The sequence below is a fragment of the Sorex araneus genome, chromosome 9 (genome assembly GCF_027595985.1).
Source record: "Sorex araneus isolate mSorAra2 chromosome 9, mSorAra2.pri, whole genome shotgun sequence".
Lineage (NCBI taxonomy): Eukaryota > Metazoa > Chordata > Mammalia > Eulipotyphla > Soricidae > Sorex > Sorex araneus.
This window is the reverse complement of record NC_073310.1, coordinates 34,499,812-34,571,900: the sequence shown is the minus strand read 5'-3', so window position 1 is coordinate 34,571,900 and position 72,089 is coordinate 34,499,812. Positions and strand designations below refer to the sequence as shown.

The 72,089-nt window shown below is 41.2% G+C and overlaps 1 protein-coding gene across 1 annotated transcript; it reads left to right on the top strand.

Annotated features, from left to right (window-relative positions):
• Nucleotides 1-26,752: 26,752 nt before the first annotated feature.
• Nucleotides 26,753-67,108, top strand: RAB4A (RAB4A, member RAS oncogene family). The gene is made up of 8 exons (XM_004619009.2): nucleotides 26,753-26,963; nucleotides 44,045-44,125; nucleotides 48,690-48,804; nucleotides 55,266-55,328; nucleotides 55,607-55,761; nucleotides 57,055-57,150; nucleotides 59,928-60,068; nucleotides 65,580-67,108. The coding sequence occupies exons 1-7, from the start codon at nucleotides 26,933-26,935 to the stop codon at nucleotides 60,041-60,043; spliced, it is 657 nt and encodes a 218-aa protein (XP_004619066.1). The 5' UTR covers nucleotides 26,753-26,932; the 3' UTR covers nucleotides 60,044-60,068; nucleotides 65,580-67,108.
• Nucleotides 67,109-72,089: the final 4,981 nt, after the last annotated feature.

The following is a 72,089-nucleotide window of genomic DNA, read 5'->3' as shown; positions in this document are numbered from 1 at the left end:
TCTATAAGAAATAATGAAAGGACGGGGCTGGAGTGATAGCACAGCGGGTAGGGCGTTTGCCTTACACGCGGCCGACCCGGGTTCGATTCCCAGCATCCCATATGGTCCCCTGAGCATCGCCAGGAGTGATTTCTGAGTGCAGAGCCAGGAGTAGCCCCTGAGCATCTCCAGGTGTGACCCAAAAAGCAAAAAAAAAAAGAAATAATGAAAGGAGACTCACAAGTAAATCTCAGAAGAGAGCCACAAGCTGTAGAGATATCTCCAGATGCTGCTGCAGGCTAAACCTAATTTTCAGGGCTCCCAGAGGGAGGAGGGGGAATGCTGGTGAGTCCAGAGTCAGCCCCTTGCAGCCAAAAACCTCCAGAACCCAATCATTACCATGCTCATGGCCAATGTCCACAGGCTCAGGACAAGCACCTCACACATGAGAATGAATCTGCTGAAAAACTCAGGTGTGCAGTTTTTGTGATCCAAATCTCCAGGCTCTTGAGGGGTTGGGAATGGGCGACCTCCCCTCATTTCTCTGTCTTTCCTGGAGCATGGCAGTCATGCCCACGAACTGCCTTATAACCTCATATAACCTCATTAACGGCCATGATCCAGATATTCACAAATAAATCTCAGAAGAGAGCCACAGTTTGCAGAGATGCTTCTGGATCCCAAAGTCATTTCCAGTTGTATCAGCCTATTTAAAATTTTAGAATCCCTGAAGTATGAGATTTCATACTCTACTGCACTGACATACCAAGAGTAGCACATCATATTTAACAGGGTATAAGGTAGAAGACAATCAATCTTAATCCAAAAATAAATTAATAAATATTAGCACACAAGGCTCGATATGTAACAGCATGTTAGTAATGTCTTATACAAGACTTTAATAGCTTTAGGGTGCAATACAACAATCTTCACACACTTTCCTCTAAGAAAAATTTTTGGATCATTTTAAATGCATTTTTCATGACAAGCCATAGAAAACAAATTATTCAGCACCTGCTTTGGGGGCAAGCTTGGGTGGAAGTGGGAAAATTCAAAATGACGATGGTGGGAAGGTGTTAATGGTGGTGGGATTGATGTTGGAATATTGAATGTAGTAAATTATTATGAACAACTTTATAAAAATAAAATAAAATCGGGGAGAAAAAAAAGAATGAAAAGAGTTCTTTCTATTTGTTTCATGAAAAGAACAAATAATGTATCACAAACCTAATCACAGTGATAAATAGTAATACAGTAATAGAAACCAAAACAACAGTTAGATGAGACCCAAAGATTACAAAGAAAGATAAAAGGGGAGAAAGTGAACATCTAGTTTGTCAATTGATGATGTTCCAATACTAGCACATAGGAAAAACATAGATATAAGAAGTATGATACAACACCCATAATAGCTAAAATTTGGAGTATAAACATTTAAAAGAAAAAAATTTAAATGGAAAGAATCGCCAGGAAAAACTGTCCACTTGAAAACAGATAAAAACAAACAGAAACAAATGAGAGGAAAATAAAAGAAATATAAAACACCACCAATAAGGTTGACTGGACTGAACTGACCATTCAAGTGACAAGAGTATTTAAAAAACAGGTTTAAAAACCAGGATACATAGGAGTGTGGTGCCGTACCTGTGGAATGAGTGCATCAGCAGACTCATGATGCCTTCGGGTTTCCTATACCCAAAACTACTGCTGTGCCTCTGCCAGACCCCAACAACTCAGGATCAAGTTTCCCAAGGAATTAAATGGCCAAAAGTTAGGGAAGAGGGAGCCATACCCGCAAACCACCTCTGGCTCAGCCATACAAGTTCATTTATCGGCCTTCCTCCAGAGATCCATAAATAAATCTCCAAACCACAGCTAATCTTGGGCCCACACAAGGCTGAACAGACAAGAGTCAAACACTAGACCAGTATTCTAAGCCAGAGAAAATGGAAGGAGTCACTATTTATATCTAATAAAAATAGACATTAACTAAAAGAGGTAATAAGAACTAGACATAGATAGTTGATATTGATTAAAAGGTCAATCTTATAAGATTATATAACAGTTATTAATATGTATACACCAAATATGGGATAGCTTTAAATATTTTTTAAAGCTACTAAGAAACATCACAGAACACATTGATTATAACACAATAATGCTAGGGGGATCTTAATATGCCACTTACAATAAAGATCATTCAGTTAAAATAAAAAAGGAAAGAAATAATAGCATTAAATGAAGTTATTTAAAAAATGGACTGAATACATGCAGAAATTTTTATCCCCACAGGATGCACATTTTTCTTAAACACATAAGGAACATTCTCAAGGATAGTACTGTTGGGATGTAAAAAAGGCTGAATACATACGTAAGAACAGAAATAATATCAAGAATATATTCATAAAATTATTAGAAAGTTGAAATCAACAAGAATAAAGAAAAATCTCAAATATGTGGCTAATAAATAAAATAAGTTGGAATAATTAGGGCTAGTGAAGAAATCAAAGGAAAGTTAAAAATTGCCAAGAGAATAATGAGAATAAAGAGAGAGAAAATGGGTTGTAGAAAAAGCAGTACTAAGATGAAGCTCACCAATATATAAGCCCACATCAATAAACAAAGAGAGTGTCCTGAAGGAACTAGAAGAGGAGAAATAAATAAAACTCAAATCAGTAATTAAAAATACAGTGAAAGCTCAGGTATGTGACTCAGCAGTATGAGTCACTCATTAACTTTGCACGTGCAAAGCTCTAGGTATGGTTCCTGGCACTGCCAAGAAACAAAAAATAGCAGAAATACATACAGTAGAAAATAATATAGGAAAGATAAACTAAATAAAGTCTCTTTGAAAGGATCAATAAAATTGATAAATCCATTGGTAGGTTCACCAAAATAAAGAAAGAAAAGCTTAATCTAAAAAATTAAAAATGAGGGCAAGAGTGATAATAGAGCAGGTAGGGCATTTGCCTTGCATGCAGCCAATCCAGGCATCCCATATAATTTCTCAAGCACCACCAGCAGTAGTTCCTGAGTGCAGAGCCAGGGGTAACCCCTGAGCATCACAAGGAGTGACCAAAAAGCTAAATAAATCAATAAATAAAATTTTTTAAATATAAAATGAAAGATTCAACTGGGAACAGAAATATAAAGGATTATGCAACTACTTTGAATTTCTATATGCAAAAATTTGGATAATTAATTAAAGACAAGGAATAAAGAGGAGGAGGAAGAAGAGGGGAAGTGGGAGAAGGAGAGGGAAAGAGATAAGGAGAAGGAAGAGGAGGAGGAGAGGGAAGGGGGAAGGAGAAAGAAGAAGAAGGAGAAGGAGGAGGAGGAGGAAAAGAAGAAGAAGAAGAAGAAGAAGAAGAAGAAGAAGAAGAAGAAGAAGAAGAAGAAGAAGAAGAAGAAGAAGAAGAAGAAGAAGAAGAAGAAGGAGGAGGAGGAGGAGGAGGAGGAGGAGGAGGAGGAGGAGGAGGAGGAGGAGGAGGAGGAGAAGGAGAAGGAGAAGGAGAAGGAGAAGGAGAAGGAGAAGAAGAAGGAGAAGGAGAAGAAGAAGGAGAAGAAGAAGAAGAAGAAGAAGAAGAAGAAGAAGAAGAAGAAGAAGAAGAAGAAGAAGAAGAAGAAGAAGAAGAAGAAGAAGAAGAAGAAGAAGAAGAAGAAGAAGAAGAAGAAGAAGAAGAAGAAGAAGAAGAAGAAGAAGAAGAAGAAGAAGAAGAAGAAGAAGAAGAAGAAGAAGAAGAAGAAGAAGAAGAAGAAGAAGAAGAAGAAGAAGAAGAAGAAGAAGAAGAAGATGATGATGATTGTCTTAAAAGATCTCTGTGTCTATTATGTGGGTATGTGGGAGTAGACTAGAAAGAGCAAGAATGAAGTAGGAATATCACTTAGGAATTTTTTTTTTTTTGCTTCACACCTGGCGATGCACAGGGATTACTCCTGGCTCACACACTCAGGAATTACTCCTGGCGATGCTCGGGAGACCATACAGGATGCTGGGAATTGAACCCAGTTTGGCTGCGTGCAAGGCAGCCTACCTGCTGTACTATTGCCCCAGCCCCTGGTGTGCAATCTTTACATTTTTCTATGTATATTATGTCATTTGTAAAAAGTCGTATATTTTTTCTAATTTATATTCCATTTTATATCTTTTTCTTACTGAATGATTCTGCCTAGCACTTCCAAAACTAGAGAGTGAAAGAGTAGTAGTGAAAATGGATACTTACCTAGATTCAGATCTTATGAGGAAATTTTTCAGATTTATTTCCAGTCAGTATGTTGTTAGGTATGGTTTTGTCATATGTATCTTTCTTATTTGAAGTATGTTGTTCCTAGTCTCAATTTATTGAGTATTTTCATTGTAAATGTATTTTGAGTCATGTCAAGGGTTATTTTAGGATCTATTCAGTGGCCATGTGATTTTTAATCTTTTGTTGTGTGGTTGAGATGATGTATTGCATTGATATGTGTTCATTAAACCATCCTTGTGCTCTGCAACGAATCCCACTTGATCATGATGGATCATTCTCTCAATATATTGTTGAATTGAATTTGCCAAATTTTGTCTTCTCCTCCTCCTCCTCCTCCCTCCTCCGCCTCTTCCTCTTTCTCCTCCTCCTTCCTCCTCCTCCCTCCTCCTCTCCCTTTTCCTTTTGTTCTCACTCTTTCTCCTTCCTCCTCCTTCTCCTTCCTCTTTCCTCTTCCTCCCTCCTCCTCCTCCCCCACCTCTTCCCTTCATCCTCCTCCCTCTTCCTCCACTTCCTTTCTCCTCCTCCTTTCTCTCCCTCCCTCTCCTCTTCCCCATCCTCTCCCCTCTTTCTCCACTTCCTTCCTCTTCCTTCTTCCCTCTCTTCCCCCTCCCTCCCTCCTCCTCCACCTCCTCTCTCCTCCTCCTTTCTTCTCCTCCGCTCTCTTTCCTCCTCTTCTTCTTCTTCCTCCTCTTCCTCCCCCTCTTCCTTCCCTTCCTCCTCCTTTTCCTCCCCCTTCTCCTCCCCCTTTCTCCTCTCCCTCTTCCTACTCCAACTCTTTACTGATCACATCTTCTCTCATGCTCCTTTATTCACCTCACTATAACCACAATGACCTCCTCCTTACTTTTTTCTGAACACACCAACAACATTCCATGTAATGGCTGCTGTATTTTTTTAACTTAATACTTCTACTGACACACTTCTTCCAAATATCCACATAATCCAGCCCCTTATCATTCAAATCTCTATCTTAAAACTATATACTTTGGGGCCAGAGAGATAGTACAGCAGGTAGGGTGTTTGTCTTGCACACAGCCAACCCGTGTTCGATTCCCAGTTTCCCATATGGTCCCCCGAGCACCGCCAGGAGTAATTCCTGAGTGCATGAGCCAGGAGTAACCCCTGAGCATCGCCGGGTGTGACCCAAAAAGAAAAAAAAAGATTGCACACCAAAAACTACACTTGAATTAGTAAGTTTAGAAAAGTTGCAGGATAGAAAAATCAATAAACAAATCTGCTGCATTTCTATATGAAGACAACTTATTGAAGGAAATGGAAATGAAAAAAACCAATCCAGGGTTGAGCAATATTACAGTGAGGAAGGCATTTGCCTTCATGCAGCCAACTCGTGTTCGATTCCCAGTTTCCCATACGGTCCCCCAAGCACCACAAGGAGTAATTCCTGAGTGCAGAGCCAAAGGTAACTCCTGAGCATCACTGGATGTGTCCTAAAATGAAAACAAACAAACCAATGCAGCAGACCTCACGCCGCTCAAAACCCTTTTGCATAAAAACAGTTCAGCTTCACAACTAATCTTGAAAAGAGCACCACGCTGCTTTATCATTGTGAGATATAACAATTATCACAAATTCACTTTTATTGTTCTATTTTCTAATAATTTCATTTGCCATTTTTTGTAGCAAGCAATATAAAATAAATTTGTTTGTGCCTGTTAAGGGACAGTCTTTGAGGTGGGAAACTGGAGGTATTGATGGAGGGAAGGTCACAATGGTGGTAGAATTGGTGTTGGAGCTGAATATCTAAAACCACTCTACTATAAACAACTTTGTAAATCACAGTGTTATAAAAAAATTTTAAAGAAAAAAATCCATTTAAAAATACATCAAAAAAAAACCCACAAATTTTCTAAGAGTCAACCTAACAATTTAAGGCTTATACATTTAAAACTATAAGACATTACTAAAAGAAAAGAAGAAGACACAAAAAAATGAAAAGATATACAATTATCATGCATTGGATAATTAAAATGATTTAAAATACCTAAACTAATCTACAAGTTCAACACAATGCCTATTAAAATGCCAGTGGCATCTTTAGAATTGCAAATTCCTAAAATTCTAAACAATTCTAATATATATATTTTTTTGCTTTTTGGGTCACACCCGGCGATGCACAGGGGTTACTCCTGACTCTGCACTCAGGAATCACCCCTGGCAGTGCTCAGGGGACCATATGGGATGCTGGGAATCAAACCCGGGTTGGCCGTGTGCAAGGCAAACACTCTACCCGCTGTGCTATTGCTCCAACCCCAACAATTCTAAAATTTTTATGGAACCAAAAAAGACCCCAAGTAGTCAAAGTAATTCCAAGATAAAAGAACAAAAATGGAGACATCACATTTTCTGTAATTTAAACTATATTTCAAAACAATACTAATTAAAACACTGTAGTATTTTTTTAAATATAGAACAAAAACTAGCCACACAGACCAATGGGATCTAATAGAAAGCCCAAAAGTAGGTCAACATATGCTGAATAACATTAGTCAGTCCTTTCTCCTCCTAGGCGAAAGGAGTTTAGGTTTATTGATTAACACCCATTCAAAAGCACTCCTGTTTCCTCAATATCCATCTTAACTTCTCATTTGTGCTCTACTTCCCTATCTGTTAATCAATAATTTCCCCTAATCAGATCCTTTGGCTCTTAAAATCAGATTCTTTAGAGGATTCTGGATTTTGTATTTATAAGAGAAATATTGCTTTTCTCTTTCCTTTATGTCCTTTGCAGTTTACTTTAAAGCAAAGTCCTTTAAAAAAATTATTTTATTGAATCACCATGTGGAAAGTTACAAAGTTCTCAGGCTTATATCTCAGTTATACAATGATCAAACACCCGTCCCTTCACCAGTGCCCATATTCCACCACCAAAAACCCCAGTATACCTCTCACCCCCCAACCCCCCACCCCCGCCTGCATAACTGATAAATTTCACTTCATTTTCTCTTTACCTTGATTACATTCCATATTACAACACAAAACTCACCATTATTGTTGGAGATTCCCCCCCCCAAAAAAAACAGCCCTACTAACAATGAAGCATTTGATAATCAGTTTTCCATTGCTGAAAATGAAGAGATATGAAGTCTTTTAGGATTTCAGTATTTTAGTAATTAAGTCCAGAGAGATTTATGTTAGAAATTGCATAATTTCCCTTCCTGGGCAGTATGGGGCAATGGCTTAGTTCACAGTCTAGAGACATGGCTGCAAGCAGTTTCTGGGACCAAAAGTAGTCTAGCTGGCCTCCGGATCGTGATCAATCAGCAGCAAAGAGGCTGCACTAAAGTGTGGCCACCCGGGTCGAGTCTCGGTGGAGCGCGAGCTGGTATTGGCCCCAGCCCGAGACTGCCCAAGCATTCCGTAAAGTAAAGTCCTTTTTATATTGACACAGGAAGACAGTTCATGCTATGCTTTTGTTACTTGAGAGTTATTTGACTCTGAATAATATTTACTCCTGGGCATCTGTCACACTTACTCGACTTAAGCCTTAGTTGCCCTTAATTTCTATGCGAACTGGAAAACATTTGCTTGCGAAAACACTTCCTAAATTCAGTGCAAACTGTGTGAAATTACCAGTACATAATGCTATAGCAAGACCTTAACTTACTGCCTGCTAGAATTATTATTTTAGCAATCAGAACTTTTAAGATCAAATAAGTACTCCATACACTTCATTAAAAATGAGAAAACAAAAATAGCTCAAAATACTACCACCAGAGGTAATAATTATCACCATCTTTATGCATGTCATTTATTCTTTTCCCAGGAATGTATTCATACACAGACTTTTTTCTTATTAAAATAGAACCAAACCAAAAAAATGTAAATTTTCTTGAAAAAATTTCCCTTGACACACAGGAAGATTTCAAAGACGGGTAGAATCTTCCCAAGCCTTCAAGAGAGTTCTCACTTTTCCCCATATGGAACATGTTTTGGGGAAATACCATAAGCCAAGGGCTCTGGGTTTCTGGTTTGTGGTCCCCAATGAGCATACATCATAACAGATACACTTTGGGTACCTTGGTTAGATACACTTTTATTTTCAGAGCTTCCCTTTCTGTTACAACAGGAAAAACATTACATTAAAGTTAAGCACTTATAATCTCTGGCTTCTTTTGGGTGCTCCTCTAATTGGGCATTCCCATAGAAAACATCATTTGTTCACTCACTCACTCAAAAAATGTACAATGAATGCCTATCCTATACCAAGTGCTAGGGAGAAAGATGAGGCTAAATAGTATCTGCCTGATAAATACTTTCAAATAATTCAGTCTAATGGTAGGAAATAATCAAGAATAAGAAATATCTGGGATGGGAGGGGGTTTTGAGAAACATGTATAGGTCATTGGAAAGTCACAGCAAGGCTAAGGGCACAACCAGGCAGTCACAGGAAGCTGTGGAAGAACTAGAGAGGTACCTCAGTTGATAAACAGATGATTGTCTTGTATGTGACTGACCTGGGTTCAATCCCTGCCACCACAGGAGTTCCAGATTTCTAACTACAGAGTCAGAAGCAAGCCCTGCTATAGCTGGGTGTGGCCCCAAACCCTCCCCCCAAATGTGGCACCCTAGGTGTTATTGAAAAACAGGATACCAAGCCCCTCTTTGGAAAAGTTTGGAGAAGGGAGAAGGGAAGAGCGAAGAAAAGGACTTTGAGGAAAACTACCTGGACACAACCTAACTACATGTCTAAAATCCCGAGCCTTCTGAAGCAAGGAGGTGGGGCCTGACTGGCAGCGGGAGGAACAGGGCATAGAAGGGGCAACGAGACTGACAGAGGAGCAGCTTTACAGTCAGAAAAATAACAAATTCCTCCCAAACTCAATCATTCCTTCACCATAGGGCTAGTCATTTCATCTATAAACATAATAATAACTCTCCTTTTGCAAGTTTCTTCTAAGGATTAGACAGTATATTAAAAGTGCCTACCACCCAGAAGATGTTATATGTCAGTGTTTCTCAAGTTCAAGCCACATTGACCCCTGTGGGCTGCCAGGAGGCTCTAGGGGGTGTGGGGCCACAAGTGAAAAGTCATAGAGAATAAGGTGGGTGGGGCTTTATATAATGCTGTTGTTGTTTAAAAGTAAGTTGTGTCAAGAACAGTCTTTATTACAAAGTCGCTTTAATACCTAACATGTTGTGGTGGAAGTGGAAGGGTGGGGCATCAGGTAAAATCAGTCAGACACTTTCAATCTCACCCACCAAACACATAGCAAATCAAAATAGATAAAGAGGGGGGTATGGAGCCGCCAGCAGGTCAACCTGTACCTGCAGGGTGGGTGCATCAGCAGCCTGATGGTGCCTTCAGGCTTCCAGATACCTCAAAATTGCCGCTGTGCCTTTGTCCAGACCCCAACAACTTGGGGCCAAGTTTACCAAAAAATTAAACAGCCAAAAGAATGTATTTACACTCATGATCACATTGAAAGATAGAGAATGAGGCAGTGCCATGGCAGGCTCAGTGAAGAACATGACCTGACTAGGCCTAAGGTTTGATTCCCTAAATTTGATTTACAGTTTCCCTGAAATACAGTGGTAAGGTCAACAAAACAACTAATCAGACATGACTCCAGCCAGAGCATCTAATCTAATCAGACCAGGAAAGACCCCACCATACCAGCCATATAACCTCACATCCACCCAATCAGAAATTACCAAATAATGGAAAGTCCCCTAGACCATCGCCAACAGAAAGTCCCTTCTATGTAACTGCTATGTATAAAATCCCTGAGCTTTTGTGGCTCACAGCCACTCACTCCGAGTAAGTGTCGGTGAATAAGTGTCGGTGAGCCTGACGGAGGCCCTAGCTTGGGCTAGTCCTAGTTTGAGCTAGTCAATAAAGATGCTCTTGCACTTGCATCAAAGTCATTCCTTGGCAGTCTTTCGGGAAACTGAGTCACAGGCTAACATCTCCCTCACAGAAACCTAAGAGTAGTGGAACACGTTAGCATAATAAAATCTAGCCTCAGAGAAGTTGGAGTATTTTATGTAAAATTAGTAGTAGCTAGGACTCAAGCCAAATCTTTCGACTCAGAACGCTAGATTCCTCCTACATTAGTTTGCTCGGATTTTCCTAACAAAGAAGCATAAATTTGCTATAGCACCAATCCTGAGCATCCACTGCCTGTGGTTCATTTGAAAATCTGGTATTCATGATATTCTCTTTTATGATGTTTCCACATTTGAATTCAGGCAAACTGAGAAGAAATTTGTCTTTTCGCTGGTCTGGAGGCTGGGAGTACAAATTTCCAGATGTCAGCAGAGTTGACTCCACCTAGAAGTGATGAGGGAGAATCTATTGCGCCCGCCCTCTTACTACTGGTGTAGTAAGTGATCTTGCACTTTTCCTTAGACTTTGGTTTCACCAGTCCTGTCTCTGCCTCCATCCTCACAGGCTGTACTCACCAATCAGTCTTTCTCCCCTGATTTTATGGACAGCAGGCCTTATAAAGATTCAGGACCTTATGTTAGTTAATTTTTAAATGTTAAGATCATTGAATTTTATTAGTATAGAATCATGGTTAATTACACTGAAGCTCTTGACCTAAGCCTAACTTCATAGGGTTCATGTGAGCTTAAGAAACAAATGACATATTCAAAACACTAAGGATATATCTAGGTGCCCAGTTATGGTGGCTGCAGTGAATGAGCCTGCATGTTTATTTCAAATTGTTGACTAGGTTATGAGTCAGGCAGTTGTGCCTTGGATTACCAGAATTCAAAGGGCTCCATCCTGATCCTGTGCATATTTCTTTAACTGTTCATGCCGCCTCCCTGTTGTGAGGGATCCACTAATGGCTCTCTTCCTCCCTTGGGATCTCTGGACCCAATCAGCATCTTTCGCCTATTTTCCAGTTTGGCTACAGCTCTGGATTTAATATAAGGAACCTCATTCACTTCAAAAAACTTAATTTATTCCTGCGGTACAGAGGAATAAATTACATGGCTATAGTACAGAGGGTGGGTGTTTGCCTTGCACATGACAGACCTGGGTTAGATCCCTGGTGCCCCATCTGGTCCCCCAAGCCTCCTGGGAGTAATCCCTGAGCACAGAAATAGGATTAAACTCTAAACACTACCAGGTATGGCCCCCAAACCAAACAACCAAAAGGAAACTGAATGTATTCCCCCCTTTCCTGTCTATTTCCCTTCTTTGTTGTTCTTGTTGTTGCTGTCATGATTAAAGGCCACCCTACTCTTGGTTGTGGTGCTAACTGGGACCTTGCCTCTGGTTGCAGTGATGACACATTCAACCACTGCACTTGTCAAGAATCAAGTTCATTTATTTGTGATGCTTGTGCACATTCTAGTCGTAGTGTTTACCAGAAACCCCACACCTTCAGTTATGGTTCTTAAACACACCTGCCTGTGCACTGGAAACTATACACACCCTGTTGCAGCACCAGGAGTCCCAGGCTGCAGAGCTGCTATAAACTGCATTTTGTACATGAGGATAGCACTGGGGCTCAAATTAATTGCATCACACTTGCAAGGCAGGTGCTTTTAGTCACTTGACTATTCTCAGACCTTTAATTGACTATACCAAATAACCTATTTTTATTTTTATTCTTTTTTTAAAAATTTATTAAAGAGCCACGATTTACAATGTTACTGATAGTTGTATATTAGGCATACAATAATTCAACACCAACTCCTCCACCAATGTTAACTTCCTTTCACAAGTGTACTCAGATTCTCTCCCCACCCCTTATCCCCCACTCCACCCCTGCCTGTCAACTTGACAGGCACATTATGAAGTTTCAGTTGTTTCCTCTTAGGTCTCATGGTTTCAGTTCTATTAAATCTGCATTTAGGCATTTGGCTGTACCCCTCACTCATACCACTGGTATAACTGAAATATGAATGCCCTTTAACACGATACTTCTTGTTCTCTTCCTCTTTAATTTTTTTTCTCTATCTGTCTCCTCTCTAAACACTGGGGTCGAGGATGACCTAATCAGCCCCCTTTTTCTGCAATACATTTCCTCATTCAGTATTCTATATTCTACAGATAAGTGAGATCATCCTGTGTTTGTCTTACTTCTTCTGGCTTACTTCACTCAACCTATTTTCCAGTTCCAAACAGGTTGTAGCAAGTTGCATGATTTCATCATTACTTGCAGCTGCATAGTATTCCATTGTTTGCGTAGTATTCCATACCACAGCTTCATCATCCATTCAAACTACGTTGCTGGACACCTAGGTTGATCCATATCTTAGCTGCTGTACTGAGTGCAGCAATGAATTATGATGTGCATATGTTCTTTAAAGAGTGTTTTTATGTCCTGGGGATAGATGCCCAAAAGTGGAATTGCTGGGTCATAAAGCAGTTCAATTCTAAGTATTTTACTGAGAACTTCCCATACCGTTTTTCACAGGGCTTGTACCAGACAACATTCCCACGAGCAGAGGATGAGAATTCCTTTTCATAAAATACCCATCAACAATAGCAGATTGTTCCTATTATTTTTGATATGTGCCATTCTTACTGGTGTGAGGTGGTATCTTATTGCCTTGACTTGGATTTCCCTGATAAGTGGTACTGAGCAGTTTTTCATGTGCCTTCAGGCCATCTGCCCGTCTTCCTCTGAGAAGTGTCTATTCATTTCCTCTCCCCATTTATTGATAGGGATTTTGAATTTCTTTTTTTTAATAATGTAGGAGTACTACTATTTATTCAGCCATTGATTAAGCTGATTGAATTGGGCATGAACTCCACTTGAAGTTCTTTTTGTTGATATTTGTAAGCATTTTATATATCCTTGATATCAAACCTTTATCTGATGTGTTGACAGGAAATATTTTTTTATCAGTTATCTATCTTAGTTTTATCCCATGGATTTTTGTTTTGTTTTTCCTGCAGAAGCACTTTAACTTTATGTAGTCCTATTTATCTTTTATTTTGTTGCCTTTGCTACTGGTATAGTATCAGATCATTGAAGACAGCTTTGAGGTCTAAATCTTGAAGTATTCTGCCTATATTTTCCTCAGTGTATTTTATACTTTCTGGTCAGATCTCAAGATCCACCTTGAATTGATTTTTGTGTAAGATATGGATTTGGCTTTAAAATTATTTATTTATTTATTTTTTATTTTACAGACTCACAACTTTTCGTGCTTGCATTTCCGTCATACAATGCTCAAGTACCCATCCCTCCACCAGTGCTCATTTGGAGGATGACATTACTTTGCCCTTTCCCTCCTTGCCACAAGTAGCTTGTCCCAGTTTTACCCAGAGTTTAGGCTTACCCCAGTCTCACCCATCAAGGTGTTCCCGAATCTCTCCCATCCCTTTGTTTAGCTATAATCACTTCTCCATGCTCTCTTCCCCAAAAGAGTTAATCCTCGGCTTTCCCTTAATCTGACTCTGCTAATTTGCAAGGTCAGGCCTTCCTAGGATACTGAATTTATATTATATAAGTTAATATTGCCTTTCTCTTCTTCTTGTGCCTTTTGAATAATTTACTTTAAAGCTATGACTGTTTTGTATAGACACAAGAAGACAATATTATGTTTTTATAACTTGGGAATTAATTGGCCTCGAATATTCCCTCCCAGGCCTCTGCTTTCTCCACTTAAGCCTCAGTTGCCCTCAGTTCCTAGCACCCCAAAGTAGGGTCCCCGACGTGGGACAGGAAGGATCCAGGGCAAGTGGTGAGTTATATGCTACCCTGGCATCGAGATGGGCCTGGCCAAAGTGCCTAATTCTTAACTATAAGTTAAGAGCTTGATCATAGGCAAATGCTGTCATGATCCAATAGTAATTATGAGACTGGGACCCTGCCAGGGATAGGAAAGACTGATCTGGCCTGAGCACTGTAGTCTGAGATTGAGATGGCTCCAGGAGAGCAATTCTATAAGCTTTAATGCATCTCTTATTGTGTCCATACAAAATAATTAATATTGTGAATTCTTATATGTTTGCTGGCTGAGGAGAAGAGAAACACATTCATGGGACTCCGCCCTTGGGTGGATCCTCCTGCTGAAAGAGAATTAAGTCCTAGGAGAAGCATCCCCTAGGGGAAAGGAACCTTACCCTATTGATGGTGACCACACCTACGTGTAGGCCCCAACCCCCTGATGCTGTAGAGATTTAACTAGGCTGTGAGAGTGGGTTGGGGGGCCAGATCCACGAGCCAGATCCACGAGCCAGATCCACGGGGCAGATCCACGGGGAGAGACCCAGGAGAGCGGGAGAGAAGCGGAGGGAGAGAATGAAATAAACGGATCGAGCAACCAGTTTGGCCTTCTTCCTTCTTCCTTCCGTCGCCTGCCCTCGACCGACGGCACACACAATGGTTCTGGGGCACCGGACGCGGGCGGTGAGACAGAGCCGCCTAGAGAGCCCGCGAGTGCACGCGCCCCTCGGCGTTCTTTAGTTTTTTACACTCATTCTTCACCACTGATGATTCCAGTATCCCTCCCACCCCCGCCACCCCATCCCCCGCACCTCACCCCACCTCTGTGGCAGGGCATTCCCTTTTGTTCTCTCTCTCCTTTTGGGTGTTGTGGTTTGCAATAGAGGTATTGAGTGGCCATCGTGTTTGATCTATAGTTTATCTACTTTCAGCGTGCATCTCCCATCCCCAGTGGGTCCTCGAACCACACTTTACCTAGTGTTCCCTTCTCTATCTGAGCTGCCTTTTCCTCCAGAGTGTGAGGCCAGCTTCCAACTTGTGGAGCCAACCTCCTGGTACTTCTCTCTACTATTCTTGGGTGCTAGTCTCCCATCCTGTTACTTTATATTCCACAGATGAGTGCAATCTTTCTATGTCTGTCTCTCTCTTTTTGACTCATTTCACTTAGCATTATACTTTTCATGTTGATCCACCTATATGCAAGACTTCTGACTACAGTTTCAATTTCCTTGATATTAATGGGCCTATTCAGGTATTCCAAGTCTTCTTGGTTCAGTCTTGGGAGATTGTAGGAATCAAGGAATTATCCATTTCTTTTAGGTTCTCTTGTTTCGTGGCATACAGGCTTTCAAAGTAGTCTCTGATGATCTTTTGAATTTCATTGGTTTCTGTTTTGATGTCCCCCTTTTCATTTCTGATTTGGTTTATTAGGGTTCTCTCTCTTTCTTTGTGAGTTTTGCTAGTGGTTTATCAATCTAGTTTATTTTCTCAAAGAACCAGCTCTTGCTTTCATTGACCTTTCGGGTTGTTTTTTGGGTTCCATGTTGTAATTTCTGCTCTAAGTTTTATTATTTCTTTCCTTTGGCGGGTTTGGGTTCCTTTTGTTGATCTTTTTCTAAGGTCTTGAGCTGTGAAATTAAGTTATCTATGTAGGCCCTTTCTTCCTTCCTGAGGAATGCTTGCAAAGCCATAAATTTTCCTTTTAACACAGCTTTAGCTGCGTCCCATAGGTTTTGGTAACTTGTGTCTTCATTCTCATTCGTTTACAGGTATCTTTTGATTTCATCCTTGACTTCCTTCCTGACCTACTCATTGTTCAACGTTGAGTTGCTTAATTTCCAGGTGTTTGATTTGGTTCTCTGCATCTGTGTGTGATTAGCTTCTATCTCAATGCATCGTGGTCTGAAAAAAATAGTTGATACAATTTCTATCTTCTTGATTCTATTGAGGGATGTTTTGTGACCCAGCACATGGCCTATTTTAGAAAATGTTCCGTGTGCACTGGAAAAGAATGTGTATTCTTTCTTTTGGGAGGTTTAAGGACCTGTATAGGTCTGTTAGCCCTCTCTCTTCTATTTCTTCCTTCAGAGCCAGTGTTTTCTTGCTGAGTTTTGTTCTTGTTGATCTATCCAGAGATGACAAGGTGGTGTTGAAGTCTCCAACTACTATTGTATTGCTATTGATATCCTCTTTAAAATCTGTTAGCAGTTGTTTTAAGTATTTAGCTGGACCCTCATTAGGTGCATATGCATTTAAGAGTGTGATTTCTTCCTGTTGTACATAACCCTTGATAAATAGAAAATAGCCTTCACTGTCCTTTCTGATCTTTTTCAACCTGAAATCTATGTTGTTGGTTACTAATATGGCCATCCCAGCTCTTTTGAGGGAGTTGTTTGCTTCCAAGATTGTTTTCCATCCTTTAACTTGGAGTCTGCGTTTGTTCTGATTGTTCATCTGTGTTTCTTATAGGCAGCAGAATGTTGGTTTCAGTTTCTGGATCCATTTTGCCACTCTATGTCTCTTGATAGGTGCATTTAGACCATTGACATTGAGAGAGATTATTGTCATGGGGTTTTGTGCCATCTTTCTATAAGGGTCTGTTGTGTTTATTGGTGTTTTCCTTCTTGTCTTATAGGAGCCCTTTTAGTCCTTCTTTTAAGTTTGGTTTTGAATCTATGAAGTTCCTGAACTGTTGTTTATCTATAAAGTGGTGTATCGTTCCATCGAGTTTGAGTGAGAGTTTAGCTGGATAAAGTATTCTTGGTGAGCTGTTCATTTTATTCAGTTTTTTCCACTATATCCTACTTTGGGCTTGGAGGGTTTCCTCTGATATGTCTTCTGTAAATCTAAGGGGTGCTCCTTTGTATGTGATTTCTTTCTTTGACCTTGCTACTTGCAGTATTGTGTCCCTATCCACGGCATCCATCATTCTGACTATGATATGCCTTGGAGTGTTTTTATTAGGGTTTCTTTTAGCTGGCACCCTTCTGGCTCTTTGGATCTGGATGTTTGCATTCTCTAACTCTGGGAACTTTTCAGCAATGATTTCTTTAACTGTGGCTTTTTCACTCGGGTTGCCTCCCTGTCCTTCCGGTACTCCAGTGATTCTAATGTTGTTCCTCTTGGAGTCGTCTCCTATGTCTCTGATTTACTTTAGAGCTATCTTGAAGTCTTTTCCCATTGTTTGTTGTTGCCTATATGATTTCTGCTGCTCATCTTCAAGTTTGCTGATTCTGTCTTCAGCTATCGACATTCTATTGTTGAGGGCACCTACTGAATTTTTCATTTCATCTATCAAATCCTACATTTGTGACATTTCTTTTTGTAGCTTTCTTATTTCTGCACTCATTTCTTCCTGTATTTTCTCAGCTATCCGTTCCCCCATTTCTTTCATTTTTTCCTTTAATTTTCTGTATGTCTGTTCCATTGATTCTTTGAGTTCCTTGAACATCCTCAGCATTTCATCTTGGAATTCTTTGTCAGAGAGATCATATTTGTGGGGACCCCCTGTTGAGGAGTCGGGACTCTTTTCTTTGTCCTCTATTTGTAGTGGAGATTTGTGCTGTTTCTTCATGTTATTGTGGATATATAGAGGTAAAACCTTCAAGTTCACTGGCACTGTTCCCTCTTATTGCAGGAAAGAATTCTGAATAAGCTCAGTCGACGGTGGTCAACCTTTTCATCTAGAATACATCTTTCCTCTTGGACATTATTCTGTGACTTATGTTCTTTTATATTGGGCTTTGTACAACTTCTTGTATACACTGATCTTTTGGTGGAATTGGAGTAGGCCAATGGATTATTGTCGTATTGTGTCTGAGTTGGCCAGGAAGCTTTCCACAGAATTAGATAATAAAGGCTGGGATGTGAGTCAAGAGTTCTGGGAATGGGAAATATAACTGCAGCCGCCTGAGCGACTGCCGGCCCTAAAGAAGGCCATGCCCACTTTTGATGCAGACATGCCCCCTCCGATGGAGGCCACACCCCCAGCCGGTCCAGGTGTTCATGTCCAGGTCCACAGGCCTATTGAGAAGATCGACCGCAGTTTCGATGGAGCTGCGGGCAAAGGTAAAGGGATATGCCCCTGGGGCTGGTCCTGGTGGCAGTCTTTGGTAAGCACAGGGTTGGGCGGGAAGGGGGTGCAAGGGGATTCTGCTTTAGTTTGTTTTTAAAGAGACTATTATATAACTCCATTCATGTTCTCCGCTCCTTTATCAAAAATTAACTGGGGTTTGTCATAGGGTATTCAGTTCTGAGCCATTGATTGGAGGATCTATTTTCATTCCCAGTACCATGGCAGTTTTGATCACTATTGCTTTATAATACAGTTCCAAATTAGGTAATAAAATGTTTCCCCTATTTCTTATTTTTCAGTGTGCAAAGAACCTATTTTTTTTTAATTTTAAAATTTTATTGAATCACCGTGAGATAGTTACAAGCTTTCATGTTTGGGTTACAATCTCACAATGATCAAACACCCATCCCTCCACCAGTGCACATTCCCCACCACCAATATCCCCAGTATACCCCCCTTCCCGCCCTCCCCCTGCCTCTAAGGCAGACAATATTCCCCATACTCTCTCTCTACTTTTGGAAATTATATCTTGCAACACAGACACTGAGAGGTCATCATGTTTGGTCCATTATCTACTTTCGGCATGCATTTCCCATCCCAACTGGTTCCTCCAGCCATTATTTTCTTAGTGATCCCTTCTCTATTCCCTCTGCCTTCTCCCCTACATTCATGAAGCAGTCTTCCAGCTATGGGGCAATCCCCCTGGCCCTTGTATCTTCTGTCCTTGGGTGTCAGCCTCATGTGATGCTACCCTACACTCCACAAATGAGTGTAGTCCCTCTGTCTGTCCCTCTCTTTCTGACTCATTTCACTTAGCATGATACTCTCCAAGTTTATCCATTTATAAGCAAATTTCATGACTTCATCTCTCCTAGCAGCTGCATAGTATTCCATTGTGTAGATATACCAAAGGTTCTTTAACCAGTCATCTGTTTTAGGGCACTCGGGTTGTTTCCAGATTTGGGCTATTGTGAACAGTGCTACAATGAATATATAGGTACAGATGTCATTTTTACTGTGCTCTTTTGCATCCTCAGGATATATTCCCAGAAGTGGTATTGCGGGGTCATATGGAAGCTCAATTACTAGGGATATTTTTTGTCTTTTTGGGTCACACCCGGCAATGCTCAGGGGTTACTCCTGGCTTTGCACTCAGGAATTACTCCTGGTGGTGCTCGGGGAACCATATAGGATGCTGGGAATCAAACCCGGGTTGGCCGCGTGCAAGGCAAACGCCCTACCGCTGTGCTATCTCCCCAACCCCTCAATTTCTAATTTTTGAAGGACCGTCCATATTGTTTTCCAGAAAGACTGGACCAGTGGACATTCCCACCAACAGTGAAGGGGCATCCCATTTTCCCCACATCCAGGCCAGCACTGGTTGCTTTTGTTCTTTTGAATGTGTGCCAGTCTGTGTGGTGTGAGATGATATCTCGTTGTTGTTTTGATTCGCATCTCTCTGATGACTAGTGATGTGGAGCATTTTTTCACATGCCTTTTGGCCATTTGTATTTCTTTTTTGAGGAAACTTCTGTTCATTTCTTCTCCCCATTTTTTGGTGAGGTTGGAGGTTTTTTCCTTATACAATTCTTCTAGTGTCTTGTATATCCTGGATATTAATCCCTTATCAAATGGGTATTGGGTAAATATTCTTTCCCATTCTGTGGGCTCTTTCTGTATTTTGGTCGCTGTTTCTTTGGAAGTGCAGAAGCTTCTTAGTTTGATGTAGTCCCATTTGTTTATGTTTGCTTCCACTTGCATGGTCAGTGCTGTTTCGTCCTTAAAGATGCTTTTAGCTTCAATGTCACAGAGAGAAAGAACCTATTTTTCAAGAGGTCATATTCACAGCTAAGACTCCCAAATAAATCTTAAGGGGGATTTAAACAAGATTAATTCAAGAACTATGATTTACAAAGCTATTTATAGTTGAGGTTTAGGTGTCCAATCCCACCACCAGTGTCAACTTCCTTCCACCAGTATTCCCATACTCTTTCCCCATATCAACCCACACCCAAACCTGCCTGTAACTGGACAGGTACATTACAAAACGTCCATGGTTGCAGCTTAGATCTCATGTTTTCAATTTTGTTTAATCTGACTTGGATATATGGCTATACCATATAACTGAAGCCCTTATACCCATTCATCTTTTTTGTTTTTTGTTTTCTTTTTGTTTTTGTTTTGTTTTGTTTTGTTTTTGTTTTTGTTTTTTTTCTTTTTGTTTTTTGAAAACTTTTTGTTTTCTTCTTTCCCTGAGGGAGAAATTTTAATGAATTATTGTCTTCTCTAATAGAGGTCCCATCAGACTGGGCCTAAACAGAATTCTTGGAATTGTCATTACTGGTGGCATGTCAAAGGCAGCTCTGAAAAACTAGCACCTGGTACATCAATATGCCCACAAGGGAGCGCCAATAGACCAGAACGTAAGCTCCCAAACACCTCAAAGGGCTAAGGGGCAGAGGGGTAAAGGATGCAAGAAACAATCAGTGTAGGCCTGATGATTGGGTAATGTCCTCTATCAGTTGAGCTATCTCTCCAGCTTATATCTGTAGTTTTATTAAGCTTCTTAATAAGTTTCTCAGCATTCTTGTTTCAAAGTTTTTAAAAATCATTTTTATTAATAGGAGAAACTTCCCACCATGTGGTACTGAGGATGGGACTCACTAATGATGCATATGGTTGTCCTCTACTAGATTAAGGAAGGTTAAAAACCTTTTTAAATTCTATTTGCCACTTGTCTAAGTTTTATTGGATCAAATCATATAAATAAATTTGTTATATTCCTGCCAAGGGTGAGACTGAACCTGGGGATATTGGTGATGGGAAGGGGACAATATGTGAGGGGGCTGGTGTAGGAATGTTGTAAGTCTGAAACAACTCTATTATGAACCACTTTGTAAATCAGTGTCTCAATAAAAATTTCTGAAAAAATATTGAGATAACATGATTTATAATATACTGTTGATTATACTCTCATGCATACTTCATTCCCTCACCAGACCCATCACCAGAGAGCCTGCTTCCTTCCACCAGTATCCCAGGGTCCCTCTCAGCCACTCCTCTCACCCCCACCCAAATCCCATATAAGTTCAGTTCTATAGACAAAATCTCTAGTCCTGATGACTTTGTCTAGTTGTTTTTTCCCTTACTATGTTTCTTTATACTCTGCATAAGAGGGAAATCATTTTTTAATTTATTGTGGAGGTGGTGGCATTTATACACATATAGATGAATAAAGCTAAGTTCCTGAAATTCCACAAAACTGTAAACCATTAAGTTGATAAATTATTTTTTCAAAACTTGTATACTTTGGGGTCAGAGAGTTAATTTATTGTACAGCAAAAATGTACAGGTCCCTCCCCAGATGTTCAGGCTCTCCTTTTCCTGTGAATAATGACCAGGTCCTGTCCCTGCACTGCCCAGTCCCTTAGAACGACCTCCCTGTCCCACCCCACACTGTTCTCTATCCCTAGTGTGCCTTCCCAGTCTCTGGTTGCAACTGCCCATGCAGGCAAGATCCCTATGCTCCAGACTGTTGCTGGGCTGTACCCCAACAGTTCCTGTTGTCTACTCTCGAGTTTCCTACTCTTCGGCCACAGCCATGTGCGCGTGGGTGAGAGTCTCGAGCTCAGCACTTAATCCCCTCCTGGATATCCAAGTCCTGCCTGGGTTATGCCCGTCTGGCTGTGAGATGCCCACCTGTATTAGGCCCTGTCCAAGCTCACATAGCTATACCTGACCAGGGATCCTTAGAGAGATGGGAATCCAGGGAATGTGTTGGTGATTGGGTCACTCCCAGCCATCCCATTCTACCTTCTGATTGGCTACCAGTTCCAGGTGGAGATTTAAAGTGACCTGATGCTTTACACCTCAGATCCTACTATATCACTATCATTCTGGCCCCATACTTTTCATTTCTATCTTTCTGATGGTAGTTTTCTCATTTCTGCTCTCATATATTTTTGCAGGGGGTGGTGCATGGAGGGGGGCTTGAGGGGAAATACCTGGGAGTGCTTAGGGCCTACTTCCGGATCTGTGCTCAGGAATCACTCCTTGTGAGGCTAGGGGAACAATATGTGAACTGTTGGCTAACTTTTGTTACTCAAGCTAATATAACTCAAGCTAATGATATGTGGTGTTGGGAATCAAACCCAGATCCACTGTGTGCAAGCCCTACCTGTTGTCGTATCACTCTAGCCACTCACATACTTTCTTGTACTTTGCTGACTACCTGTGCCATCATTTCTTTGATCTCACTAGACATCCACAACAGGGTGTCACTAAAGTCATTCTCTGAGAGTACAAAGAGCTAGTTGGTACAGATAGAGCCTTTGTATTATTATTTTTACTCACTAAGCTTGGTCGGCTTCTAATGTATCTTCCCCATTGTGTTTCTCATGCTTCTATGGTGCTGAGAGTGAATCTTTGTAGTTAGTCCCCTGGGACTCTCTGAAAAGTTAGTTTAAGTATTGCTTTCTCCCTTTCTCCAGGTCTTCACTCAATGACAGGAGGTGCAAACATGATGAGGTGGAGCTCCTTGGAGTCCTTAAACAGGGAATAATCTCAGCATCCCAAAAGAATTAGTGGGATCAAGTGCCTCTAGTGGATTTAAAATTTAAGTGAGATCATGCATTTCAGAATCGGTCAAAGTATAGGATGGTCATCTCTCCTGGATTGAATTGGTCTCTTACTTCTCCATTTGTTTTCAACTCTGAGCAAAGAGAAGTCTAATTCGGTCACCACTTCGAGGTCAATTTTCCTCACTTCACCCTTCTGGCTCTGACAAGGGTCCAGCAAATCTGCATCTAGTACTGGGATGCTATAGATTTGTGTTTGTTTCTTTTTAAATTTGTTTATTTTCCCATCTTTCTTCTTTTTGTGGTAGTTGATGTTGTTGAAATATCAAGGAGAGAGAGATACTGCACCAGAAAGTGATTCTCTCAATTCTCGGTTGGTTCCTCACTGCCTCATGCCCAGTTGGTGCCATTTCCTTCTACAGCTTCAGTGAGGGGTGGCTGTGTATAGTCAGGTGAAACTTCAGGGAATCTGGGTCCACGGTACCTAAATGGAATGCCAGTATAGCAGATGGTTTGTGGGAGGTGAACTTCATTGTTCAGTCATAGAACTGTTGGCTAACTTTTGTTACTCAAGCTAATGTAACCCATCCTGACTTCAATAAACCTTAATAACAAACAGGTGTGGCCAATTATAGCCATAGTTTGTCTAGAAATAAACTAGTCCAGCAGCCTCATATTCATTCCATTTGATCAACCCTTGAAGACAAGAGTTACAAGTCACAGGCATTACCTGCCTGAGTATTTAATTGAGGTAATCTTTTCAAGCCTCTCCCTGGCAGGGCAGAACTTGCCTCCTTTTCAAAGTAACACCCAAATATTTAGAGTACCCCAGTATTTAGACACAAATTGACTTAAGATCTTCAACATCAGTCACCCTGTCACAGGGGCTGTGACCAGTGTCCTCTACTAAGGATGATAGGTCCCTATATTCCTGATATCACTGCTCCCTGGAAAGTCAGGACCAATCTGAATTCTAATTTCGAGGTCTTTTCTAAGACCCCTCTTCAGGGGGCTGGGTCACTGTTCTAAAATTTCAGAGGGTCCCTATGTCATTGTCCATCTGCCCCACTCCAGTGATACTGCTATGCTGTCCTTATCCAGGTGGTTTTCTGCCAGTCCTGAGGAACTGGAACTCTTGTAAAGGATGGCAGTCCTCTCAGCCTCCTTATCATTCATTAAATGTGAAGCATCGCCAGGGAGCAAGAAAATATCAGCTACTCGCAAGAACTACTGACTTTGTAGGGTTCTATACTGGAAATCCTTTCCCTTTCCCTCCAATATGCCTAAATCCTTTCACTTTCTTTCCAATATGCCTAAGCTCTTCAAAATACATTCTTACTCAGCCACAAATCTCCCCTGAAGAAAAAAAAGACAAAGTTTATAATAAATTGTCCTTCTATCCAATCAACAATATCAACTAGTTTGCTTTTAAGCAAAACAACTACTTTGCTTCTAATATTTGCAGAAAATATTTTTTTCCCAAGATTCCAAATTATGGAGATGCAGACTCTTTATTCCCCCCACGTCACCTTCACCTCCTTCTATTATTGTAATGTCTGTGATTTGCAATGAAGTGTTCACTAGTGGTGAGCACTCAAAAGTTTCTTTGTAGTGCTGAGGATCCCAGCAGGATTGCACTCAGCAATCCTGAGGTACCGCCAAACAGCAAACTCAGGGCTTCAGACATCCAAGATAGGTACTTTATCCAAGTCATTTCTTTCCAAGGAAGTTTGAGTCCTTGATTTTCAATGGAAAAGAAAACTTTTTTTTTCCAGTTGTGATACTTGACTTTAAAATTACAAACTATCCTTTCGTTGTTGTGGTCATAGTTTTCCTAAAGGTCTTTATTAAAGGCCTATGCAAGTTTGTTTTCTACAGAATACAAAACTGCCCTCAACTGTAAAATGGCAGCTTTAATTTTTCGGTGGAAAATTGTGAAATGGCAGCTTTAATTTCTCTGTGAAATGGCAACTTTGATTTTTTCAGGTTTCAGGGATCTCAGACCCAAGTTTCAGTCAATAATCCACCCATCTCTGTAACTCGTGGTTCCTTTTTTATCCACAGAAGTTTGTGACAGGAAGAAAAATAAAGAAATAAATCAAGAGTAGGGATGGGTGACCTCCCCCAACCTCCCTGTACGTTCAGAAGTCCCCAGCAGCCACACCCATGTCTCACTGCTGCCCCTCTAAGTATATGGGCACCCACCCTGTTCCAGAGACTCAAAACTAAATCTCAAAAGAGAGAAAGAATGGAAGGAAGGAAGGAAGGAAGGAAGGAAGGAAGGAAGGAAGGAAGGAAGGAAGGAAGGAAGGAAGGAAGGAAGGAAGGAAGGAAGGAATCACTTCCCTGAGCCAGGTGTGGCCCAAAAACAATGACAACAAAAAAGAAAGGTATCACTGTCTTTTAAATTTTTTTTTTGAACTTTTCTTTTTTAATTGGATATGCCAAAAACAGTAATAAGTCTCTCAATGAGAGACGTTACTGGTGCCAGCTTGAACAAATCGATGAGCAACGGGATGACAGTGACAGTGATTTATTTAATTTTTTTTCCCCTGTGCTAGCAACAGGGACAAATGGAGATGTTACTAGTGCCTACTCAAGCAAATCGATGAGCAACTGGATGACAAGTGATACAAGTGAATTTTTTTATTTTAATGAATCATCCGAGAGATACATTTACAGACTTACAGACTTTCATGATTGTGTTTCAAGTCAAACAATGTTCAAGTACCCACCCCTCCACCAGTGCCCATTCCCCACCCTCAATGTTCCCAGTATCCCTCCCCCTATCCCCACCCCTTCCCACCTCCTGCCTCTATGGCAGGCACAATCCCTCTAAATCTCTCTGTCCTTTTGGGTGTTATAGTTTGCAATAAAGATAACAAGCAGCCATATGTTTGGTCCTTAGTCTACTTTCAACATGCAAAAAACAGTTCAACATGCAACTGTCCTTTAAAATAGTTTTCATCAATCTCAGGAATATAAATGAATTCTAATATGCAGGAAGCCAAAAAAGAAAGCAATGAATGGACTATATGACCCACTGCATACATGCACAATCATTCTAGAAAATTATAGCACTCATTTTATCATGAGAACTTCTCTGTGATTTAACAGCATGTGTTTGCTATTAGAGAGAAAAGTGCAGAAACTCATTAGAGAAGAAAAGAAAAACAGGTAAAGTCTAATGCCAATTTATGTGGAGGATAAAATCTGAAAAGAGGGTGGGGGGATTTCTCTGCAGTTCAAGTCACTTGGAAGCTTAGCAGAAGCACGTTTGGGGTATTCTATGAAGTCTTTTGGACAATGCTGAGTCTAATGAGCTAAAGCAGGCCCTGATGGTGCACAGAGCAAATTCCCAGCCCGAAGTTTCCTCCCAATATTTATTTCTACATTTCTTACAAAGGGATACTCTAAGCTCAATTTTGCTCCTTACATCAAAATATCCAGCCTTGAAAATGCTTTGGGGCAAGGAGAGGCTGAGAGGCAGAGTCCATAAAACGGGATGCTGAGAGGACAACGGTCCATCGTAACTCCAGCATCCGTCCAGACAATGACCTCCCCGTCCCCGCAACCCCTCGTCACCACCCGCGAAATCGCGCTGGTGGCCTTTTCCCGGTGAACAAAGAAAGCCGCCGGGGGCCCGCGGGCCTTTAACTGGACTCCTGGCACGAGTCTCCGAGTTGCACATTAACCCCGTGCCGGCTCGGGAGGTCTCTTCTACTGAGCTCCACGAGGTCTTGGCAGGCGGCCCGTTCGGCCCAAAACGCGGCTCCATCCAAAGTGCAGGAACTCTTCCTCCCGGAACCCGGGACCCGCCTGTCTCCGGTGCCGCGGTCACGCCGGGTGGCATCGCGGCCAGCCCTGGCCAGCTCTCCGGCCCCGCGGACGCCCTCGGGGGCTCACACCGCCCACCCAGGGTCCCCACCCTGGAGGAGGCCGGCGCTGCGGTCTCCGTCGTCCCAGGGCGGGCCGGGCGTTCCCGCGCGGCTGCGGGCGGCTGCGCACGCGCGCCCACGCGCAGGGCCGGCCCCGCGCGCCCCGGCCCGCCCCGGCCCGCCCCGCCCCGCGCTCTCCTGGCCCGCCCCCGCCCCGCGCGCCCCGGCCCGGCCCCGCCCCGCGCTCTCCTGGCCCGGCCCCGCCCCCGCCCCGCGCGCCCCGGCCCCGCCCCGCCCCGCGCTCTCCGGCCCGGCCCCGCCCCGCGCTCTCCTGGCCCGGCCGCCTTGAGGCCGCGCGCCTGCGCCGAGCCCGCTCGCCGGCGCCGCAGCCCGTGCTGGCTGGCGCTGGCAGTGCGTCCCGCCGCCCGCCTCCCCCGGCCCCCGGCGCCCCCGGCCCGGACGCGGTGGGCCCCCGGGAGCTGCAGCCGCCCAGCGGGCGAGAGGCGGTGCCGCTTCCAAGATGTCGCAGACGGCCATGTCCGAGACCTACGGTACGGTACGGGGCGCGGGCGCGGCCGCCGGGCGCGATTTGCTTGCCTAAGTTTTTTTTTTTTCCTGCTTTTTTTCCCACCCCCCCACCCTCCCCGCATTTACACCCCAGGAATCTTTTTTTTTTTTTTTAAGTCTCATTTCAGTAGTTAGGGGTTTGGGGGACCAATTGGAGACTCAGTTTCTTGATGAGTGCCAGCAGCGAGGGATGTGAAGGATTTAGAGCGCCGCCTCTTAATGTTTTTTGTGCGTTTCCCCCAGTATTCCAGTTTGACCTTTTCTGCTTTGGAATTCCTTTCTTCGCACTGAGGTCACAATGAGGAGTGAGCCGTAGACAATCGATTCTTCAGAGACCGCTGACCTCATTTCAAATCTCTGGGAGCTTTAGCATTTTTTTTTGTTTTTTTTTTTTTAGGTTGCGTGTATCTTTTTCGTTAGTTTTTGGTCCACACTCAGCAGTCCTCAGGGCTTACTCCTGACTCTGTGCTCAGGGATCACTCTAGCAGGGCTCAGGGGGCCACGAGTGAGTTGAACCCGAGGCGCTCTCAAGCAAGGCAAGGGCCCCTGCCCACTAACCTATTGCTACCGCCCTATAAATGTCTTTTAAAGATTACAAACATAACGGCAGCAGAACCCGGTATCGTTCATCTTTGCTTCCTCCCTGGCACCCACATGTGGGGGTACTCCATAAATATTATTTGGTCTTGGTTTTTAAGGGTTTTTTTTTTTTTTATTTGCCACACCCAGGGGTTTCCTCCTAGCTCTGTGCTCAGGATGACTGCAGGCGGAACTAGAGGAACGGTATGTGGTGGTGGGCATGGAAGCTGCATAGGCCTTGTGCGAGGCAAATACACTGTCCTAGGTACCAACTGCCCGGTGGTCAGCAAATATGTTTTGATTAAACAGAAGCATTTTCAGTTGTAGCTTGTTTTGCTTTTATTTTTGTCTCACTGCGTGGTGAAATTAGTGTTACGGGGGAGATGTTTGCCAGCCTCTAACGGCTTTTCATGCATTCTCCAGCTACGACTTTGGTTTGGAATTTTACAATTGCAGAGAGGCTCAAGTTCAAAAGTATGTTTCTCAAGTCAAATCAGGCTTATCTATTCTTCCTGGCAGGCTGCTCCTTTCCCTCCATGAAGCCGTGTGTCGTATGGCTCTATGCACCTAGCATGTGCTAGGAGGCACTGAATTAACTGCAGAGCGAGCCGGGTCTGCTTTCATGGAGCTTATATTTAGTGGGGGATAAGGTGTTAACCCCAGTTATGACTCACAGCAGTTAAAAACCCAGTCAGCGGCTCAAGTGCATGCATAATTTGCATGTGGAAGGCCTGGGTTGAATCTCTAGTACCACTGGGTATGGCCACAAAACAAGACAGAACAAAAAACCGAGGCAGTGAAGTGCTTGCCTTGCATGCAGCTGACCTGGGTTCTATTGCTGGCACCCCATATGGCCGGTCAGGATGGCCTCAGGGCTGATCACTACAGAGCCAGTAGAAATCTCTAAGCACAGCTGGGTGTCCAAACCCAGACTGAAGTCCTATGCATTCTATCTATGAAAGGATGTTAGAGAGAAACCTGACCCAAAGTTAGGGGGACCAGGGAGGTGTCAGGCCCTGAGAAAAAGTTGTTCCAACTCCTCATTTGAGGAGAGGGTAGAAGGGGTCTTTCTCCAGAGAGGGGTGAGCCATAGTGCTTTGCTCCATCTTGTGTGACTGTCCATCCTCTGTTCATAATCCTAGGTAGGTCTGTTCAGAGAAGTTTAGCACGTCTTTAAAGGCTTATTAGGACGAGGGCTGCGTGTGCTTCTTCTTCCTGATAGTCAGGTTTTGTAAAAAAAATACATTTTCCTAGTAATTTTTGGTTGTGCTCTTGCTTTATTTTCAGATGTACTTTACCCCCATCTTTAATCTGCATCTGCATATGGGACACTAGGGAGGGTGGGAAGTCAAAGAAGAGATGCAAGTGGGATTATGAAGTAATGATAGAGGACTGGAAAAAGCTCAGCCTTATAAGGTGTTACATAAGCTTCTCCATTTCAGACACAGACTAATGCATCACAGATTAACTTGGTAAATTCTGATCATAAGGCTCTGCCCATTACTGATTTTATGTTATGGAACCTTCCGAATGTGTTTTTACTTTTTTTTTTAACTCCTAATCGGTAGTTCTAATAAAGGAAGAAAGCACAGCTAAGTGTGGTCCCAAAACCAATTTTTTTTTTTTAAAAAAAGATCAAATGTGGAGTTGAAAATGCCAGCCTAAAATAGAAGTCCCACAGAAACAAGTCTTCAACTGTCCCTTCCCTTGTTGTTCACCATGTTTGCTTGCTGGTATTCCTGCAAAGTAAAATAATTAAGTCCCCTCCTTCTAAGATATTTACCTGACAGACAGGGGAATGTTTACTTAGTCTCTAAACTTCATTATACTGTACTCATTTTCTCTTTTGCAAAGGAAGCTTTGTGTGACCTGATAGGAGATTTAATAAAAATTACAGAGCTGGTTATGTACTACACTCTTACAGATGGTACTTTTAATGATCACTATCTGCTTTTTAGCAAACATTTCACTTTTCACAAGATGTTCAACATTTTGCTGCTCTGAAACCACTGAGCACTTGCAAGTACTATATACAATATAAAATTAAAATCTTAAATAGATTTCAGATGGAAACCCTCAATCTGAATATCCCTAAACTGATTCATTGTTTCCTAAATGTTGAGTGTTTCCCAAATGTTGAAGGTGTCTTGTGTGAAATGTGGAAAAGGGTAACCTCCAGAAGGGAATCAGTCACCTTCCTCTTTACCCACCATGTTTATCTGGGGAGGTCAGGACTGATACAGTCAGCCACAAATGAGCACCTTTGCAGTGAGGATGCGTATGTCTCAGCTGTCCCACTCAGCAGTCATCAGACTGTGGCAGAGTCCCACCTGATTTACAGAGCAAGGGAATTAATCCCTATCACTTCATTCCCACCCCCTTTACTTGAACACCATGGTTTACAAAGTTGTTCTTGATAATTTGTTACAGGCGTTCAATATTCCAATACATGCCACCACTGTCACCTTCCCTCCACCATTTTCTCTGTTTTCCCAACTACCCCTCAAGCTTGATCCTGTAGTAAGCCCCAAATATTTTTTTTTCCATTTTTCTTTTGGGGTCATATCCAGCGATGCTCAGGGGTTATTCCTGGTGGTGCTTGGGAAACCTTCTGGGATGCCAGAGATCTCTCAAAAAAAAAAAAAATAGAGGAGACTGGATTGGTAGTATAGCAATTGGGTACTTACCTTGCATGCAGTGAACCCCGATTTGATCCCTGGCACCCCATATGGCACCCCAAATCTGCCAAGAGTGAGCAGAGCTAGGAGTAAGACATGAGCATGACTGGGTGTGGTCCCCAAACAAAAACTAGGAATAGACCGTCCATACATTTCTTGGCATCTATCACCAAAACACAGAAACATTAATTCAAAAGAATATTTGCACACCCATGTTCATTGCCACACTTACTACGATAGGAAGATATGGAAACAACCCAAATTCCCAGTATGGGTGAATAAATCAGGAAGCTGTGATATGCAGTTCTAAGAAAGAAGAAAATTTTGCAATTTGCCAAACACTGATGGAACTTGAGAATATCATGCTGAGGTCAGCCAGTTAGAAGAAAATGAATAGAGAGATAATGCAGTGAATCAGTCACTTGCCTTGCACACACCCAACCAGACTTTAATCCCTAGCTTCCCATATGATCCCCCAAGTCCACCAGGAGTGATTCCTGAGTGCAAAGTCAGGAGTAACCCCTGAGCACCATCCTGTATGGCCTAACAACAAAGACATACACAGCAAGGTAGCAATAAAAGCACAATGGAAAACTGATTAACACAACTGAATTGGGGAGGGGTTGTAGAAAGGGAGGGGTTCTGGGGTACTTGGGGAAGAAAGGTAGGTACACTGGTAATGGGCGTGGTGTTGGAATTTTGTGCATAGGAAATGATCATTAACAGTATTAGAAATGACAGATTCTCAAAAGTTAAAAAAAACAAAGCACCTTTGCCTTACAAACAGGTTTCTGGTTCTGTCCCCAGTATCACCCCAGGCGTCATATGTAGCAATTGATTCTGACAGCTGTGCTTTCTGATTGATTCCTGGTGCCACAAACTCTTAGCTACACTGTCTGTGTCAGCCTCACAACAAAAGGAATGCAGTTTCCACCAGCTCTACAAAAAAATGAGTGAACACCATGGCCAGGTTTCGTGACCCCTGGAGAGTACATTTGCAAGCTCCACAAACTGATGTACAAAGCCCTGGGAAGAACACACCCAGAATGTGTGAGCCCCTTACCCAGACTCCTGTGCATTCCCTGCTCATCATAATAATAGTAACTGAGGGGCGGAAAGGGAATAAAGAAAAGAAAACCCAGTATCCCTGCACTCAACCTTGTGTCAGGTGGTTGGTTGGTCGGTCGGTCTCCGTGACTTCAGCAGTGCACCCATTAGTGCACAGTTTACTGCGTAGTGTTCACATTCCCCTGCTAGCAGTAAGGCAGCCGCTTAAAAGTTGCTCTTGCAGTTATAGTTGAGGCTAGAAAAGGATGAAATGATTTCTGGGAGGAATAAGGTATAATTTATTTTGGTACTCAGACTACTAATGACTTATACCACTGTTTTACAGAAAAAAATCACGAAAATTTAATGATCTTTAAAAAAAAAATTAACTCCTTAAAAAGAAACAATTTCCTGGGCCTGAAAAGAGATAGTACAGCAGGTAACATGCTTGCCTTGCACAGGCAGACTCAGGTTTGATTTCTGGCACTACATATGGTCCCCCAAGCACCATCAGAGGGATCCCTGAGCACAGAGTCAGAAGTAAACACTGCACAGCCAGGTACATCCCCCAACAAAACACAACAGCCACCAAAAACCACTTCATGTAAGCTTTGATGTGATCTTTTGACAGTAGTGTGTTATCTCTTCTGTTGAGGAATGTACCACCAATGTGGTGGGTTTTTGTTTTGTTTGGGGGCCCCGCACCTAGCAGTGCTCAGGGCTTGTTGAAGGATCACTCCTGATGGGGCTGGAGGGACTCTGAGTGGTCCCATGGATCAAACATGGGTCAGCCTCCTGCTTGCTACACTATCTCTCCAGCCCTACCAGTGTTCTTTAGACAGAGTATCTGACAAACCCTTTGTATGTATCTGCCATAAAGAATTTCTTTGTGGCATTTAGGGTATATACCCAGGAGCAGGATCACTGGGTCATATGGAAGTTCCAATTCCAAGGTTTTTTAGGAATATCCATTTCATTTCCCAAGACATGCTGGCCCAGTCAACATTCCCCCTTTCCTCTACACACACCATCTCGCCAACACTGGTGGGTTTTGTTCTTTGGATGAGAACTAGGTGCTGAACTGAGGTCTACAAGCAGGTAGATGCATGATCTACCCTTTCAGTAACAGTATTGCAAACCACAGTGCCTGAACGGAAAAGAAATAAGTGTCTTTAAGAAATAAAGTAGAGGCAGGCTGGAGGGTGGCAGGAAAACAGGGATATTGCTAGAGGGCAGTGGACAGTGGTAAAGGGATGGATGCTCCAACATTGTACAGTTGAAACTCAATCATGAACAGTTTTGTCACAATGTATTTCACGGTGATTCAACAATTTTTTTAAAAATGGAATTCCTTTGCAAAATTTAGTACTGTAGTAATCACAGTGTGAGGAGGCAAGTGTGTTGATGATCTTTGAACTGAACGTTAGTTCTTTGGAATGAGAAGTGCTGTTGTTTCTTGAATTTCTTCTCTTAAGCCATCTACTCCAGCAGTCTTTCTCCACCTTTTTCTGTCCTGGACGCCTCCTCACTTTGTTTTATTCTGGTGGAACCCCCAACCCTTACCCCTGTGACTGGCCCATCATTTATGCAATTTTCACTTGTGCCCCCATGGAATATCCTGGCTGAGAAATGATTCTCTAGAGATTGGTCACACTGATACAACAGTGTCCTGCCACCTCCACCTGCTTTCTGATCACTCCCTTAGAATACTTGCCTGTGAAATAATTTGAGAAAAAGCCTTTGACTCCTTTATGTTTTACAACGTTTTTAACTTTGGATATCACTGCTTAGCTATTCTCTGAAGAGTACTTAACTTTGGCCTCTCTATAGATATGACTATGAATTAAAAGCTGAAATGATTTTAGGGATACTCTTGTTTATGATTAATCAAGTTGGGCAGCTATAAAAAGTAGCATAACATGTAAACCAAATATACCCTGTGTATCTTCAAATAGTCTTCTTTTCTAATTGCCCTCTAAATTTCACCAATACAATAAAATACTTGCTGATGACGGATAGAAAAATAATGCTTTGTAACCCTGCAAAGCCTGGTACAGCCCTGCACTTAGCAGAGTGGTAAACTTTTCGGGTAACATACTGAGTGATCTTCAGTCTTTTAATTCTGTTTCTCTTATGATTGTTTTTCATATTTATTAAATCTTGAGAAGCAGCTAACATGGGAGGACTTCATAAAGTGCTGATAAATTATGAATAAGAGGATGTCTTTTTAAATAAGGTTTATTATTTTTCAAATACAAATTTTTAATCCTAAAGAAAGAAATTAAGGGCTTTATAAAAATCCTTTGTTGCAATTAAAAGTATTACATATGGTGTACCCACTGCAATACCATATTTTCTTGTTTATTTACTTAACGCCGGTTGGTTATTTTAAGAGTCCTCATTAAGCAAGCATCACATCTTTGCACCACCTTTTGGGGCCTTGTGCATCTATATTACAATTCCATCAGCTCTCCATTTTGCAGAGGTGTTTTGCAATTCAGTCATGTCTCCATTTTGACAAAACAAGTCTTTGAAAACAGATCAGAACCTCTTTGAAAGCAGGAGATTGTTTAGGTGACTTTCCTCCCGGGTAAGCAAACAGTTCTTGAACAGAGTCTTCAGGGAATACATCAAGAGCCTGTGATTTGATTCCATTTAAGACATAGTTTTTTTGGGTTTTTTTTTTCAATTGCAGAACATGAAATAAAAGGCCAGGATAAATAGAAAACTGGGTCTGACATGCTTAATTTTTTATGGCAGGAATCTAACCATTTCTTGATTGTTTATTATATAAGTGCACCTCCAGTAAAACCTGTCACGCAGGCTACATTGTCTGAATTAAAGAGATCATACCTAACATCTGTTAAGAAAATAGATCTTTCCTCCAAGAATTTAGATCTGAAATCAGTTCACAATACATGGGAACAGATGCAAAGGTAGCTTTTTTCAGCTCCTCGGATTGATTACGCCTGTTTCAATATAATTTTGTCCCTGAAGAGAGAACATGTTGATGAAGTGGAGGTTGGTCAGACATGAAAGTAAAAGAGCCCCCTAGGGGGGCCGGAGCGATAGCACAGCGGGTAGTCATTTGCCTTGCATGCGGCCTACCCGGGTCGGATCCCTGGCATCCCATATGGTCCCCCAAGCACCGCCAGGAGTAATTCCTGAGTGCAAAGCCAGGAGTAACCCCTGAGCATCGCTGGGTGTGACCCCCCCCAAAAAAAAAAGAAAAAAAAAAAAGAGCCCCCTAGGAAGGGTGAGGTGAACGCATCAAGCACTACTGAGGTGTCCAGCGCCCTGACCAGATCTGACATGGGAGAACCGAGGAACAGATGTACAGTCGATCTGAATCTATGGTCATTCAGTATTTAAATGCTTGACATTTGGTAGTCATTATGTAAATAGTTGAATGAAATCCCCCTTGTTCTTAATCTACACTCACTAAATAACTTTCTTATTATAAATCTACTCTCTGGATTTAATGTACAGAAAATATATTTGGTCTTAGCAGAAATGTTCTGTTGACAATAGATTATTAGATATTGGTGATTTTATCGAACTGGAGCGATAGCACAGAGGGTAGGGCATGCGGCCGACCTGGGTTTGATTCCACCGTCCCTCTCGGAGAGCCCAGGAAGCTACCGAGAGTATCCCGCCTGCACGGTAGAGCCTGACATGCTACCCGTGGCGTATTCGATATGCCAAAAACAGTAACAACATGTCTCATGCTGGAGATGTTTCTGGTGCCCACTCAAGCAGATCGATGAACAATAGGATGACAGTGCTACAGTGCAGGTGGTTTTATCAGATGGAATGTTTCATTTGGAAATGGTAGAAAACCCAGCTCAGGTTGTTGGGATTTCTAATTTTGTATTTAGATAATACAAAACTGTTGTTTCTAAAATAACTATCCATCAGTATTTCTCAGAGTGATACCGCCACCTAATGGGGCTGGAATGGTGGCCTTGGGTGCTGTTGTGTGTTGTTTGTTTATTTGAAAATGATAGTTTTCCAGGGGGTGCTAAGTGATTTGTTTTTTCTGGAAAGGGGGTGGGTGGCAGTGCCAAATGCATTTGGGAACCTCTGCTGTAGATTTTTTGGGGACTTATTGACTCAAAAGCTTGACTATATGTGAAGAACCCAGGTTTTTCCCAATGTTCTGGATTAGTATCTTCCCCTCAGTCGTAATGACTGCTTTTTATCATCTGGATGTGCTTCCTTACAGGAAATTTTTAAAAAAGGGTTCCTTCCTGCATTTATGAGATAAGAGTTCGTCTTCTCCATCAGATAGTCAAGTGCTGGGCTCTGGATGTGATCATTATATTTACGATCTTGTACAGAATATCTCAAGTCTGTATTTCTAATTCAGTTTCTGACAGGGGTGGTGAGAAAGACCTTAACTGGTTGAGACTGATTATCCATTGCCACTCCCATCCCCTTTTGCCCATAGACAAGGTTTCAGTGCATACAGTTACTTCACTTTACCTCTAAGAATCAACCTTTAAAAAAGTAACTGAAGCCTGTAAGTGGGGCTGGGGATCATGTTTACATAGATTACTCTCAATCTGGGGGAAATGACTCTTGGCAGGAAATTATTCTCAAGCTGCATCACTAACTGCACCTCCAAAAGACGAAAGCTACACAGTTCAATTTCAGATGCTTTTCCTAAAGTGAATAATTTAAATGCTTTTTTTTAATGCCCTTCCTCTTTTTTTTTTTTTTTCTTTTTGGGTCTCACCTGGCGATGCACAGGGGTTACTCCTGGCTTTGCACTCAGAAGTTACTCCTGGTGGTGCTCAGGGGACCATATGGGATGCTGGGGATCAAACCCTTGTTGGCCTCGTGCAAGGCAAACACCCTCCCCACTGTGCTATCGCTCCAGCCCCGCTCTTCAATGGAAGTAGTTAGACAGAACACAGCGTTAGGAAGACCACAGGCTCTGTGTTGGACACTCACATGATCCAGTCCTTGTCTCCACAATCCCCTTTAGCATAGCCTCTACTCTACAGCTGTGACTTGAAATAAATGCAAAAACAGGCCAGTCACTTTCAAATTAGGTTTCAAATAGAGTTAAGCCTCTTAGTCTGATTTCGTTATTTTATGGCTTGGAAACTTTCTTAGAGTAATTTAATTGTACTTAAGGTAAAACAGTTACAGTAGTGGTAATGTTTATGTTTTGGGTGTACAAAGTTACTGTACCTTCACTACACCACTGATACTATGTTACTTCTTTTCCACCCTTCTTCATGCTCCCCTCCCACACACACCTTAATAACCTACAGTTCTAAAGACAAACCCCACAGATTTGTTGTCTTTAGACACTGTTCATTCACTTGCATTATTTCTTGGGGATGGGGATGGGGGGGAGAGGGGAAGGTTGAGTTGGGATAAAGATACATTGAAGTGGGAGAGAATAGTGGGTCTGGGGAGAGAAAAGAACCCAAAGAAGTAAAAAAAAATTGCACACTCCCTTTGCATTGTTTCTTTATATACCACTTAGGAGTGAGTCAACCAGTATTTATCCTTCACCCTTTGACGTATTTTGCTTAACATGACCCCTTCCAGTCTTATCCAAGTTGTAGCAAAAATCGAGATTCCTTCTCATAGCTGGGTAGTAGTAAAATGTGTGTCCACAACTTCTTTATTCGTTCTTCTGTCATTGGATATTTGGATTAGGCTATATAGTAAATAGCACTGCAGTGGACATAGATGTATATCTATCTTTTTGAGTTTATGTTTTGTGTTCTTGGGATAGATGCCAGAGAGTGGAATTGCTGGATCATATGGTTGCTACTGTTTTAGTTTTTCCCCAGTTCTTTTTTTTCAATAGCTAAAGAAATTTTAGTTTTTATTTTTATTTTTGTTTTATAAGCAATGAGTTTATTATACATATCTTACATAGTAAGCTCCAATTAAAGTTTTAGTTTAATCTCATCTTTCTAATTATAATAAATTTTTAATCAGAAGTCCTAAAATTTTTCAGAAGCTGCAAATGAACTATCAAAATTGATATTTGCATATTTTAACATATTCTCAAATTTTTTTTTTTTTTTTGCTTCTTGGGTCACACCCTGGCTTTGCACTGAGGAATCACTCCTGGACTCAGGAATCACTCAGGGGACCATATGGGATGCTGGGAATCAAACCCGGATCAGCTGTGTGCAAGGCAAACACCTACCCGCTGTGCTATAGCTCCAGCCCCATCAAGTAACTTTATTTTTAATCAGGAAATTACTCTTAATTCTTTTAGTTTCCAAGTTTTTGAGTTTTCCCCCTATTTCTATGTGAATAATTTCCATTTTACATTTCTGCTTGTGAATCTGAGAAGATAAACGAGATAATTTCTTTCTTCTCAGGCCAATGATTTCCTGTTGAGTTTTTACCTAGTTTTCCTCAGTTGCTGTTACTCTGCTACTAGGACCACCCATCAATTTTTTTCTTTTAGTAAAACAAATCTCAAGCAAGTGAGATACGTGTTTGAGCACAGGGTTGAAGAACAAACCAAGTTTTTGCTTTTTTTAAATTTATTTTTTATGTAATTACTCTTCTTAATCAGTGACTCCAGCCACAAGCGTCCCCAGTTTCCCTCCCCTCCCCCATAACTGTCTCTATGGCAGACACATCTGTCTGTCTGTCTGTCTGTCTGTCTGTCTCTCTCTCTCTCTCTCTGTTTTTAGGCACTATGATTTGAAGTAGTGTTAGTGGAGGGGTATCCTGCATATCACTACCTCATTTCAGCATCTAGTTCTTGTCCAGGGTGATCATCACTTCCGACTATCATTGTGATAGTGCCCCCTTCTCTGTCTTAACTTCACTCCCCACCCCCACCACCCACCCATGTTTGACAAGCTTCTTGCCGTGGACCAGTTCTCTAGGCTTATGTTTCTATTGTCTTTGGGTATAGTTCTCATACTGTTTTTTTTTAATATCCCTCAAATAAGTGCAGCCACTGTATATCTGATTTCACTCATTTCACTCAGCATGATACTCTTCATGTTCGTCCATATGTAAGCAAATTTTATGACTTATTTTTCTTAATGGCTATGTAACATTCCATAGTTTCTTTTTCCACTCATCTATTCTAGGGCACTCGGGTTATTTCTAGATTCTGGCTATTGTGAATAGTGCTGCAATGAACACAGCAGTGCAGTGTGTGTTTCAAAAAAGTGTGGGCATGTGGGACTGGAGCGTTTGGTGGCTAAGAACCATTCCCCTATCCAGCCCACTGAGACAGATGGATGAAGGACAGGAGGACTAAGGACAGGATAAAGGATGGGACGAAGAACAGGGGGTTGGGGGAGCGGAGGAACAGAGCCTGAGGCTGGTTAGTGATCAGAAACCATTTATTTCTCTCTCTTCTCCTTCTCCTCTCTTACAGCTTCATTCTCCTGCTTCTCTCTTACAGTGTAGTTATTTTTTTCCCCGAGCATAGTTAGATCTCTTCCCCTCTACAGCGTCATTCTTTCCCTCACATAGTTAGAACTTCCCCTCCCCCTTAGATCATAGTTATATAAAAATCATGAAGGGTAGGGGGTACACGTAGGTGGGATTGAACATTATCATAGCAACAAACAAATGTCAAATTCCTTCTTCAGGGAAAGCTCATAGGAGATTAAATAAGGGACAAAAATCTCATCTGAGGGTTCAGCACTTTAGAATACCAGGAGATCTGCTCAAGGGGGGTGGAGGGTGGGAATCCCATCTAGGGTGTATTGCGTACTCGTTTTTTCAGCTAGTAATCTATTTAAACACTCATAGTAAATTAACTTCTTATGAATTATTGAGAGAACATATACGGGATGACAGTATATACATACCTCTTGGAGAGCCCAGCAAGCTACCGGGAGTATCCCGCCTGCACGGGCAGAGCCTGGCAAGCTACCCATGGCGTATTCGATATGCCAAAAACAGTAACGATAGATCTCATTCCTCTGACCATGAAAGAGCCTCCAGTCATTGGGAAAGACAAGTAAGGAGAGGTTGCTAAAATGTCAGGGCTGGGAGGAATAGAGACGTTACTGGTGCCCCCTTTAGTAAATCCACGAACAACGGGATGACAGTGATACAGTGACAGTGAATATTTCTAGTCATTTTGTATAAACACAGTAAGAGATATATTAAGCTTAAAGGTTGATTCTTCCAGGGGACATCTCACTATATATCCCAGACTACAGTTCTCGGGCCAGGTTAGTCTTTTCTAACCTCAGGAGGGTCCTTATTCAGTTACTTCTTTTGTGGGTCATGACAGAGTTTGTTCCATGACCATGCTCTTAGCCTATTATACTGATGGCACTTATTAGCTTGTCCCCTTTCAATGCCAGGGTAGCTTATACAGCTTGCCCTGAGTCCATCCTTGTCCTTCACTGGGACCCTCCTTTTGGGGGTGTTAGGAAGTAAAGGAAACTGAGCCTTAAGTCAGGCAAATATGACGGATGCCCAGGAGTAAATATTATTTTGGAGTCAGTTTACTCCCATGTTTCAAAAGCATGGCATCAACCGGCTTCCTGTGTCTATACAAAAAGGAAATTGCTAAATAAACCTTGGAAATGGAAAGAGAAAAGCAATATAGGATTAATGTGCCTGATGGAAGTGGGAGTAACTCAGTAAACCTAAGCTCCCTGAGGGAGGAGCAAGGATAAGCCAATGCAATGCAACAATGCAGATTTCGGGGGGCAGGGCAAACCCATTGTGTTCAGGAGCTACTTCTCATTCTCTGTTTCTATCACCCTTTCTGGCAGTGCTCAGGGGACCATGTGTAGTAGAAGGTATAGAACTGGGGTTTGCTACATGCCTTAAGTCTGCCTTCACTCCTTAACCAGATATTTGGTTTTCTTCATACTAATAGGGCCTTTTAAATATCTCTGTTAGATAAATTGTATTTTTTGTTTTCAGAGAATTGATTCATTTTATCTAAGTTGTACACACTCAGTTGCTTTAAATATGGCCCAAATATGCGTAATATTAGTCATTTAGAGATCATTTGCTTTGTGTACCCTGTGAAATAGCACTCACTAAATTCTAATCTTTGTCAAGACAACTTGATGCAGGACCAGAGATAGTATCGTGGGTAGTCAGATACTGTGTTTGCAGGCAACCTGGGTTCAATTCCTGATATTAAGTAATGATTTCTGAGCTCCCATCCAGAATGATCTCTGAGCACAGAGCCAGGAGGAAGCCCTGAGCACTGCTGGGTGTGGCCAAAAACATTTTTTTTAAAGTTTGAGGCGCTGAAGCAAGTAGGGCACTTGCCTTGCATACAGCCAATCTGGATTTGATCTTCCTATATTTCATCCCCTATATGATCACCCTATATGGTCCCCTGAGCCACCAGGAGTAATCCCTGAGTACAGAGCCAGGAGTAAACCCTGAGCACAGCCAGGTGTGGCCCAAACCCCCCTCCCCCCCAAATAAATTAAAAAGATAGCATGAGCCTATGGATGATTACAAGCTATTGCTGCCACCTGCTTGGCTATTTAGGATTATCACCTCAAGACATCCCCTTTCCATATTTCCCTGCTTGAGCTCCCTGTCCAGAAAATCTGTAAGTCTACTTTCTTTTTTTTTTCACTTTATTTTTATAAAGCAGTTCACAATATTTGATTACATTTAATATTCAAACACCAATCCCACCACTATTACATCTTCCCACTACTATATTTTGGATATTTCTATCCTGAATCCCAGCCCTTGCCCCCAAAGCAGAACTGAAATAATTTTTTTTGTATTGCTATGAATAATCTGCTAAAAATGATCCAAAAAAAGTTTCTTAGAGGAAAGTGTGTGGAGATTGTTGTATTTCACCCAGGAACCATTAAGCCTTTCTATAAGAGATTAGTAACACGTTAAAAGTTGAGCCTTGTGTGCTTATGTGTGTGTGTGTATTATATATATATATATATATTTGTGAAAATATATTTCCCCCTAAGATTGATTGCCTTCTACTTTAAACCCCATAAAATGTAGTGCACTACTCTTGGAATATTAGTGGTATAAAGTATGAGATGTCTTGCACCAGGGTCCAGGAATAGGTCTGCTCATGGGTGAGGCTTGTCCGAGCATGTGGAGAGCGGCCATGAGCATGGCAACAGTTGAGCTCTAGAGGTTTTCCGCTGCTAAGGCTGGCTCTTTGGGGCGGGGAGGGGAACTCATCCACCCCACTCAAGGTTGGGGTCTGGCAGCATGGCTATGGCATATCATTTTTTGCTCTCTGCCAAGAGATTTATAAGGAGTCTGTGAATCATGGTCATTATGAAATTATTTGACGCCAGCCAGAGGTAGCTTGTGGGGGTGATTGCCAAGGGGCTGGAAACAGGGAGATAGGGGGAGGTCACCCACTCCTGTTCCATTGAACTTGGGGTTTTCTGTCACAAGTCCTGCATACCTGAGTTTTCTGCTGATTCACTCATGGGTGAGGCTCAAAGGTCTACTTTCTTAAACTGTGGGGCGTGACCCCATATGGAGTCTTCTAACTTGCATGTGGGGGTCACAAAAATCCTTAAGATATGTTTTTTTTTTCTTTTTGGGTCACACCCAGCGATGCACAGGTTCTACACTCAGGAATTACTCCTGGCGGTGCTCAGGGGACCATATGGGATGCTGGGATTCGAACCCGGGTCGGCCGTGTGCAAGGCAAATGCCCTACCCACTGTCGTTCCCAGCCCCCAAGATATGTTTTTAAATAAAAATGTTATTGTCAAATGTTTGAGTTGTATACCTATCTTATATACTTATATACTTGGGTTCACAAGTGGAAAAAAAGTTTTCAGATGTCCTGTTGTAGGTAAGGCCCTTGGCCCTCCCATGCAATCAAAGTGTTGCCCTAATAAAATTTGTTGTATGTTGTAGCCATATCTTGGTCATGCATTTTTCCTTGATCATTATGGCAAATACTTGGACTTGCCAGTTTTGTTAGAAGTTTTATTCATCTTGTTGTTTTTTTTTCAAGGATTCATCTCCTGTTTTTGTTTTGTTTTTCTATTTTCAATTTCATTGTTTTCTGTTCTATTTTCTCAATTTATTTATTTTGTTCTTTTAGGTTCTTAGGCACTTTCATATGCGTTTAGTGCTACAAATTTTCCTCTTAGCCCTGCTTTGATTGTACTGTACAAACTTTGATATGTTGTACTTATGTTTACATTCAGTTCAAGGTATTTTTGGATTTTCCATGAAACTTCCTCTTTAAAATTTTAGTTCTCAAGCTGTGTATGGAAAAATCATTAAAATAATGTATCGTTTCCTCCTTGCTTTTTAGCAAATTTGCTTGCATCATTGTGGGCGTATAATAAGATTGGGTTGAATGTGTTTCCATAACTTTCACAGCATAAGTGGGAGTTTTACAATGTTTGCCTCTTCCTCTCTAGTTTAGGCTTAAGCCATGTTAAGCACTTAGTAAAGAGAAAGATAAAAGTCATATAGCAGGGCTTTGCATCTTTGAAGATAACTTTAGCTTCAATGTCATGGAGGGTTTTGCCAGGTACACTTTTTTCAGTGTACCTTATGGATTCTGGTCTGATGTTGATGCTTGGAAGGCTCGTTCAGGATGGGAGATGTTTGCTGAAAGTAGACTATAGACCGGACATCATGGCCACTTAATACCTGTATCGAAAATGTTAACACCCAAAAGGGGGGGAGAGAGAGAGAGAGAGAGAGAGAGAGAGAGAGAGAGAGAGAGAGAGAGAGAGAGAGAGAGAGAGAGAGAGAGAGAGAGAGAGAGAGAGAGAGAGAGAGAGAGAGAGAGAGAGAGAGAGAAAGGGAATGTGCCTGCCACAGAGGCAGGGATTGGTGGGAGGAATACTGGGAACGTTGGTGGTGGAGAATGGGCACTGGTGGAGGGATGTGGGCTCTCTATTTTAGTCACTGTTTCTTTTGAAGTGCAGAAGCTTCTTAGTTTGATGTAGTCCCATTTGTTTATATTTGTTTCCACTTGCTTGGTCAGTGGTGTTTCATCCTTAAAGATGCTTTTAGCTTCAATGTCATGGAGGGTCCTGCCTACATTTTTCTATTGATGGTGATTTTTATCGTTGTCCTTGTAATATAACTTAAATAAATGTAATTAAAGGTAATAAAAAATTAAATAAAGAATCGATGGATGAGAGAAGTTTCTAAAAACCTTAAAACTTCCTTAATGTCAAATATCAGGTTGATTTCAGTTAAAAAGAGAAAGACCAAAAGACCAAAAAGAATGGAGAGAGAGAGAAAGAGAGAGAGAGAGAGAGAGAGAATGCCAAAATCTGCAAGTATAAGGGAAAATTACACTTATTTTTTTCCTGTAAAGGTAATGGATTTCTCAAACCTTGAGTCCTTTCAGGTTATTTTTCTTTTGTACAGTAAACACTTGAAGTGTCTAGGCTATTGTGCTTGACACTGCTTAAACATTTTAATAGTGGCAAGTAAAGGGAAAAATTTTCTTCATTGCAAGAGTAGTTTTCAGCCAACCCAGCTTTGATCCGCAGCTCCATATATTGTCCCCTCAGCCCACCAAGAGTGATCCTTGAGTGCAGAGCCAGGGTAACTCCTGAGTTCCACAGGATGTGGCCCAAAACAAAACAAAAGAAAATGTTACAAGTAATTTGTGAAGGTCCATATTGACAATAAATGATTGTCCTTCCAATTGGAAAAAAAGTAGATAACGTGCTTATCGTCATTTTCACAAAACATTTCATTATCTTTTCGGTTTTATTTGCAACTAAGATTTCATTAAACTTGTAAATAAGCTGAAAACCTGTTTTAACATTACTGTTTACTGTCACTTTGTTTTTCAGACTTTTTGTTTAAGTTCTTGGTTATTGGAAATGCAGGAACTGGAAAGTCTTGCTTACTTCATCAGTTTATAGAAAAAAAATGTAAGTAAAATCAAATGGTTTCATGTATGTCTTCTTATGGTCCTTTGGTTTAGATTTATTTATAGTAAAACTTTTGAATGTCTTTATAAGGAGAATGTGGTTATGAATATTATAAATAGCATTAAACCTTGTTAACATTTTAGTAGTATGAGTTTTTGCACTTTAGTTTTAGCACTTTTCATTGTATAGTTAAGCATCCTGTACATTTTCCATATGTACATTTTCCACAATCTATCATAAGTATGGGTAGGGCATTTACCTTGCACTCGGCTGACCCATGTTTGATTCCTCTGTCCCTCTCGGAGAGCCTGGCAAGCTGTGGAGAGTATCCCGCCCGCATGGCAGAGCCTGGCAAGCTTCTTGTGACGTATTTGATATGCCAAAAACAGTAACAACAAGTCTCACAATGGAGATGTTACTGGTGCCCGCTTAAGCAAATCGAGCAAATTGAACGTCATAAGTATGTTATGATTACAAGACAGCAGAGGGTTTCCATATCCTGACAGGGTGCACCCCCCCCCCACCCTCACCATATTCCAAATCCCTGCTTGTATCTTTTGGTAAAATGTTTGGCTCTCATCACCTTGTTTGTAGTTAAGGCAGGTTATTGCCATTAGTTGTATCTTACAGATAAAGAAACAGTTGCTGGGGCCGGAGCGATAGCACAGCGGGTAGGGCGTTTGCCTTGCACGCGGCCGACCCGGGTTCGATCCCCAGCATCCCATATGGTCCCCCAAGCAAAGCCAGGAGTAACCCCTGAGCATCGCTGGGTGTGACCCAAAAAGCAAAAAAAAAAAAAGAAAGAAAGAAACAGTTGCTGTGTGCTCTTGGGATGTTTGGTCTCAAACCCAGGTCCTTTTTTTTTTTTTTTTAACATAAAAAGCATGCTTTGTCTTTGGTGTTTTGTAAGGGGCATTGAATTTTAATTTAATGCTTTGCAAAACTGTTGATAAGTTTCAGACATTTGGTGTTCTAATTCCAACCTACCGCTAGTGTCAACATCCCTCCAAAAATGCCCAAGGTTCTGTACCTCTCCCTTTTTCCTTAAAAAAAAACAAAAAACGGGGCCGGAGCGATAGCACAGCAGGTAGGGCGTTTGCCTTGCACGCGGCCGACCCGGGTTCAATCCCCGGCATCCCATATGGTCCCCTGAGCACTGCCAGGAGTAATTCCTGAGTGCAGAACCAGGAGTAACCCCTGAGCATCGCTGGGTGTGACCCAAAAAGCAAAAAAACAAAACAAAACAAAAAAACAAAAAACCTTTTTCTTTAATTTCCCAAACTGTAGACATGCTTACACCAGCATTCAATCTAAAGGGTTTGGTGTAACATGCAAACTTACACATCACCAAAATGTCCAAAACCATATGTTATTGCAAGTCAGCGAAGGAGGTTGAATTTTTTTTTTCTAAACTATTGTAGAAGACTGTAGGTTTGAAAGACCCTTTATTTTTTTATTTTTTTTTATAATTTATTTATTTTTAATTAGAGAATCACCGTGAGGGTACAGTTACAGATTTATACACTTTTGTGCTTATACTTCCCTCATACAAAGTTCGGGAACCCATCCCTTCACCAGTGCCCATTCTCCACCACCCATAATCCCGGCGTCCCTCCCACCCTCCCCAATCCCATCTCCCCCCCACCCCACCCTGCCACTGTGGCAGGGCATTCCCTTCTGTTCTCTCTCTCTAATTAGCTGTTGTGGTTTGCAATAAAGGTGTTGAGTGGCCGCTGTGCTCAGTCTCTAGCCCTCATTCAGCCCGCAACTCCCTTCCCCCACATGGCCTTCAACTACAATGTAGTTGGTGATCGCTTCTCTGAGTTGCCCTTTCCCCGGAACGTGAGGCCAGCCGCGAAGCCATGGGGTCAACCTCCTGGTACTTATGAAAGGCCCTTTAAATGAATAATGCCTTTATAGTAGTAGAAATAATTTTGGAAAATGACCTACTGACCTACGCTGCATTTGGGTAAAGGTAGAAAAACAAAATTCATTCATCTCATGAAGTACATATTAAGCTTGTCTTGTAGGAAGCAGGGTGAAAGAGACATCATAGAATGTCTTGGTAAATATAAAGAAGAATAAAATTGTAAAAGGTAAATTGAATATCCAAGGACAGAACTTCATATTTATGAATAGTTAGTTTTTAACAAGAGAAACATAAAAACATGAAATGGAATAGATAGCCTCCTCAGCAAATGGTTCTGGGAAAACTGGATAACCATGTTTAAAAAATTAAAGCTGGATCCATATCTCACGCCTTACACAAGTGGGTTAAAGATCCTGAGATCTGACTGGAAACTATAAAGTACATTAAGGAAAATATAGGCCAAAATATAGGGAAGTTATGGGGACAAGGGGACAGGGACTTCAGTCATACCACTGAAGTGGGAGTTCAGATAGCTACGTATCCTATGCACAGATTCAGCAACACTAAAAACACAAGATCTATACTACAACGCTTTAAGCTCTAGAGTGTGGCAGGCTGGGGGAGCAGGAGGGAGCATGGGGCACTGGTGGAGGGAAGTTGACACTGGGATGAGATTGGTGCTAGAACATTATATGCCATAATGTTCTAAAATTCAACCATTGTTAACTTTGTAAATCACAATCACTTGAATAAAATTTTTTTTAATGTAAAAATGTATCCTTCTACTTTTGTTTCCATAAGCCAACTATTTGGTAGAGCCTCTGTTTCGTGACCGGACCAAGCATGTGTTAGTTATAGAACCAGTTCTTATTTAATTGTTCATTTATTCACTGGGCTGTCAGATTTCTTCACAAGTCTCCTCATTGTGGAGATAGGCTTGCATGTTTGATTAGTCTGCTGCAATGATCATGGGAAAGGCTTTGCTTTACTTCTCTTGTGGCCACATCATGGTCATGATTCCCTTAACCTTGGTTGTCACCCTTAAGGGCTTGTACTCTGATGTTCGCCTGGTGCTTAAATTCTAGCTGGATGTGCTTACTAGTTCTTCATTGTCTAGGCATGAGACAAGCTGTGCAGTTAGTAGTAACCTTCTTACATACCCCACCCCATGTGCGCGTGCGCGCGCACGCACACACACACACACACACACACTTAAGCACCATTTTCTTTTTTCTTTTTTTGTTTAAATTTTAAAATTTTTGTTGAATCACCATGAGATAGTTACAAGCTTTCATGTTTGGGTTACAATCTCACAATGATCAAACACCCATCCCTCCACCAGTGCACATTCCCCACCACCAATATCCCCAGTATACCCCCCCTTTCCCACCCTCCCCCTGCCTCTAAGGCAGACAATATTCCCCATACTCTCTCTCTACTTTTGGGTATTATAGCTTGCAACACAGACACTGAGAGGTCATCATGTTTGGTCCATTATCTACTTCCGGCATGCATCTCCCATCCCAGCTGGTTCCTCCAGCCATCATTTTCTTAGTGATCCCTTCTCTATTCCCTCTGCCTTCACCCCTCTGCTCATGAAGCAGGCTTCCAGCTATGGGGCAATCTCCCTGGCCCTTGTATCTACAGTCCTTGGGTGTCAGCCTCATGAACAGCATCATTTTCAAGTGTCATCATTTCTGGTTTGACTACATTTTATCCTATGCTTATAAGAAATAGCCAGTGGACCATATATCCATGATATTTGATTTTCGCTTATTATTTTATAATCATCACAGTAATATTCTTTTACCAGTGTTTTCCTGCAGATGGCTTATTTTACCTGCCTCCATGTCCATTGAAAGAGATTGTGTTGCTTTCTCTAGCACATATATTGCAAATTATTTCTCTAGCACATATATTAAATTGCTACAGAGCGTTTAAAATTCATGAAATTCAGTTGACTATATTATATATTGTTTACATATAACTTACATATTTGTAATATATATTATAGATTTTAAGGGTTTTTTTCCCCCTCTTTTTTCTTAGTCTTTTGCATTCATTTGGAGGCTATAGTACTTTTCTTTCCCTTTTCTTTTATATCCAGAATATTTATTCAAACAGGAATGAAATTATCATTTTTTCATCATTGACAGAAATACATGTCTGTTGTGAGAAGTAAATCATTTGAGATGGTGCCCAAAGTATTTATTATTTGTGATAATCCTAAAGTGAACAGTGGGTATGCTTTTGACTATGGAGTGACCCTACACAAGCGTCAGCTTTAAAATGTGTGGTTTGTTTCAGGAGTTTGGGAAATTTGTCTCTTTGAGAATAGAAACCCACGTATTCTATTTGACAAGTGAGTGATAGGCCAGAGAGATGACTTAAAGGAATAGATTATGTGTTCTGCATGCACAATCCCTGGCAGCTTTGATCTCTAGCACTGCCTGTTCCCCTGACATTGCAAGAATGACCCTTCAAACACTATACTAGAGTAGCCTAGAAAATTACCCGGTCTGGCCAAAAATAATGTAAAGAAATGAACAAAACAGTGAATGCTTCTTACCAGCTATTGGAGAAATAAATGACCAGAATCTATTACACTTTAAATTAACTTTGATTTTAGTATGATTTAGATATATAGACCTGTTTCCTTGTAAAATGTAATAATTTCTTCTTTTTCTTTTTCAGTCAAAGATGACTCAAATCATACAATAGGAGTGGAATTTGGCTCAAAGATAATAAATGTTGGTGGTAAATATGTAAAGTTACAGATATGGGATACAGCAGGCCAAGAACGATTCAGGTTGGTCTTTCTCTAAGTTAACAGAAGTATTTGAAAATAGGATTTGAAATAATTATATCATTTAACATACTTAGACACCACCGCTTACCCACATTCACTCTGGAAGCTTTAAAATAAGCTAAATGTCACTTTTTCTTATGTAACACTGATTCAAAAAAGACTCCATCCCTCTCAGAGAGCCCGGCAAGCTACCAAGAGTATCCCGCCCGCACAGCAGAGCCTGGCAAGCTACCCATGGTGTACTCGATATGCCAAAAACAGTAACAACAACAGTCCTTACTCCCTTGATCCTGAAAGAGCCCCCAATACACCATTGGGCTACACTAGCACTCGACAGGGATGAATGGAGATGTTACTGGCCTGCTCAAGCAAATTGATGAACAACAGGATGACAGTGATACAGTGAATATTGATTCACTAAAATAAGGACCTCTTTTGAGAGGCCTGGGAAGATGCCTTAGTAGGATAGAGTGTATGTATGTTTTGCATGCTGGAGCTTTGGGTTAAGTCTCCAGCACCTCATCTCATGGTCCTTAAGTATCACCCTGGGAGTAGCCCCCAGCATTCTGTGTGTGATACCAAAAATAGGTAGGGGGGACCTCAAGTGAAAGCACTCTAATTTAGAGGTTAGCTTGTTCTTTGGGACTTGTTAGTCTTTTTAGGAGGGTATGGCATTATTTGTTGTACAGTAGATTCTTGGTTTAAAATTAAGGTTTTAGGTCTGAGCAGATGACTCAGGGTTGGAATGCATTCATTGCTAACAGTATCCCGAGCACCCCAGGTTGTGACCCAGTATGGAAAAAAATACTTTTTAAATTGAATTGATAGCACAATTTTTCTCTATATTTCACTTTTATTTTGCAAGAACAATATGCAGGTATAAAGTCAAAACAGAACAAATAGTTTCAATATTAAGTTAAGCATTTCAGTTAATGCTTAATAGTTAGGTCTCTATTATCCTTTAAGTATTCAATAATTATTTACTTCAAAAAATGTCATACCTGAGGTCCAGAGAGATAGTACTGCAAGTAGGGTGCTTGCCTTGCACGCAGTTGACCTGGGTCCAATTGTTGGTATCCAGTATGGTCCCCCAAGCTCGCCAGGGATGATTCCTGAGTGCAGAGCCAGGAGTAACTGTAAGCATTACCAAGTATGGCCCTCAAACCAAAAATCAAACAAAAAAATTGTCATAGCCATTTTTATCATCTTTTTTTCTAAAAAGCACTGGTTAAATCTAGTGGATTTAGGTTTTATCTTCTCAAAAAAACTTTACTGAATATAAAATAATTGAAATAGCACTAACAGGACTGGAGAAATAGCACAGCGGGTAGGGCGTTTGCCTTGCACATGCCGATCCGGGTTCAATTCCCAGCATCCCTTATGGTCCCGTGAGCACTGCCAGGGGGTAATTCCTGAGTGCAGAGCCAGGAGTAACCCCTGTGCATCGCCAGGTGTGACCCAAAAAGCAAAAAAAAAAGTAGCATTAACAGTGAAAAAATGTACACAGTTATGATGGAGACATTTTAAATGTTAAAGATTGCATAATAGTTGGTGTAAAAGCCAAAAGGCTACAACTTGAACAGGAAGTTCTTTCTTTCTACTGAACTCCAGAAAAGATGGGGATTTGTAAGTAGTTACATTTTTCAGGAGGGAAGAAAGGGTTTTTAAATATGCGTACCCAAAAAACACGTAAGACATCTAAGTCAAAATAGGATCTGATGATGGGAGGCATCACCATCCCCAACCTCAAACTTTACTACAAAGCAGTAACAATTAAAACAGCATGGTACTGGAACAAAGGCAGAGCCGTAGACCAATGGAACAGGGTGGAATATCCCTACACACAACCCCAAATGTATGACCATCTAATCTTTGATAAGGGAGCAAGAGATGTGAAGTGGAGCAAGGAAAGCCTCTTTAACAAATGGTGCTGGCACAACTGGACAACCACATGCAAAAAAATGGGTTTAGACCTTGACCTGACACCATGCACAAAAGTCAGATCAAAATGGATTAAAGACCTCAACATTAGACCACAAACCATAAGGTACATTGAAGACAAGGTAGGCAAAACCCTCCACGATATTGAAGATAAAGGTATCTTCAAAGGTGACACGGAACTAAGCAATCTAGTAAAAACAGAGATCAACAAATGGGACTACATTAAACTAAAAAGCTTCTGCACCGCAAGAGATACAGTGACCAGAATCCAAAGACTATCCACAGAATGGGAAAGGATATTTACACAATACCCATCAGATAAGGGGTTGATATCAATGGTATATAAAGCACTGGTTGAACTCTACAAGAAGAAAACATCCAACCCCATCAAAAAATGGGGCGAAGAAATGAACAGAAACTTTACCAAGGAAGAAATACGAATGGCCAAAAGGCACATGAAAAAGTGCTCTGCATCACTAATCATCAGAGAGATGCAGATCAAAACAACTTTGAGATACCACCTCACACCACAGAGACTAGCACACATCCAAAAGAACAAAAGCAACCGCTGTTGGAGAGGATGTGGGGAGAAAGGGACCCTTCTTCACTGCTGGTGGGAATGCCGACTGGTTCAGCCCTTCTGGAAAACAATTTGGACGACTCTCAAAAAATTAGATATTGAATTCCCATTTGACCCAGCAATACCACTGCTGGGAATATATCCCAGAGAGGCAAAAAAGTACAATCGAAACAACATCTGCACATGTATGTTCATCGCAGCACTGTTTACAATAGCCAGAATCTGGAAAAAACCCGAATGCCCCAGAACGGATGACTGGTTGAGGAAACTTTGGTACATCTATACAATGGAATACTATGCAGCTGTTAGAAAAAAGGAGGTCAAGAATTTTGTAGTTAAGTGGATGGGCATGAAAAGTTTCATGCTGAGTGAAATGAGTCAGAAAGAGAGAGACAGACATAGAAAGATTGCACTCATCTATGGTATATAGAATAACAGAGTGGGAGACTATCACCCAAGAACTGTAGAAATAAGTACCAGGAGGTTGACTCCATGGCTTCGAGGCTGGCCTCACGTTCCGGGGAAAGGGCAACTCAGAGAAGCGATCACCAACTACATTGTAGTCGAAGGCCATGTGGGGGAAGGGAGTTGCGGGCTGAATGAGGGCTAGAGACTGAGCACAGCGGCCACTCAACACCTTTATTGCAAACCACAACAGCTAATTAGAGAGAGAGAACAGAAGGGAATGCCTTGCCACAGTGGCAGGGTGGGGTGGGGGGGAGATGGGATTGGGGAGGGTGGGAAGGACGCTGGGTTTACGGGTGGTGGAGAATGGGCACTGGTGAAGGGATGGGTTCCCGAACTTTGTATGAGGGAAGTATAAGCACAAAAGTGTATAAATCTGTAACTGTACCCTCACGGTGATTCTCTAATTAAAAATAAATAAAATTAAAAAAAAAAATAAAAGTAACATGCCAAAAAAAAAAAAAAAATCAGATGGACCAGATACGTAATGTGATTTAGAGACGACCACTGGACTAGAGCTCTTACCAACTGGATTCCACAGGATGTCAAAAGACCTTGTGGCTGCCCACCAACGAGATGGTCAGACTTCTTCATCAAAACCCCGAGCAAATGGTTTGAGACTCTTCGTGTTCCTGGAACGAGCAGATGCCATTGGACTACACTAGCACAAGACTGGCACCCGCTTGAGCAAATTGAAGATCAATGGGATGACAAGTGATACACGTGATTTATTAAAACACAAATTGTTGTGTGAATACTATGGACTTTAAAGGGAGTTACAGTTCCATAATCAAAAATAAAGTGCCTGTGTACGTAGTCTTGCCTTTTCACTAAATTAAGTTAACAAAGCTCTTTGGTTTTGATATTCTTGTTTTTTCTTAGAGTAAACATTTATACTGGGGTTTTCTAGTATATAGAAATGTTTTTGAAAATGTGCAGTTATTCATATTTAATAAATGTGAAGTCAGGATGAATTTTTCTGGATGATATATTAGATTTCATGAAATATAAAAATATCCTAGTGAATAGAAAAAAAAAAAAAGAAAAAAAAATAGGATCTGAACCCAAGCCCAGAGAAGAGCGGGGATGAAGCAAAGCCTGACAAAAGGGAAATCCAGTGAAAGTCTGTGGATCCTTATCTTCTTCCGCCACCACTTCCCTAGTTGCTGGCTGTAAAGTTTGTGTGTCTAAGATAGGCGGAGCAGCTCTTCTCTATAGAAAAATAATCCAAATTTCTGCTGTGCCAAGTCTTCAGCATAAAGGTCCTCTTTTAGGGCTCGCTCAGGATGGGAGATGTGTACTGAAACTGCGGACCAAATATGATGGCCACTTAGTACCCATATTGCAAACCATTCACTCAAAAGGAGAGATTGAGAGAGAGAGAGAGAGAGAGAGAGAGAGAGACAGAGAGAGAGAGAGAGAGAGAGAGAGAGAGAGAATGAGAATGTGCCTGCCACAGAGGCAGGGGATGAGGAAGGGCAAGAGGGATACTGGGAACACTGGTGGTGGAGAATGGGCTCTGATGGAGGGATGGGTACTCGATCATTGTCTGACTGAAACATAATCACAAAAGTTTGTAAGCCTGTAACTGTATCACGGTGATTCATTATTATTATTATTTTTTTAAATAAAGATCAGGGGCTGGAGTGATAGTACAGTGGGTAGGACATTTGCCTTGCACACAGCCGACCCGGGTTCAATTCCAAGCATTCCATATGGTCCCCTGAGCATACTCCAGGGGTAATTCCTGAGTGCAAAGCCAGGATTGACCCCTGTGCATCACCGGGTGTGACCCAAAAAGCGCCCCCCCCAAAAAAAAAGTACTCTTTTAGGTTTTTTTCATGTTCTTCAGTATAAATGATGATCACCAAACATTTGAAGAAAGTTTCTAAAAAGAAAGATCATAAATGGGCAGGCCATGGATGTGGCTCCACAGTTGAAACCCTGTCTTTGGTCTGTCATCACACACACAAAAGAAACTTTCAAGGACTAGAACAAACACTAAAACTACAGTAAATGCAGAAGTAAGATCAGGAGTTGCATTCAAATATAAAAGCAAAATTTTATTTTAGGGCCACAGAAAATTAAAGGTTAGAGTGCATGCTCTGTATGTGGATGTTATGGGCTTGATCCCTATTATTGCATGGTCCTCTTGAGTGCAGGTGGGCTATTTTCTGTCAGGTGTTAAGTCTCCTCCAAAAAAAACAATGTTGGCAGTAGCTCATTGTTGTTTTGATTTGCATTCTTCTGGTGATAAGTGATGAAGAGCAGTTTTTCTGTTAGCATCTATGTGACTGAAATTTAGTCTTCAGCTCCTCTACTTCTGTAGGATACAGTTGGTGCCCCAGTGTGTCCATGTGACTGCAAAGTGAACATGTCAAAGTAAACATTTATAAGTCTTTGATTCCTGCCTTCTAGGTCCATCCTGGTTCGGGGAAAGTCAGCACCATCATTCTGAAATCTTTTTGTCCTCCACTCCTTTTTGTCCCTCTCCATATGTGACCTATTGGTCTAGCCAGGTGTCACTAACTAAAGATACCCTATATTATGTACGTCTTTCCATTTTCACCCTCACCACTCTAACCGAAGCATCACAAGCAGTCAGGAGCAAATAGTTGTATACAGCTACAACCAAATCAACAACAACCCACAACAAAAAGCCAGCACAAACCCTTGAGTTCTGTAAATTGTTCCAGCAAATTTTGGATCTTAGGGAGAGGTCATAAGCATGCTCAAATTTAGTCTGCTGGGTAGAATTGAGGGTGGGGCAGCATCCCATTTGTGATTTAGTGTCTCAGGACCTGTGTGGTTTGGCATTAACTTGGGGAAGTTTCAGAAGATCCCAGAGAATATCCAGAATTGGAAAAGTGACTAGTGAGAGAGAAGGAAGCCAGGGTGAAGTAATGGGAGCGGGGCTACAGAAGCCCAGGAGGAAAGACTTCAAGGAGTGGCAAATTAGGTGTGGGGTGAGGAAAGAGAAATCCGAGGAGTTTGTGTAATCTCCACAGAATATTTAAGTGGAGTAGTGGATATGAAAGGAGGTGACCTATGAAAAGAACTCTTGGATTTGGATCAGAAAGAAGCATGTGTAAGGATTTTCTAGCAGATTTTGTTCTTCTGTTTCAAGATGGAAGCTGCCAGGGCAAATTTTATTTTGCTAACATGAAAAGAAAAAATCTAACCAAAGGAGATTTTTCTTTTTGATTCTCTTTCTCTGCAGGAGAGAAAGAGAATGTGAAGCAGGGCATCCACAAGAATGAGAACAGAATATCATTCTTATCTCCAGCCCCCTCCCCCAAGTCATTTCTGTGACATGACATCCAAAAAACTCACTCATACATAGCCTTAGATACCTTAGTCACATCTCTTTTAAAACAATGTCTGTGTCTGTATTACCTTAGACAAAACAGGTGCTTTTGTCTGAGGAGATGATGCCTCTCTGGGTTGAAAGTAAAAGCAGTCTTCACTCTTGCAGGTCTGTGACAAGAAGTTACTACCGGGGTGCGGCAGGAGCTCTCCTGGTCTACGACATCACCAGGTAACGAATACTCCCTCTTGAAACAAACACTGTGGTGTAAATTTGGGGCCTTCAGGTTGTCTAAGGTACCTAACTAAAGGCTACTGACATAACTTTGACATGTTTCAAAGCATGTGTGAGGGCTAAGGATGCTGCCCTAGAATCAATCCCTAGTACCACCCCGACCGCAACTACCGCAGGAACAAAAAAAGTATACAAGCACTGAGTAGTTTGAATGACTGGAAAGAGTTGCTAGTTTTATAAAATACATGTATTATTCTCACAATCTTATTACACAGCCGAGAAACCTACAATGCGCTTACTAATTGGTTAACAGATGCCAGAATGCTAGCAAGTCAGAATATCGTGATCATCCTCTGTGGGAACAAGAAGGACCTGGATGCTGACCGTGAAGTTACTTTCCTTGAGGCCTCCAGATTTGCTCAAGAAAATGGCAAGTTACTTTATGCCTATTACTGCTTTTTAACTAATAGGTAGAAAAGTAATAACATTGTTTGGAATTTTTACCAAAAGTTTTAAGATCAAACCTTATTCAGAAAATGTAAAAATACCCATTGTTAGGATAGAATGAAATTATCTCATTATAAAATAGACTTATCTACTATGTTTTCGCTATGTTTTACCTCTACGAATGTTGATATAGTAATAAAACTCAGTTTATAAATGTACTGTAAATCTTTTAGCCTGAGGTCTGGGATCTTTAAATATGCAGTTCTTTTTTAAGTGAGTTTGATAAGTTTTTTATAAAGGCACCAGTGAGATAACGTCATCTCTTTTAATATAGTTTAAAGCTAAGTTGATTTTTAATACAGTTTAAAGTTAATTTGGTCAAATATTAAATCTAGATGAAAAGGGTATTGAAGAACTTTAATTTTTTTAAGAACCTCAATAACTGAAATACCTTATAACTAGTTTAATTTTACCAAATTATATTCTGACAAGTTGGCTGATTTTCTGCTAAGAAAATGAGTAAAGTATATCATTATAGGATCTTATGACTTTATAGGAAAACTAACAAGAAATATGGACACTTTTAGAATTCAAAGTTCTAAAGGAATTTAGATTTCATTGAAATGAATTTTATTCTTACAAAAATGGATATAAGGAAGCTAGGGAGATTATGCTTTGCTTCAGAGAACAAACATGGGCTTTTCTGCTGGGATTAATAAGCAATTCAGTGATAAGAGATAGTAAGTCAGATAGGACATCTTCAGGACTAGAATGACAAATTGCAATATTGTTCTTCCCTAAATACAGACATTTATTTTTATAGCGGCACAAATATTATTAGGACAAGGAAATTGCTACTTAAATTTACACTGATAGTTGGTTTGTTCCAGCCAGCCTGCTTTCTTATAGAGCATATGTCCTTCAGTGAACTGACGTACCAGCATAAAATAGTAGTTCCTTTTCAGAAAAGATTAGAATTCTTGTACACATTTTTAAAGATTCAGAGGATATGACTGAGAGGTAGAGAACACTCCTCACCTGTGAGGCCCTGGATTCAGTATCTGCCACCACCAAACCCAAGGCAAAAAGATGCCTGATCCTGGAATGAACCTGAGGCTTTGAGTCATATTGATTTTGTTTACAATTACACATGGTTTCAAATGATAGAATCTATTTTGCTGATTTTCTAAGAGAATTCTAAATAGGCTGTTAGTAGCTGAGTAATCATGATGATCTTCTGTATATGGCTTCATATTTTGTTTGATGTCCATTTTAGAACTGATGTTTTTGGAAACAAGTGCACTAACAGGGGAGAATGTAGAAGAAGCCTTTGTACAGTGTGCAAGAAAAATACTTAACAAAATTGAATCAGGTAAAAGGCTTTCATTAACTTTTCTTCGAAATATTTTACTTGCTAGCTCAATAATATCGCTTCTTAGTATTTTCAGAGTGATTTGGTCAAAGAATAGTCTCTTTACATCTGCCAACCTAAAATTTCTATTTATGTATTTGGAGGCTGTGTCCACATGACTAGGGTGAGAGCATACCTGTTTTATAGGATCCCCTGTCCTACTGATGAAAGGAGATGGGCAAGCAAGGTTTCAGGTCACATTTGCTTTTAGAACTACAGCTGTGTTTAGACCTTTGTCCACTCTCTATAACAACCAGTTAGCTTTGCCGGGCCAGTGGTTTTGTGTCATAGCCAGTGACCAACTTTGTGATGGTAAGGGAATTCCAGATATATGACTTGCAGATTGGACATCATGGAGAATTTATTTCTGAAGCTAACTGAGCATACTTTAGTAGTAGTACTGTGTCTCACTGTAGTATTTGTTGTATCAGTTATTTTCTCAAAATACATTTAAGGGGCTGGAGCGGGTAGGGTGCTTGCCTACCTGACACTCGACCAACCCGGTTCAATCCCCAGCATCCATACGGTCCCCTGGAACACCCCCAGGAGTAATTCCTGAGTGCAAAGCAAGGAGTAACCCCTGAACACCACTGGGTGTGCCTCCCCCCAAAATTTTTAATTATTCTAATTTTGGCAAAATGCTATGTAATTGTCATTTGTTGGAGTTAAAAGTTTTGGGCCAGTGATACAGTTCAGCAGTAGGACATTTGCCTTTCATGCGAGGCCCTGGGTTTAATACCCTGTATCACAAAATGAATAATTTTAGTTTAAATATTAATTGAATATTTTTAAAGTATATGAGAACACTCACCTTTTGTTTAATTGGGAGGGGCCATACCCAACTTCTGGCAGAGGTATGGGTCATCTGCCCCCAGTTTAATGTTTGTGGATCACTGCCCAGAGGTCTTAGGGGACCCTACAGTGCCAGGGAATGAACTTGGGCCTTCTGTGTGCAAAGCATACCCTCCAGTTAAATTTACCTTTTAAATGATTTATTCAAATAGCTGGATGCTTATTCTTTGTGAGATGCTAGGAGTCAAAAATGAAGTAATGCCTTCAAGAGTCTTGTCTTTAGGGACTTGAGGAATAGTGCAGGAGATAAGGCCTGAGATAAGTGCAGGAGACATTGGCTGCAACCCTGGTTGGAATCCATGGCACCACATATGCCCCTGGGTACTGCCAGGGGTTATACTACAGCCCAACTCACTACCTCTCAAAAAAAAAAAAAGTGCCTTTTTGCCAAGGAGATAGCTAAAAGCGGTGGAGTACATGCTTTGCCCGTAGTTGACCTGAACTTGTCACCATGTTGTTTCCTAAGCAGCATCAGGAATAATACATGAGCACTAGACTTGAGCACTTCCAAGTATGGTCTGGAAAAAAAAAAATCTCTATTGAATGCTATCAAAAAAAAAATTAAAATATAGTATGCCCATACATGATAAATGAAAAAAGGAGTGAGAGCTAAGCAGTCTTTTAAAATATGAGGAAGCGTGAACCAGCCTTGGAAGTGAACAGGAGGGGGTTATCCAGGGAAGGAACAATGTAGGTCAATGCTGGGTGAGAGGTAGAAGGTTGAAGTTGTTAGAGTACTAAGATTATGGCAGGGTCTGGTGGAACTGAGACTGAACCCTGACTTTTCACTAGTTACTTGGGACAAATAGAAACTTGATCCCAGATTCCACCTCTGGGGAGACTGAGTTATTTGGGCAGAATTATGGCCTACACACCAGCATTTTAAAGGCTCTCATGTAATTGAGTCATTCAGAAATGACCACAGCTGCTCTAGGGAGCAAGACGTCATTCAAGGGAGCGCCAGGAGTTAACCCCTGATCTCAAGATCAGAAGTAAGCCTAGAGCACTGTCAGATGTGGCCAAAAGAGAGAGAGAGAGAGAGAGAGAGAGAGAGAGAATGGTGCAGTAAATAACCTTTAAAGTGTCATGTGTATTGGTGACCTCTCAGTGTCTGTGTTGCAAGCTATAATGCCCAAAAGTAGAGAGAGAGTATGAGGAATATTGTCTGCCATGGAGGCAGGGGAAGGGTGGAAAAGGGGGGTTATACCCGGGATATTGGTGGTGGGGAATGTGCACTGGAGGAGGGATGGGTGTTTGATCATTGTGAGATTGTAACCCAAACATGAAAGCTTGTAATTATCTCACAGTGATTCAATAAAAAAATTTTTTTAAAGCACAGTAAAAATAAATAAATAGTGTCATGTGTATGTTCTGTGTATAATAAATTTTGAATTCCATGCTAAAAGAACATAAACAATTGGAATTAGCTATCAAATTCTTCCTTTCAGGGTAATCATCTGGTAACAAATAGAAGTACTTGTTTCACCAAAACTAAAGATATAGGGTATATTGTCATAGTTGGGTTTTTAATCTTCTATAACAAATTATAACTTTGAGATTTAAATTAATGTATCTCTATAGATGTTCACTTATCCAAATTCAGAAACTGCAAAAGAAAATCCAATGAAGTTCACTTTCCTTACCAGCCTTCTTTTGTCCCCTAACCATCTTGACTTCTTTGGTGTCTGTTACTCTTTTTGCATCTTTTCAAAAGTAGTTTTATGCCTATGAAAACATAGGTGCATAGGTAGATAAATAGATTTACCTTCTCCGTTCAAAATGGTAGGATATATACAGGGTTGGATACTTGGTATTTTTATGTAATATTGTTAGGGATCAGATAAACCATAAATACTTTTTTGAAAGAGTGTTTGCTTGCTCCCCAGGTGAACTAGACCCAGAAAGAATGGGCTCAGGCATTCAGTACGGAGACGCTGCCCTGAGACAGCTGCGGTCACCACGTCGCTCACAGGCCCCGAGTGCCCAGGACTGTGGTTGTTAGAAGCAGCACACGAGAATCCGTGCCGGTATGTGCTCACAGCTCAGCATCTCTGTCGTCCCTCCTAACCCTTGGCTCTTTTCACTTCTCTTGAGGTCCACACCTGCTCGACTCTAGTAGTTGTTACTTTTTGCATATATATTATGAAAAGAAAATTGACTATATAAATAAAAGACATTTTTGAAGTAATAAAGGTTATATTCTGGCTCTTTCCCTGGATCGTACAAATTAAAGTGTATGACCTAACTGTAGTTAGAATAAAATCACATCATAAGCTCTAAAAATTATTGAGGGCCCTAAAAAACTTGTTTTTTGATGTATTGTGAGGATTTGAGATTATTCGCAGTAAGTTAAAACTAATGGGAAGGTAGAAGGGGAAGGTAGTTCAGTTGGGCTGAGTTCTGCATGCGGGGACCCGGGTTATCCACTATTGTAGGATAAGTACATGCCTTCCTTGCACACCACTAACCTGGGTTCAGTCCCCAGCCCTGCATATTGACCCCTAGCACTGTGAGGAGTGATCCTTGAGCACAAAGCTAGGAGTAAGCCTGAGCACTGTTGGGTGTGACCCAAACACCTCCCCCCCAAAAAAAAAATAATAATTATATACTTTTTCCAAGTGGTGTTTATTTTATTCAGGTGTATAGCATTTCAAAATCATGTAATTGGGTATATTCACAGACTAAAGAAAAATGTGAAGCCATATGACAAAATCCAAAACCATATATGATAACTCTTAAAAAGCTGTCAGTTAACTAGAAATCGAGAGGCATTTCCTCAACTGAAAAATAAATCCTCAGAAACCGTGCTGCTCACGTGGTGGAGCACACACCTAGCTTCTGGGGGGCCTCGGGATCAGCCCCCTTCACTGCTTCCCTCCACCAGCCCTGCCCTGTGCGGCCCCACCGACAGCAACTAGAAACCTACTTTGGCCTCATATTTAATGATGAGGAACTTGAAACTTACCTTTGAGTATGAATAGAAGGCAAAGATGTCCTTACTACTGCTTTTTAGCATCATAGTAATGTAGTAAGATGAGAAAATAAAATGTTTATAGGTTGGAAAGGGAGAAAAATTAAGTCGTCTCTGCAGATACGTTATATATGTAAAAAAAAATCCAAAAGAATTCTCAATCACAAAAATCCTCCTGTACAGTTATGTTGCTGGGCTGTAGGATTCAGAATTAATACACAAAAAAGGCAATTCATTTTCCTTGAACAGGAAATTAAATGCAATTTGAAATTAAATGCAATACCCATAAACTTCAGCATACAAAAGGGAAGACATATTTGAGTATTATCAAAATATGCATAAAACCTATAAGGGAAGCCATAAAATTCTGATGAGTGAAATAAGTGGAGAGAAAATCCATGTTCAAATACAGAAGGAAAAAGTGTTGTTCAGATGTTACTGATGTGATCATATCTTCCTAATGTGCTCTGATGATTCATTGCTGCCCCAGTCAAAACCCCAGCTGATTATTTTATAGATATAAACAAACTAAAGTTTACACAGAGTGGCAATAGACCCCAAATAGCCAGTGCAATACTGAAAATAACAAAGTTGGAAAAATTACACTACCTGACCTTAAAATACTGAGAAGCTACAGTAATTAAGACAGTTATTTACCATCCACAATGCATACAAAATGAACTAGACAAGACCTGACGTCCTTCTTAAAAATTAGTTCAAAATGGATGCAAAATTATAAAAGTGCAAAATAATAGAGGAAACCTGAATAATCATGAGTATGGCAATAACTCTTTTAGATACCGTACCAAAGTTAGAATCCACTAAATAAATAGTTGATAAGCTGGACTTAATTTAAATTACAAACTTCTGGGGCCAAAGAGATGGCATAAGAGTTACATGTGTGTGTAACTATCCTTTTTGGGGCTACAACTGGTGGTGTTCAGGGCTTATTCCTGACTCTGCATTTATGGATCACTTCTGGCAGTGCTCAGGGGACCATGTGGGGTGCTTGATATTGAACTTGAGTTAGCTGCATGCAAGACCTGCCTGACTATGACTCCGGCCCCTGTTTATAACTGTCTTGAATGTTACTGATCCTAGTTCTACTTCCCATCACCACACATTGGCCCATGAGCACTGCCGGGGCTCAATCCTGAGCCTAGAGCCAGGAATGCATCCTTAGTATCTCTGGGTGTAGCCAAATACCTCACCCTCCCATCTTGACCCCCAAAGAGAAGGGAAATTGCAAACATCTGTGGAAGACAATGTCAAGAGAAGGAGAAAATGAGCTACAGGCAGGGATAAAGTATTTCCAAAGATCTATTTTGCAAAGTATGCAGGGGGTTTTGGGTTTTGGTTTGGGGGCCTGAGCTGTTCTCAGGGCTCTGCACTCAGGGGTCATTCCTGGCGGGGCTTGGGGATCATATGAGGTAGAGAGGAATCAAACCCAGATCAGCTGCATGACAGGCAAGCGCCCTACCTTCTACACTCCAACCCAAATAGACAATTTTTTTTGGTTACTGTTTTTTTGGGTCACACCTGACAGGGTGCCAGGGCTGCTCCAGATTCAGTGTCCAGGGCTCTGAGCAGTGCGCGGGAGACCACAGCAGGCCAGGGTTGAAGCCCAGGCCTCCCGCGTGCAAAGCTTGCACGTTAAACTGCCTCTCTAACCCCAGAATACGCAAAGAATTCTTAAAACCAACAAAACGACCCCATTTAAAAGTGAGCCAAAGATCTGGACCTCTCATTAGAGAAGATAAACAGATGCTATTAATATGGATACCAAAATATGCTGGCACATCATTGTCATCAAGAAAATAGAAAACAGCAGTGAGATCCCACTACAAAAGTAACAGGATATTCTCCCAACCATCTTCACTACTTGGTAGCACTATAGCACTGTTGTCCCGTTATTCATCAATTTGCTCAAGCGGGCACCAGTAACGTCTCCATTGTGAGACTTGTTACTGTTTTTGACATAACCAAATACCCCAGGCTCTGCCTTGCGGGCGGGATACTCTCGGTAGCTTGCTGGGCTCTCCGAGAGGGACGGAGGAATCTAACCTGGGTCAACCATGTGCAAGGCAAACGCCCTAACCACTGTGCTATCGCTCCAGTCCGCTACTTGGTATTTACTAAAACTTGAAGGCATTACACATGGATTTTTTTTTTTTTTGGATTATGTCGGTTATACAGTTCTCAAACACCCTTCACTTCACCAGTGCCCATCTTCCATCACCAACCCCCCCAGTATACCTGCCGCCCCCTCCCACATCCCCAGTCCCAACCCTTGCACATGATATGTTTCACTTCGTTTACGCCTTATTTCGATTACATTCCATGTTTCAACACACAACTCACTACCGTTGTTGGGGTTTCCCCCAAAAAAGAAAAGCAGTCCTATTGCCAAGGAGGCATTTGATAGTTCTCCGTTGCTAAGAATATAGAGATATTAAGTCCCGCTGTTTGTTACATAGTTTTTCTTTTTCCCACTTGCCCCGCGCCACCGAGTTCACGCCTGTTTTAGTAATTGCCACGCTGCCTGACAAGGGAAAAAAAAACCTCAAAGGATGGTTATTTCCCGTCATCAGCAGGCGTGGGGCTCTGGCTTAGTTGATAGACTTGTAGAGTATCTGCAAGCAGTCTCTGGAACCGAAGGTCTTGCGCTGGTATCGGCTCCGGCTCGAGATTCCTCCAGCGTCCCGCTGTTCCTTGTACATAATTTTTCCCCTTATATCCCATTCCCACGCCACCAGGTCTGTTTGCTTAATGGACATCACACTGTAGTTGATGACACACCGCGTTTCTTCCCGAGAAAGAAGAAAATTTCTTCTCAGCCGGCGTGGGGATATAGCTTAGTTCAGTCTAGTGAGATGGCTACCACTTTGATTGCCTTCAATATTTCAGCAACAGACTTACTATTAGGATCTCCCACAAAAGTCCGCCCCATTAGAAAGGAACCATTACATATTGCTCATACTAAGATGACGGTTTCTGTATAAAGTCCAGGGAAAGTACAACCAGAAATAACATCACTACAAACTTTTACCCTTTTATGGTGCTCATAAGATGGAGAAACCTAGAGAGAGGCTCGGCGTCTCCGTTTTGCGCTCAGGAAAACCGCGGCCCCTGCGCTGTGCTCAGGAGGGAGGAGTTGAGAGAGAGACAGGTTAAAAGAATTGGGGGATGCCCGGGTCCCACAGCTTCAGCACGCCGTGGGGTCTCTGGTCCCATGCCGGAATTAGTTCAGTGGGCTGCTTGGAGTCCGAGGGCGCTCCCTCGGGCCCCTCCATCATGCTCCTTCCACAGCCGGGTCCAAAAGCTACACATGGATTTTTATAGTTGCTTTATTCACAAATGCTGTAATGTAAATGTTCCTGATTTATTTTTGGATAGTTGGGTGGATAGATTAACAGTGGTAGATCTAGAGAGTTTTGTATTATTTAGGGTTAGAGATATACGAGCCATCAAGTCTCAGAAAGACATCAAGGAATCTTCCAGCATATTACTGCATGAAGAAAGCCAATCTGAAAAGGCCACACACTTGCTGTATGATTCTAACCATATGCTATTCTGGAAAATGCAAGTGACGGTGACAGTAAGAAGATCAACAGTTAGTTGAGATTGGGAATAGGAGGGATGGAGCAGGATATTTTTAGGGCACTGAAAATACTTTGTATGATATCATAAAGTACATATTGTTTGTTTACTTAAACTCACAGAAAGCATGTCATCAAGAATGTGAGCAGTGGATTTTACGTGACTGTGATATAATAGTGTAGTTGTAGCATCAGTTTTAATGAAGGATATATTGATTATGGGGAAGATTCTGCTTGTTTAAGGGCAGAGGAGAAATCTGTTTTTCCTAAATTTTGCTGCAAACCTGAAACAGCTCTATAAATATTCCTAACCAGAAAAAACACTAAAGCAACCACTTTATAATAATACAATCATTTTTGTCTAATAACTGACAACAGTTATTGTCAGTTATTTAAATTTAAAGTAATTTAAATTACTTCAAATTAAATTAAAGTTAATTTACTTTAATTACAAAGTAATTAAAATAGGATGAACACGGTCCAAATACTTAATCAAAAAGAAGGCAGTAAAAGGAAACAAACAATTGATGGCACAAATAATAAAATGGTAAATTAAACCTAACCTTACCAATTTAAAAAACACAGTCTTGCATGAAAGAATTTAAATGCCATAGGAAATTTTTATGTTCTTCTTTTTTTTCCATAAAGAAGGAAGAGATGTAGTTGGTGAGAAAGATCAAGTGATCAAGACAAGTTCTAGTGCCTTTGTCCAATGAAACTTCCTTGGATTAATTGAATTTTTGGTTAAAGTGCCTATTATTAAAAATCTCATATGTGGATCTGCAAATGGAGAGATTAACTTTTTAAACTTCCTTTTTCCCATATTCTGTAGTGAACTTTCTAATCTCTAATCAGCAATATCTGATAGATAATGTATACTTAAAAAAATTGTAAATATTTGCTAATTCTCCATAGGACTTTTGAATTAATAATTATGGATATTTTTCATTGTTCTTAATATTTTTTAGGTTCATACAGTGGTATTTGAGACATGGAACTTGAAGAATCTGAAGTTTTTTACCACCATCTTTTTCTACTTTATATATAAGTAGATCTTTGTGCAAAAATATATATATACACATATATATATAAAATCTGGGTTGTTATGCAAGCTAGTAGATGTGTGACAGCTAACCATATAATAAATCTGAATCAATGAACAATGGCATTAGATGAATATAAGTATGTAAACATTTTCCGTTTCATATTTTCCCTTTCACCTTGGGTTGAAACCCTGGCTATATATTGTATATATTGTATTCCTCTGAGCATGGTATCTAATGTATGGTCTGATAGAATGTTGCACTAAAAGCGGTCTTTTATTTTTTGTAATCATATGAAGTGAAATCTATGCATTGTGAACAGTGTGTTTGATCATCATGTCAGTTATTATTTCGCAGTTATGTTCATGACCTGATATTTAAAGACTGGCATTTTGGCCAGTACATTGCTTGCTTGATTATGTTTAATCACAGTCTTACAAGGTGTTTACATGATTCACGCTTGAAATACTAGATTAGTAGTTACTCATATACCAAAATAAAATGGAAAATGTTGTTTTTCCACAAACTGTACTTTGTCCTACACTCTTAATTTTAAAGCCAGGTCACTTTATAATCAATACGTGCTCTTTTTTAGTTACTGTGATCCAGCACCAAGGATTACAGTACAATTAACCAGTCTAGGCAACTTAGTGTTTTCTTACCATTGGTTATATGCATTTGACCCAGTAGAATGGAGTTGCTCTTCTGTTCCTGATGTGCTGATCTGTCCTCTTAGAAACACATTGTTAGGCCGGAGCAATAGTACAGCACAGGGCACTTGCCTAGCATGTAGCTAACCCAAGTTAGATACCTGACACCACATATGACCACGTAAGATCCCCCCAGCACTGTCAGTAGTGATCACTGAGTGCAGAGTATGTCCTAACACCACTGGGTATGGCCCCCCCCTTCCCACAAAAAAGAAACACACTGTTTATAACTTCTTTTCTGGATTTCAGTCTTACAGATTCACTGCCCCTTTTGTAAGTCTTGTATTGTTTCGTGTTCATTTTAAAGAAACCCATTGAACCCAGTTAATATTAAGGGGACACCTTTAATAAATTTCTGTATAGCTTTTGCTGAATACTTAAATGCCTTACTAAAGTTATCAAGTTGACTTGTTTTTTGTTCACATAAGGTATATTGAAGTATGTATTACAAAGACTTATTCTAATATTTTTTAAATGTCAGTGTAAAGCACATATTAGAACTTTTGTTTAAAGGTGAAATATAATACTTAAGGCTGAAAAGTGAAGCAACATTCAACTTATATGTATTCTTTCACTGTGACTATGTAGCTGCAGTCTGGTCAATGTCATTACCTTTTTTTATTTTCTTTAAAGTTGCCTACTGCTTTTGTTAAAGAGAACAAAGACGCCAACAAACTCTGGGAAGTTAGATTTTAAAAGCCAGTATGTATCCAGTGTATATCTATTATAGATCTTTTCATTTGATCTTCTTCATGCCTTGGTTTATTTGGGGGGAAAAAAAACACAATGTGTAGCTAATTTTCAGACTGAACTACATCATGGCCCTTGCTGGAAGAATCTTACTCAGTGTCTCATTTGTAATCATTGTGCAAGCTGCTCATTTTTGAATGAGCTCAATGCATGGGCCTAGAGAGTGTTCATTCTAATACATCAGTTTGTTCAAAAGCAAGAATTTTTTAAAAGACAAATGTTAAGTTGGTTTACCAATAAGTCTGTTCATTAAGACACAGATACTCCCTGTCATTCCACATCCTTTGACCAATAAAAGTTGCTACAGAACCAAACTGTGGTGGTTCCTAAATAAAGGCCCTTAGGAAAAATGAAGAGGGGAGACAATTTGGTATTGTCAGTGAAGGGTTCTCCATATATCATCTTTCCCCCTACTTCCCTCTTTCTCTCCTATCTCTCTCTACTCCCTCTCTTTTTTCTCCTCACTTTCATTTTCAACATTTTCACAGTCACAGTTTTGTTTGCAGAACTACTAGAGATAATTACAAACAATGTTGAAGTTTCCAGAAGAACGACAGATGAAAAAATCCTTCACAACAAACACATCTGGGAGAGTTCCTAGCATGGGAGCTTAGGGTGTAATGCCTCCCAGAATAAGGACAAATACCTGTCCACATACAAAAACTTTGGTTCAGTTTTCAGAGCTTATTCTCCTCTGCCTGCCCCCCAACCCTTCCCCAGAGTTTGGGGCATTGGGCTGAAAGTCCTAATACATTCACCTTTTCTTTTTGTTTGGAGGCAAACCTATTGATGCTGGGAGTCAGGTATCTATTCCTGACTCAGTGCACAGGGGTAACTCCATAGCAATGTCAGGTCTCAAACAAGGGCCCCCACTTTCAGAGCCTGTGCTCCAGCCCTTTGAACCATCTTCCCAACAACAACAAAAAAATACTGACATTTGGGCCAGTACATTGCTTATTTTAACCACAGTCTACAAAGTGTTCACATGATTCACACTTGAAATACTAGATCAGTAGTTACTCATACCAAAATAAAATGGAAAATATTTTCCCAAAATAAAAGGGAAAACCCTCTAAACTTTTGGTCTTTTTGGGAATTAGCTATAGCTAGCGTGGGACCCTCAACCTAAAATAACTATTATAAACTGATTTAATTGAGTTTTAATAAGAGTTTTAATGCAGGAAATTCCTAGGATTTTAGCAGCCCTGTGCCAGGAACCAGGGACAAAGATTAAAAAGTGCATCTTCATCTGTTTCTCATTATATCCAGTAGCAAATATATATATACTTCATGCATCTTGTTTTCTGGGTGTCCTTAATTTATAGGTCTACCATTTCTAGAAAATGATTTTTTCACTCTCCCTAGAAAAAGACTTTGAATTCCATTTATACTTGATTGCAGTTTATTCTTGTCTAGTCCAGCATTTAAGTAAAAATGAAAACAGCACAATTTGGGAATCCATAATGATTTTATTTTTTCATGACCTACGTAAGGGTTTTGAAATCTTTAAGAACATCAAGTAGGTCAACATTACACTGAGTGAATGATAATGATGCTAAACTGGGAACTTAAATGATTTGTAATTCATACTGTGACATACATGGTTCATTGTCAAATGTGCCCTTTATATCCTTTTGGGAAAGGAACAATTAATTATATACTGTAAAATACGTGTGAGTCATTTTGATCAGCATAAGATGTTTTTTCTCTCATCTTTCACCAGTGCTCATGTAATCCAAGTTTGTCTGTCTTTACTTCATTGTTCCCAATTGTGCAAACCTCCTTAATGAGCGATCTGAGAACACTCAGCTGGGTAAGTTATTGACCATCACTGTCTAGTGTTAGGAACACTGTTCTTTGAAAATAAAAAGTGCTTTCCCATTTTTTATTACAGAGGATTTTATACACGCACAGATATGATAACTGTGAGCCACTGTGTCAGCCAGTTTCAGCAGCTGCCAGTCTTCCTTGATTCCCCTTTTCTATGCTATAGTATTTGAAAACATACAAGTAATCTGTCATTAAACCTAAAAGTAGTTTTCTATACATCTCAGATAAGATTTTTTTTTCTTTCTTCCTTTCTTTCTTTCTTTTTATCATCTCCATACCTTTGGAAACTTCTTAAAAAATACTCTTGCAAAGCCAAAAATGGTTTATGTTTTCTCTCATTTTGCACTTCTGGCATATTTGGAAAAACAGACATTCCCACAGATTCTCACAGTCTGACTGGAGGTTACATGCTGTCCCCTGGATTTGGGCACAGATGTACCTTTAGCAGTGACCAAGCCTGTTACCCACAAGCCAGCATGGCTTTATATGACCCTGCCCTGTATTTTCAGTATGGCTGCTGCCAGTGTGATTCAAATCCAACCACAGTGTCTGTGTCTGTATCCCATTAGAAGAATGTGTTTCGTTTTGAGGCATGCATTTCTAGAACTTAACACTAACCAGGTGTGAAGTGGGTTATGCCACATCAGAAACTTTCAATAATCTCTGTATGCTCCTTTCTGTCCTTAAACTGGAGAACTGAGTGGAAAACAGGTAACATTATGCTCCGACAGTTCCTTTCTGATTTTCTGTTGTGCAAGCCTCATTTTAAAGAAAAGTAGAGTTAAGAGAACAAACTCGGCAAATTTCTGGGTAATTCACCTTCCAAAATGTCATAGATGGGTCAAAGCAATGGTACAGTAGGTAGGTCTCTTGCTTTGCACATGGTCAATCCAGGGTTGGTCATCAGCATCCTATATGGTCCCCCAAGCACCACCAGGAGGAAGCCCTGAGCACAGCCAGGTGTGGCACAAAGACAAGTCTCCTGTCCTGTGAGTTACCAACATAAAACTACTCCTTTGGGAGCATTCTCTAACTCCCTCCTGGTTACACGCAGCACATTCTGATCTCATTTTCTATCCTGGTCTTTCTCTTGGTCTTGAGAACATTAATGTAGCCATCATCCCTATTTGCCCTATTTTCTGGGACTTCCCCAGGAGAGATCTGCCTAATGAGTCGACTACCTGGCACAGAGGGGGAACCCCAGAGTTAGTAAAAGGAACAGATGATCTGAGTCCAGTCTCCAAATCTTTCTGAAGTAGGTGAATACTGAGCCTGCCCACTAAGATCCCTTTTTGTAAGAGTCCCAAAGATGGTCATATAATTCTGCTAAATTCTTTCCCTCCTTGGGAAGGAAGTTTCTTAATTTCTAGGGTCCTTTCTCGGGTGGTGTCACCAAGATAACAGAGAGGCCCAGAAACAACAACAGCAACAAAAAAAGTGGAAGGACTCAGAAGCCTATTTAAAATCCCAGTAATGCAATGAAACAAAACTTCAGAGACTTATCACAATGGAAGGAAGCTCCCCTTTGCCTGCATTATCCCAGCCCCCTCTTCCCCCATGGAAGCTGCTAAGCACTTAAGGAAACTGTCCATCTAGAGTTTCCCCCCTCCTGAAGAGTACCCTCTCTGCCCCCAGAAAAAAATGGGAGCAACTAAGCCTCCCCAGTCTTAGAGACCACATGAAGGACCCTGTTGAGTTTCACCCTAACTAAAGACCTGCAAAGCTGAGACAGACATGGCTAGGAACAAGGAAAAGGGACAAGGGCCTACCAGGATCAGTGAAGTTGCAGAAGTTACTACAGTCCCTTGGACCCGCTACAGATTTGATGGGTTTTCACCCCACAGGCACTCCCCTTAGCATGCCTCAGCTGCCTGAGTTTCACTCCAATTCTTGCTACAGCGAGGGACCTGGATCTGCATTGGCAGCCTCCCTAGGACTGTGCAGCTACATGTATGCAAAATGCCAATCTCAATCATTGAGGTTGGGGCTGGAGCGATAGCACAACAGGTAGGGCGTTTGCTTTGCACGCGGCCGACCCAGATTCAATTTCCAGCATCCCATATGGTCCCCTGAGCACCGCCAGGAGTAATTCTTGAATGCAAAGCCAGGAGTAACCCCTGTGCATTGCCGGTGTGACCCAAAAAGCCAAAAAAAAAAATTGTTAAGAAATTTGTCAAGCCCTAAGGTTATCTCTTGGGCCATGTGTACACACTGGCTAAGCCCTCTAGCTGTGTACAAGCAAGCCTTCAGCCTGTATCTCGCTGCCAGCTGATGTTGCCATCTCATTGCACAGCAACAGCCAAGGACACTAAGGCTGCTTATGAAGCCTGTATTCAATCACTCGTCTGGATCACTGGGATCACTTGCATGTCAAGTCTATCACCTCCCTACCCCAAGCCTTGCACCTGCATGCCCCTGGCCTAACTGCATTCAACAGTTCACTGCTGAGCACGGATGCATGAGAAGACAGTGGAGCTACAGTAAAAGCACCCAGGTCCAAGATCTCCACAGCTGCTGTGGGTCGACAAGGACTCAGGTCTTCACACTAGCTGCACCTCCTGTATAGTTACATGTGGTTCAAGCCAGCCTCTACCACTCTGCAGGCACCTGCAGGCAACCTCCGTATCTGAGTACGTGCAGACCATCCCTGGCCAAACTGCCAATCGTCCCTAGCCACCAGACTTGTAGGTGGTGTGCTGAGGACACCTGTGAGTTCACTGCAGACACTGCTCCCACTACTCGTGTGCAGGGACCACACAGTTGATTGTGCAGACTTCAGTGGCTAGAGTGGGTGAAGCAACGTATTTCTCCCCCCAAGCCCAGTAGCCACACACTTGGAGTTCTACATCATAGGCCTGGCCACTAGCCACTCTAGCATGCCTTGCCTCTACCCATAGGTCACAGTCTTTCCTTACCCAAAGCTGTCTGTCTGAAAGAGGCAACAGCGTTTTTTAAAGCACAGACATCTAAAGAGAACTACAGAAGTCACAAAGAAGGGCTGGAACAACATTACAGTAGGTAGGGCATTTACATTTTGCACACAGGTAGCTGATCCCAGTGATCCACACTAGTGATGGAATACAGGGATAAATCTGGCTCCCTGTATTAATAAATGCTGGACACAAGCATCCTTAGCGTCCTTGGC

Bases quoted from the DNA above. Each gene is read 5' to 3' on its own strand.
- RAB4A (XM_004619009.2), top strand. From the start codon at position 26,933: ATGTCGCAGACGGCCATGTCCGAGACCTACG. The intron at 55,762-57,054 runs GCAAGTTACTTT...TGTCCATTTTAG, and splicing joins CAGATTTGCTCAAGAAAATG to AACTGATGTTTTTGGAAACA. The intron at 57,151-59,927 runs GTAAAAGGCTTT...CTTGCTCCCCAG, and splicing joins ACTTAACAAAATTGAATCAG to GTGAACTAGACCCAGAAAGA.